The 64960-nt window shown below is 38.8% G+C and overlaps 1 protein-coding gene and 1 pseudogene across 1 annotated transcript; both read right to left on the bottom strand.

The window, feature by feature from the left end:
- Positions 1-5377: 5377 nt before the first annotated feature.
- Positions 5378-29492, bottom strand: LOC112167539 (annotated as a pseudogene).
- Positions 29493-47911: 18419 nt separating this feature from the next.
- On the bottom strand, positions 47912-50872 carry LOC112167530 (CDPK-related kinase 7-like). The gene is made up of 5 exons (XM_024304559.2): positions 50607-50872; positions 48670-48800; positions 48400-48441; positions 48198-48306; positions 47912-48046 (listed from the first exon to the last, which is right to left on the bottom strand). Exons 1-5 carry the CDS (start codon positions 50835-50837, stop codon positions 47912-47914), a joined length of 648 nt encoding a protein of 215 aa, XP_024160327.1. The 5' UTR covers positions 50838-50872.
- Between the last annotated feature and the right edge of the window lie 14088 nt (positions 50873-64960).

The raw sequence follows: 64960 nt of genomic DNA, 5'->3' as shown, positions 1-64960 counted from the left end.
ATGGAGGAGTAGGCTATTTATGGTGGCGGCTCTTGGCTGAACACGCAATCGGTGCATCGTGACCCTACTCACCATGTGTGGCTGTTAACCACAAGTTCATAGGTTCGAACCCTCCTTCCAGCGCCAAATGTTTCTGAGGTAAAATTGGGATGGTAAGAATCAGCAGAATCACAGGATGGTGTGTTACTACTCGCCTACTGTCTCTTATCAACCGGTAAAACAAACAAATGTCAAAGGGAAGACCGTGCCGACCTTAAACTCTCAGATGCCTAACTTAGTACCGTTATAAGATATTGAAAATTAGGAAGAGATAGTAAACAGTTATGTCATGGCGATGGACATACCTTATTGGTCTTAAATATCAGTTTTAAATATCTATCGAAATTTTGAAAAAATGAGATATCGAAAATATCGGGGATATAAGAGAAAATATATGTTTTTGAAAGAGTCAATTTATTAGAATTACATATAAATACATATGAATGTCAACTTCATCTACATCCAAAAAGAGACTCTAGGTGGTTGAAAAGCCGCTCGCTGGTCTACGAAATTGCAATAATCAGACCAAAACATATGACCCATATAGTACGAATTGTAGTGATGAACATGATAGTTATAGATCTCTTTAGAGCTGTCGACTGTTTCCCCTATAAGGGGATAATAAGGATGAATGATCATATACTTCTCCATATTGATTATATCCATAAGCGTCATAGTCAAATTGATTGTTGCCTTCATGAGATTCATTTGAGATCCTACTGCGCTCTGTGCCTAAACTGATAGAGTCAAAACATAAGGCAATTGAAGAAACATAAAATGGGTACTTTGATCATCAGTTCCACCTCTAGTCCTCCTCCCATAACGGGTCTTCTCTTGAGCACCATGACCAGCTATTCTCACTCCGTGGTCTTCATCTTTGGTGGTCTGATCAAAAATTAACTTCACAGGTAAATTGGTTTAATCCTCCACCCACAGAAGATTGTCCATATTCATATCTTTCACCTCCACCACCTGTTCCGCTTCCACCCTCTCCACCTTCATCAGAACAATCTGGAATAAATTGAACCTTTATCTTCTTTCTATTATTCAACTACAGAGTACAGAGTTATAAACTACACACAGAGTTACAGATACAGTACCAAATCTCTTCTCACACAGATTTGGATTTAGAGAATTACTTCTCATCCAGAATCGCCTTTAGGGTATTTCTTCTCACCTAGATTCGCCTTGAAGAGATTTTCTCCTCACCTAGATTCGTCTTAAGAGGATTTTCTACTCTCGTAAATTCTCTTTGAAGGGATTTCTCCTCACCTAAATTTTCCTTGAGGAGATCTCTCTTCACACAAATTTGCATTTGGAGAATTAATGAGTTTTTTTTTTCTATTTTATAATTTTTTTTATCAGATTATACAGATATTTCTTTACTTTATCGGGGATATATCCCAAATATCTAATATATCGGGGATATTTGACATAGTCGGAGAAATTTCACAGAAATGGTAGAAGATAAAATATTCACCCCCCAAGAGACATCGATCCGTCGAAAAATGGAGATATCGGGGGATATATCGAAAATATCACAGATATTTAAAACCTTGCTTATTTGTAATAAGTCTTAAGGGTGAGGTTCCCCTCATTTCAAATGTGGGAAAGTTGGAGCTTCCCGATACCGCAAGTGCATGATCAGGGCCGGTCTTGAGGTTTTTGATGCCCCGGGCAAAAAAAAAATTGGTGCCTAACTACCCATATATATATATATATATATATATATATATTCATATGTAAAACAGTACAACTTTAAACGATAAACATTCGAGCACAGAACAATAAAACAAGGATTGCGATGTAGCAATTGTAAAGACGTATGCATCAACATATCAACCTGCAACTTCTGACTTCCAATTAATGCATCTAAAGATGCTATGTTTGTAGAGAAAGAGAGCAAAAAAAATAAAGAAAAAAAATTCCATTGTAGGGGAAAAAAGTCGATCTTCTAGTGTTCAGTATAGATTGAACCTGTAATTAACTGATTAAGGTTGTTGAAAGCTGCAAATTGAACATCAGCGGTGACAGTATAGTCGAGATTTTGAGATTACAGGCTCAAAAATTTATAATAGTTGTTAGAATAATCAACAAATACCACAAAATGCCAGTAATAGAACTTATAATGTCCAAAATTTCAACGAATTTAAAAATTGAAGAACACCCACCATAAAACAAAAAAAATAATTTAAAGAACATACCCAATTTAACTATACCTATTTTGATCGATCTCTATTGCAGCCTGAATCGATGGAATGCCAAAAATTGTGTCTAATCACCGTAGAAGAAGAGAAAAATATAGGAGAGAAAGATTGAGAGGAGGTGACAGATGATGAAAATAAATTGCTTGATTGAATAACCATTGAAACCCCAATATTTCAAGAGAAATTTGTTTGTTTTCAAAGTTTTAGAGAGTTAAGACTCTTGAAATTCGTCTGGTATAATTGTGTGTACAATTCTCAAACTGAGGAGAGGAGAAGAGAAGACACTGCGTTTGGGAACAAAGCAATTTTTTTTTTTTTGGTTTACCGTCAACATATACTATATATAATTTTTTTTTATATATATAACCTTATTTAAAAAAAAAAAAAATTGTGCCCCCTCTCACTTGGGCCCTGGGCCATCGCCAAGCCCGCCCTTGGGCAAGGCCGGCCCTGTGCATGATACCGGCATCATGTCTGGCCGTTATTGGCGCTGTTCTGAGTGGCTAGCTAGAGCCTTGTATTTATGATATTTATGCTTTGAAAGTATGTATACAAACATATTCTGTAAAGCAGCTTTTTTTGAAGATCCTTTGGGTTGTGTCGTTTTGATACTGCTTGTTGAAATATAATATTGAGATGATATGTTTTGTTTAAAGAAAAAAATAGGGGGGATGGACGAAATTTTGTCCTATATCATTAAAAAAAAAAAAATATTAGCAGGTGGGAATTCAGAATCAGATGTAGAAAGGAAATTCTTGAAAGAAAATTAATTATGGAAGGACTAACGAGCAAACTACGGAACCATTTAAATGTCTACATTGTAAATTTTGGATAATGTCTCACGCAAAAGAGACTGGATGTGAGCTTACGATAAGGTCATAGTCTTTTTTTTTTTTTTTAATCTGGAAAATTCATTAAAGAGAGGCAAAAGCCACAAAGGTCATAGTCCAAATATGTTTTGTTTAACTATCGATATACAAGACAATGAGAGCCGGATGAGATCACGACTCACGAAAGGACCTATTTGTTTTACTTTCGTCCTGGGGCAAGATGCAACAATTAATCTTCTATATGTTGACATAGTAGCTTTGTGCTCCCATTTCTAATCAGCCTGCATCTTGATCTTTAGTAATCGAAAAATTAGATTGAAGGAACGATCACGGTCTTCCAAAGAGAGTGAACACAATCACTTCCAAAATTTTCTTGCTGATGAAAGAGTTCGGAATAAAATAGTTTATCCTTTGGCAAAATATGAACGTCTTCTTCTAATTTGGTGGGGTGAGATGAGCATTCGCCTTTTCTTTATTAGATTGTAATAGTGATATTATAGGTCTTCCTCAATTTTACTTTCATTAATTCGTCTCTGAGAGGGTTTGGTTTTGGTCTCCCTCTTATTGTTCCTCTTCTTTGATTAATAAAATGGAGTGATAGAGATGCGGCTTGTCCTCTCCTATTTTAGTCATTCAACCAAAAGGAAAAAAAAAAAAAAAACAAAGAGTTGGGAGTTCAGTTCTAAGGGTCTCATGTAAGAGTTCGATGATGATCATGTCACACTCATGCTAATCGACATTATTAGTTAATCGATCAGGGTTTAATTTTTAAATACTACTTTTCTGCTCACATGCTTTGCATGTGTAAATTTTTTATAATTATTATATTAAGAAAAAAAATAGAAGTTATTTGAAAAAAAAAAAGTGGGAAGTTATCTGAAATTGTGGGTGGTTATTGCAGACATAGGTAGTTAACTATCTAGATATTATTTATTTTATTTTTTACATAATTTTTAATTTTTGTATTTACCATACTATCACACAATTATTAAAAATTATCTAAATTTTTTTTGAAGGAAGTAGGTCTGCCCTTTCATTATAATTCAGCAAGAAGTACAAAAACAAAACACCCCTATGGGGTCGACAGAAAGGATCGTTCCTTAGAACCTCCTGAAACTCTATTCTAGAAGAATAAAATCCCAAAAAAATCCCGAGTACACCCACCTTTTGGTAAATTCACGCACTTTTATTCTAACAAAAACCTAGAAATCTCGAAGCTTACATAAAATGGTTCCAACTAAGGCACTGGTTTTTGCGACCCAAAACAAAAATTAAACAGCACTATGGGCCATAGAGACCCAATCCATCCAACCCCCTAGCAAAAGGGCAATCCAGCTCGCTTGAAACCCTAGACCAGTGTGCCCAAACCTAAGGGTCACAACCTAGTTCAAGGCCCAGGAGGCCCAGCAGCACCAAGAGTAGGCCCAAAGAGTAGGGTACACCAAAGCCCTAGCCCCTTAAGCCCACACGTGTTCTTCCACCCAACAACCACCAGATGCGCTGTCGCCGATACCAGTTGAGGGGAACACCCCACAACCGCCGCCGCCAGCCCACCACATCATTCCTGGATGACTAAGACGGATCTTCACTTCCCCCACCAGCCTGTAACAGAAGCCACTCCCAATCCCGAAGTCGGCAGCCTGTTCCGATCCCGTCCTGATCTCAAAAGACGATCTGAATCTCCGGCCAGCCCCCAAGTATACGGACTTCGCCATATATGCAGCAGTTCCTCAACCTGAGGCCAGTCCCGCCGAAATCCACCATGAGCGTCGTTACCCTTTTCCGATCCCCGCCGGAATCCAACAAAAGCATTTGGAATACCAGCCACCAACCCATCCACCACGACATCAACCTCCAATCGGATCTCTTGGTTGACGACAGAAGCAGAGATAGAAGCCCCAGACCAAGGCGACTTCCCATCTGAATAATCAAAAATAGCAAACAGCAAGAAACATAGAGCCACAAGGCTAAAGATGACCATGGCCATCAAGTTTTGAGAATTTTGGGAGTTTTGTTCAATGGAAGGCTGCCGAGTAACCCTAGCAGAGCGCTAGGTCAGAGCACATAACTGAATTAGTAATTAACTTCCTAAAAAAAAATTTATCTAAAATTAATATAAGGTCTAAAGATTTTATTATCTTTTCACACCAACTTTGGCTAACAAAACCTCTTCTCTTAATAATAGTATAGATAAGTATTACTCTCCAGTAAAATTAAAATATTACAAATAAGTATGGGTCACACTCACAGCTGAAATCATATACAAGTGAACATTATATTGCTTGACACGCAAGATTCTCATCATGTTGTCCTCGGAATTGCGCGCATAGGGAGACCTCCATCCATGTGCAGGGTGAACATGGTTCTATAGGTTGCGATTTTTGTTTCATCCACCAATTTAAAGCGAAAGTAGCACAGAAGTGTCATTGATACTATCTTCATTTGCCCGTAAGCAAAGTCCTTCCCTATACAAATCCGAGGACCAGCCTGCAAACAGGGCAAGTGAAGTTGTTAGTCAACGTTTAGACAGCTTAAGATATGATATAAAGCAAGAGAAATGAAGTAAATGAGACCAACATGCAATGAGACGAATTTGAAAGAAGATTCAGGCAGGAAAATTCCATTTTGGAGCCATCTTTCTGGTCGAAAATCCTCAGCATATTCTCCCCATATATAAGGCATTCTGCCCATGGCATATATAGGCCATGTAGAACACTCCATCACCTTTTCTTACTCTGTATCCATCAGGAAGAATGTCATCTGTCTCTGCAGCTCTCCCATCCTTAATTAGAGAAGCCAAAAATCACAAACACATTATTATTAATCGAGTCTTGAAATGCTATATAGAATACAAATAGAGCTATCCAGTTTAGTATAATGTTTATTTTGCTTTTTACAGCATATATAGAAATTATCAGGATTTCTAAAACCACAATATAAGAAGTATCCCATTGCAAAACCATAGCATACCACAGGAACTGCAGGGTACAGCCTCAAGGTCTCTGTCAGTGCTGCATGAATATAATGCATTTTTTCAAGAGCTGCATCGGTTAAATATGCCACAAACTCGTCGATGTTAGCTTTGTGGTTCAAACCAACTACATCCCTCACTTCTTGTGCAACCTTTTCTTGAATGAGAGGGTTTTTGCACAGCATATAGAAGAACCACAAGAATGTAGTTCCACTGGAATCTTTGCCAGCAAACATAAAATTTAGAGCTATATCCCTTAGATACATATCAGTCATTTCCTCTAGCTCCTTTTCGCTCTCCATTAGGAACCTTGATAGTTGATCCTGTTGGAAATTTAATTAATTTAAATTAGATTAAATTCATTTGAATGAAAATTCAAATTAACAATTTTTATATATATGAAAGAAGTAACTGATCATCTTATCCAAAAGTTAAAACCTTTCAAACTAAACACAACGTGGAAGTTGTAGTTTAGAAATGTATGACCTTTCAAATATATGTATCAGACTCCTATATATACAGAACCAATCCCACCACTTTGCATCAGAAAATCCATCCAGTATTTCAAAGAATTTCTGCATTTCATATTAGAGTTAAAAACAGAGAAGGTTCAAACACTACATTGGTTCGCCGTTTCTTGCTGATTAAAGTGCTTTCTCAGTAAGAAGAAAGATCGTTGTATCCTGGGAGGCATTTGCCAATTCAAACCTTCAAGCACATGTGAGGGGCGATTTGTCTTAAGGCTATAGAATCAAATTCTAGCCTCGATCTGTCAAAGGTTTTTCTAAGATTTCATACTTCAGTTTTCTTATATCGTATTTGATTTGAATTACAGTGATTTCTTTTAGATATACTGATTCACTATATAGCAATTTCCTAATTATTTTTCTAACAATCTTAAGACATGTCGTTTTGAGAATTGCTACATTATATATAAGAAACTAACATCTGATTTTTGTTTCTCAAGTATTATACTGTATGTTGTTTGTTCATGTGCCATATGCACCATACTAAATAGTGTGGCTTCTTTTCTGTCAAAGGAAAATGGCTGGTGACGATGCTGACGTTACTGGAAATGATAAGGGAAAAGCTATTGATGCACTTGTGTTGATTCCTCCTTCCTCTACTCATGGGGAGAAACCCGAGAAATTTAGTGGGACAAACTTCAAATGCTGGAAGCAAAAGATGTTGTTCTACCTCACTACTCTGAACTTGGCCAAATTTATGATAGAAAGTGCTCCTGCATCAAGAAGCACTGCAGAAGAGGCTGCTGCTGTAGACGCATGGCATCATGCAGATTTTCTATGCAAGAATTACGTTTTTAATGGATTGGACATTGTACTTTACAAAGTGTACAGTCCAATAAAGAATGCTAAAAGCTTGTGGGAGTCTTTAGAAAAGAAATACAAGACCGAAGATGCTGGAGCAAAGAAATATATAATCGGTTGTTTTTTTTTCACTACAAGATGGTAGATACTAAAACTATACTCAGTCAAGTTGAGGAGTTTCAATTGATCCTACATGAGATGGCTGCAGAAAATCTGTCAATTAATGAAACATTGCAAGTGGGATGTATTATTGAGAAACTTCCTCCATCTTGGAAGGATTTCAAGAATTACCTCAAGCATAAGCGCAAGGAGATGGATCTTGGGGGTCTAATTGTAAGGCTACGGGTTGAGGAAGGCAATCGTATATCTGACAAGAGAAGTGATGCTAGTTCTATGATGGCCAAGGTACTTGTCATGGAAGATGAACCACAAAACAAAAATAAGAAGAGAAAGTTCTCTGGGAAAAATTATAAGCCAGGAAACTCAAAGAAGTTCAAAGGCAAGTGTTTCAATTGTAAAAAGATGGGCCATCGTTGTGATGCCCCGGAAATTCGTATTTATTTTCTGAGGATTTTTCGGAATCTAAGTTATGGTTATTGGACGGTTTCGTGGCTCATGGATGGAGCAGAAGTGTTTCGGACGAATTTCTATTCGGAAAGTATGACTTTAGGGGGGGGGGGGGGGGTTCAAGGTTGACTTTTGATACGTTGGGATTCTCCGAAAACTTCCTTCACGAAAGTTGTAGAGCGCGTCAATATGAGTTCGTCGATATGTAGAACGTGAGAATCGGAGTTCGTATGAGAAAGTTATGGCCATTGGAAGGAATTTCCATTTTAGTATAAATAGAAGTTTCCCAAGTTGGAAACTTACTATTTTCATTATTTCCGTTTCCGGAAGCTCACTTTTCTCTCTCGGTCGACACCTTCACTATCGAAGTAATCCGGCTGACCCGATCAGAACCCGAACGATCCGACCCGACTTTTCCGGCGAGCTCCGGCCATCTCCGGTGATGAGACTTTCCAGATCAGTTCGCCTCCTCCGTCTGGTCGTCCCTCTGGTGTCCTCTAGCGCCGATTCTCCTCCACGGCGGCGCTGCCAGGCGGTACAGTTTGAGGATTTCGGACCCGGTCGGAAATCCTTGTTCCGACGTGGCGAGGCTTCAAGTCTTCTTGGTTGAGCTCAGAGCAGCCTCCTTGATCGATCCTTGGTGGTTGTTTGGATCGATTCACGTGAAACTTGGTTCAACACAGTCTGGATTACTGTTCACAGGTTGTGAGGTAGTTTTCGACCCTTTATGCTTGTTTTCTGACTTCGAGCTAGTTATGAAAGTTCACAAGCATGCTTAGATGAAGAACTTTGATGTTGGGAGTTTTGTGAAATATTGAGTTTTGGCCGGCGGCGGTGGGCCACCTCCTATGGCGGCGTTCCGGCGGTGTTCCGGCCACTTAAGGAACTGTTTTTGGTATTATATATGTTCTACTCGTTGATACGAGCGTTTCAATATATAATATGCAAATTTTGGAGTTCGTATGGAATTGTTATGATTTTTGCAGTTTCATACCGATCGATTATTCTATTCGTGATGATTCGAGGGTCCGATCGACTTGTGGTTTGGTCACATCGATCGTGGACGTATTCCGGAGACTTTGGGAGGTCTCGGATGTGGTTTTGCCTCGATTGGCGCCACTTTAGGGATTTTAGTTCAAAATAGGGGTTTCGAACTTTAATCAAATGTGAATCGTTACTGATTTGAGATCATTGGTGATTAGGTGCTTCTAAAGGTGAATTGGACGAGTTGTTGGTGATAGTGTTAGTTCGGTTCTGTATAGAAGACGCAGCGGGATTCTGAGGTGAGTATCTCACGAAGTTCATTCACGAACGGGCTTACCTTTATCGTTTTGAGAGTTATTTAGTTAACTGCAAACTATAGTTGGTATTAGTAGGCATTCCTGAGCGGATGACTACATATAGATATATGTTTACGTGAAATATATATGTTTTGGTGGTTTGTGGATTTTGAAACAATATGCATGAAATGATACTTTTTATTGTTTTGGGTTGTGGCTTTTGGAAAACAAATGATTGTGGAAATGTTGATTTCGATTTGTTTTGAAAAGAGTTGAGATTTGTGTATTTAAGGAACATTTTAGTTCGCGGGTGGTTTATTTAAATATGGGTTTTTACCGGGAGTAATTGATAGGGATCAATTACGGGGAATCTTTCATTTTCGATTCGTGTAACATTTTGGGTCCACTGTGACTCCTTTAATGTTTTGGTATTTATACCGCGGGTCCAAAGACTTACGAATTGAGGATCGTGGGTGGGAAAATCGGGACTTCAAGCCTTTGGCCGGGTTAGTGAATACGATCAGTTAGAGCTCTAGTCTGTCCGCCGTGCTTTGTTTCTTGATTGAAACACGCTTTGTTTATTGATTTAAACTTGATTTGTGTGGGTTTATCCCGCACTTTGTTTATTGATTTAAACGTGATTTGTGTGGGTTTATCCCGTGCTTTGTTTCTTGATTGAAACGCGCTTTGTTTATTGATTTAAACGTGATATGTGTGGGTTTATCCCGTGCTTTGTTTATTGATTTAAACGTGTGAGGTTACCTCGTGATTTGTGTGAGTTCGTCTCGTGATTCGTGTGAGTTATTCTCGTGATTGGCGTGAGTTGTGTGTGGTTTGAGTTACTCATACGGGCTTGCAAAAGCTTACCGGGTTTGTTGTGTGACAACCCGGTACACTATTCAAACGGTGTAGGGGTTAATCTGCAGGTCAGGGTAATCGGGGCTGAAAACTTAGGCAGCGAGCTAGCAGCTTTACGGTAGGAAGCCAATTTTGTGACCTTACCGTTATTAAGACTTCCGCTTGTAGTGAGCTCTGAGGAGCATTTACGTTTTATGTTGTTGTTGACAATTTAATTCGTAAGTTTGTGTAATATATAACTCTTTGGAGCGAGTGTATATTAACTTTGAGGGTTCAGGGCATCAGTATGTACTTAGTTTAAAAGGAAAAAGATTCCAAGTATTTTGTATTAGTGACTAAACGTTCACGCATGTATAATTATGGGATTATATGTATCGATTTTCATGTGTGTAAAATCAGGGGCGTGACAATCGTGCTATGGAATGTCATAGCAAGAAAAACAATGCTACAAGAAAGCCACTGAAGCAAACATGACTGAGGGAGATAGATTGTCTGTTGACTTTACTGATATGAACCTTTCAGCCATGGTGACTGAAGTCAATATGATAACAAGCGCCGAAGAATGGTGGATAGATAGAGGGGCTACTTGCCATATATGTTTTGATAAGAAGATGTTCTCTACCTATGCTGAAGTAAATCAAGGAGAGCAATTATTCATGGGCAATGCTTCTACATCAATGGTTCAAGGCACTGGTAATATTGTTTTAAAGTTGATATCTGGGAAAGAAATTACTTTAAACAATGTACTTCATGTGCATGATATTCGAAAGAATTTAATTTCTAGTTCGATGTTGATCAAAAATGGATTTCGTGTGTTCTTTGAAGTTGATAAAGTCATACTTACCAAGAACGGGATATATGTAGGAAAAGGTTATCTCAGTAATGGCCTTTTTAAGATATGCTCCCAAGAAGTCCAAGGAAAGAGTATCTTAGTAAGGAGTATCATGTCTCTGTTAAGTAGGACTGAATGTTATTATATATAGTTATGTACGTATGTGTTGTTTGTAAATGGGCATCAGACCACAGATAAATAATTGATGTCCCTAGCTATGTATTGTATCAGATGCTATAATAAAGTTTGTATTTTATGTACATTTTAGCTACTTGACGCACTGGATACGAACTTACATATATATGAACATATATACATATATACAATCAGACATTCTACCCGTTCAAAATAATGAAGGTACAGGGGATTTTCACCTATGTTCGCACATGTACCTCATGCATAAAAGAGAGGACTAATAAAGGATTAGTCAAAAAGTATTGATTGATTATTAAAGGCTCCAATATGATTAGGGTCACGGTTTATGGCCAAAACCTAATGGAAATCTAAATTGGAAATGGATGGAATAATCAATATGATATGGAGAGTACAGGAGTTCTAAAAATCTCCAAAACAACGACATGGTGATTAAGTAGATAGCCCAAAATATAAGTTAAATGTGGGGGCACGTAACTTAATTATCTATGTTCATAATGGAAACTGTTCTCAAGTGAATTTCTTCAACATGGAAATGCGTCAACCAAATGGATCCAAATAGTTTAAGGGTTGATTAGAGAGAAAGTTTACAAATCATCAAGAGGAATGGATTTAAAGCCTATTACGAAAAGGTTGACATAATGGCAACCCAACCGAGCTGACTGGAGATCCCAAGATCTAGGTTCAAAGGGACAACCAAATTGTGTATGACCGAAAGTAGCACGTACCGGGAGATTATCTCCTGCCCATTCCTAGGATGAAAACAGTGCTGCCTGTAAAAGAGTGAAGGATAAGTTTATCTTTTAATGATTCCTATAGCTCGAAATTTTCGAGTAGGGTATGACAGGCTACTCTTTATAGGAAGTCACCTATATGAGTGAGAAATGTGGTCGTTTCTATGAGAATTATGGAGGCTGAATTCTCTAAAGCACTCACGAATATCGGGATTTGTTCATGGCCGAAATGAACACAACCGTAGAACCAAAAAGTGTCCGGAAAGATATTGTGTGAGTATTGTTGACTTGGTTTACACAAAAAGCCGAGCAGTTCAAGACATCACGTTCACTGATCAGCAAGTAAACCCGATAATACTTCACTAAGGAAGGTTCAAGGCCAAAAGCTACCTATCCCATGCAATATTTTTCCATATGAATTCTCTCAAGTGTCTGCATAACTTTATTTACTTTTTAGACAATTTTCATTCATGTGGGGGATTGTTGAAAATTTAATTAATTTAAATTAGATTAAATTCATTTGAATGAAAATTCAAACTAACAATTTTTATATATATGAAAGAAGTAGCTGATCATCTTATCCAAAGGTTATAACCTTTCAAACTAAACACAACGTGGAAGTTGTAGTTTAGAAATATATGACCTTTCAAATAGATGTATCGGACTCCTATATATACAAAACCAATCCCACCACTTTGCATCTAACTTTTGCATCAGAAAATCCATCCAGTATTTCAAAGAATTTCTGCATTTCATATTAGAGTTAAAAACAGTGAAGGTTCAAACACTACATTGGTTCGCTGTTTCTTGCTGATTAAAGTGCTTTCTCAGTAAGAAGAAAGATCGTTGTATCCTGGGAGGCATTCGCCAATTCAAACCTTCGAGCACATGTGAGGGGCAATTTGTCTTAAGGCTATAGAATCAAATTCTAGCCTCGATCTGTCAAAGGTTTTTCTAAGATTTCATACTTCAGTTTTCTTATATCGTATTTGATTTGAATTACAGTGATTTCTTTTAGATATACTGATTCACTATATAGCAATTTCCTAATTATTTTTCTAACAGATCCTCCTTTTCATTCTTTGGAAAGTGAGAATACTTGGATGAAACGATTTTCTGGGTTTCGGTTAAACAGAAATCAAAAATTCAAATAGAACACAGGATTTTGGTTACTCAGTGAAAACCTTAATTTTGAGATTAAAAACACTGCGGGACTCTTACGCTTGAGAACCCAAATAAAATCAATCAACTTATTGATGAAGGATATGGTTATTTACAAACACATACAGCTCTCTACGCTGCTATAATCTCTAAACTCACTAGAGAGGTGCTTGTCTTGAATCTTGACATTCTTCTTCACTTGAACGATATGCAAATATCGCTCCACTTGCACCACCAATCTTCTCTACTGATATCGAGAGAATCAATGCATGTATATGAATGAACAATGAAACACTTAGACACAGAACAAGTGTTTCATGGACTCCTATGGAACTCTTTCTAAGCAAGCAAGACACACAATAATTCTTGCATCAAAATCCCTACACAATCAACGTTGCTTTTCTGAATATATTGAGGAGAAAATAAACTCTCAACAATTAAAACTTAATCCTAATTGTACTCCTACTAGGAAAGATCTTTTTTAATAAAAGATATCCAATTAAAATAAATAAATCCTAAATCACCTAGGACTTCAAAAGCACGATTTTTATCAGTTGGAAAATATCTTTGTAAAATAAAATCTAAAAACTAAAAGATACTTTCCAAAATCAGACTCCCAAAAATGTAGGGTTGACTCGGGGATTGTAATGTGTTGCAATCCCGTGCTTATGTATGAGATGCAAATACCTGAAATTAGGCCTGGGCATTTTAGCCCGAAAGCCCGAAAATCCGGACTGGACCGATCCGGACCGTCAGGTTCGGGTCGGGCTTTGAGAAAAAAAAATACACAAAAATATAAAGCCCGGACCGTTTTAGTTTTAACGGGCCGGTCCCGGGCCCTGATATTTATAAGCTTGAAAGCCCGAAAAGCCCGATTCATTAGTTTTCCTATTATTTTTTAATATATTTTTTCCGGTAGTACTACCCTAGACCTAAAGAAAAAAGTCAAACACCTCTTTATCACTCTCTCCCTTTTTTTTATTATTTCTCTTTCTTCTCTCCTCCTGCCTCTTTCTTTCTTCGTCTTCTCTCACTCTCTCCCTTTTTTTTTATATTTCTCTTTCTTCTCTCCTCCTGCCTCTTTCTTCGTCTTCTCTCTCTTTCTTCTTCTTTTCTCTCTTCTGCAACTCATGGCCACCATATAATTATGGTAATTGATACTACTTCTTCTTCCCCATAAGTATATGGCTAATTGAAATAACTTCTCTTTGTCATCTTCTTCTTCTCTCTCTTTTTCTTCTTCTTTCTTCTTCTTCTCTTTCTTTAGCCTCTTCCTTTCCCTCTTCTGCAACTCATGGCCGCCTTAATTATATGATTAATGGACCCCATTTCTCATAGATTCAATGGCTTCTGAGTTGGATTAGTGGAAGATTGAATTTTTTGTATAGTTTTTGGTAGATGATTTCGAAAGCAGCTGACAGTTGGTGACTTGGTGTGCTAAAGTCGTTCAGATCTAGCATGTCGTCGGCATCTTGGCAGGTGAGTTGCTGAACCAAAGTCCTAAATTCGGAGGCGCTCGTTGTAACCTTCAACGGGTTTGATATGTGAAGTATTGTGAACCACCTTCATTGGCCACTTCTTTGATTTGCCGCCGAAGCTTCTCATCTTTGCTTTCTCTCTCTGGCTACCGAAAAGCCCGAAAAGCCTGAAGGACCGGCCCGTTTATTAACGGTCCGGGCCTTGTCGGTCCTTGAAAATGAAAAACATATTTTGAGCCCGACCCGAGAATTTCGGTCCCGGTCCCGGTCCCTGTAAAATCCATGCCGGGCTGGGACCGTGCCCAGGCCTACCTGAAATTCTTGCCAGTTTGTAGGCTTCTTCAATCTTTTGTATGGAAATGCCAACACACTAAGTACAACCCTTATACCTACATAAAGTAAAATGAAATTCAAGAATTTTGATTAAGTAAAATTAAATAAACCATTAGAATGTAGCATAGAATTTTGATTAAGTGAAATTCAAGAATTAACCATTAGTTTCACTTACAACATAGTTTTCCCCTGTTATCAATTTCCTTTTGCTCCTGATATTTGTTTTCCAACTGTCATCAATTACTCTGACATTCCTTTTAACTGTCGCTTCGGATCCAATGCATAGAAATCTTTTCAATTTTCAGAATGGATCAGCATATCGCCAATATATAGATGAGCGTTGTAAAACAGAAAAATTTCTGAGAGAGAGAGAGAGAGAGTTTGGACACAGAGAATCAGATTGTGTGTCTTATTCATCTCACCATGAGGAGCCTTATATAGGACTACATGGTGTACACAAAAGGGTAATGCTTAATTACAATCCAATCACTCTTACAATTACAACCTATCAATCACCAATCTATAGGGATAGGCACCTATTACTCATCATCTATTTACATGATTATCCACAAATATTTACAACACTCCCCCTTGGATATTCCATGTCAATAGTGTTGCATAGGTTGAGCGCTTCTAAGTTGCCTCGTCAAAAACCTTGCCAAGTAATAAAAACCCTGTGGGAAAAAAAAAAAATCTTGGTCGAAGGAGAAAAAGAGCACAACGCGCTTGAGTGTGGAGTAGCAGTATCACAGCTTTAGAGATAGGTGAAGTCTTCTTATTAGCACCATAAGTAGGTAGTATGTCTACGAGAGGGATGCATTAGAGTTGCTACACCAAAACCTTGCCCGGTAAACCCAGTGGGAGAAACCCGTGGTCGAAGGGAAAAGATGAGCAAATGCATGTATATGTCGAATCAAAGCATCTTCAGGATGTAGTATAAGTGGGGTGACCATGCTAAAGATGTGCCTCGTTAAAACCTTGCCAGGTAACAAAACCTAGTGGGACAAAATAACCCTGGACGAAGGACAAAAAGAGTACATGATGGTCAAGTGGGTATGCTTCAAGATACTCCCCCTGATTTCGACTCCCCCTGAAAATTACATGTTAGGTAATTCAGATAGTTTACGTAGACCAATACCTTGAACATGTTTCTGGAATGTATACTTTGGTAGTGACTTGGTAAATAGGTCTGCACGATTGTCTTCAAATCAAATATGCTTAACTTCAATCTTCCGATGCTCCTATTGTTGCTAATTGAAGGAGAACTTCGATACAATATGTTTGGTGTTGTCTCTTTTGATGAAACTCATCTTTATCTGCTCTATGTAAGCAGCATTATCCTCGTAGATAATGGTTGGTTCATCAGTGGTGGAATGCAGTCCACATGTGCTTCGAACATGGTTTGTAACGGCTCTTAGCCATGACATTCACATACTGCTTCGTGAAGAGCTAGTATCTCATCATGATTCGAAGAGGTAGCAACAAGTGTCTATTTTGTAGACCTCTAAGAAATTGCAGTATTCCTAATGGTAAAGACATAACCAATTTGGGAACGTGCCTTGTGCGGGTTTGATAGATAGTCTATATCAGCATATCCAACAAGGCAAGCATCATTCTAAGGATCAAGGGGGTTTGATCCATTCCTTGATGCGTAGGGATAGAATAAGCCCATATCCGCCTTACCTCTAAGGTAGCGAAAAATGTCTTTTATGCCATTTCGGTGGCGGCGTGTTGGCGCAGAGCTATATCTAGCTATCAAGTTCACATCGAAATAGATGTCTTGTCTAGGGCATTGAGCCAAGAACAATAATGCGCCTATTGCACTTAGATATGGGACTTCTGGCACCAATATCTCTTCGTTATCATCTGCAGGATGATACGGTTCTCTCTAGACTTCAGACGACCATGGGTGTGCTTGCTTTTATCCTCATTAAAGCATCTTAACATCTTCTGGATGTAATTTGGTTGATGGACCAAAATTTCATCTGCACTGTGCTCGGGCTCCAGGTCGAGACAATAATTTGTTCTCCCAAGGCCTTTCATCTCAAATTCCATCTTCATGTGCTTTGCGGTTTCCTTGATCTCTTCAGGAGTATCGATCAAATTCATGTCATTGACATAGACCGCCACAATTCCAAACTAGGAACTTATTTCCTTAATAAACACGCATGGGCATAGTTTATTATTCACATATCCCATCCCGATTAAATATTCACTTAGACGGTTATACCACCTCTGTCTAGATTGTTTCAAACCATAAAGTGAACGCCTCAAAACTAATGAAGAGCGTGTTCCGTGGTCTAGAACTATTTACATCGGGTATATTAAGTCCTTTTGGAACTTTTATGTATATTTCTATATCGTGATCCCCATAGAGATAAATTGTGACCACAATCATAAGCTGCATATTCAGTTTTTCGGAAACTACCAAACTGAAAAGGTAGTGGAACGTTATGACGTCCATTACGGGAGAATACGTCTCTTCGTAATCAACCACAGGGCGTTGAGAAAATTATTGCGCCACTAGACCAGCCTTGTGTATCACAATCTCGTTTTTCTCATTACGCTTCCTTACAAATACCCATTTAAATTTTACGGGTTTAATATGGGGAGGTGTAGGAACAACAGGTCCAAACACCTTTCTCTTTATCAAGGAATCTAATTCGACCTGGATTGCTTATTTCCTTTTTGGCCAGTCGTCTCTTCGTTGAATTTGATCAACAAAGCAAGGTTCGAGGTCATGGCATATTATAGTTTCGGTGGCCACCGCAAATACTAATATATCATCGATGATGATCTCATTCCAATTCCAAATCTCACTAAATTTACCGAGATTTCTCTATTCTTGGGAGTGGGTTCAAATGTTGGAGCGTCCCCCAACATCATCTCTTCTAGGACAGACCCATAATCCAGATTTATCTCATGAGATGGATCGGTTTGAGATTGCGATGTTAAGAGGATTCATTTGTGCCAAGTTTACCCTCTTCTGGGGATAAGAATCCTTCGAACCTAATGGTCTACCTCACTTCAGGGCAGGGACATACGACTGGTTAGCCGCCATGGTCGTACCTCGTCCATCTGGGACAACACATCCTACAGGGACGTCTATCCTTGCAGGCACATTTGCAGCAGGTATATATGATCTCGTCACTTTAGCTAGATCAGAGAAAGCGTCTGGCATATTTTGGGCTACACTCTGTAGATCTAGAATTCTCCACACTTCATTATCACATTGTGCGGTTCGGGGATCAAGATGAGACATTGTGGGGACATTCCACGTCAATTCAAGTCGTTCATCAGGAACGGTAACGTTCTTATCTCCCCCTAACGGCGGGAAGATTGTCTCATCAAAGTGACAATCCGCAAATCTAGCGGTAAAGAGATCGCCTGTCAAGGGCTCGAAAGAGCACATAATGGATGGGATTCATAATCGACATGTATGCCCATCCTTTGTTGAGGACCCAATTTTGTATGCTGTGACGGCACAATTAGCACAAGGACTGCATTAAATGCGCGTAAGTACGAAACATCAGGTTCGTAACCAGTCACCAGCTGTAACGCGGAGTAAGGTTGGGTAGCAGTGGGCCTCAATGGGACCAACATAGCTGCATGCAAGATTGCATAGCCCCACACAAAAACTAGGAGCTTGGTGCGCATTACCAAGATTCTATTTGCGAGACCATCTTGGGTGTGAACATAGGGAACTATATGTTCAGCATCAATCCCAAGGGATATGCAATAATCATCGAAAGACTTCGATGTAAACTCTCCGGTATTATCAACTCTTATAGACTTTATGGGATAATCCGAGTGGTGAACCCTCAATTTCATGATCTAGGTGAGAGTTTAGCAAAAGCAGCGTTTTCTTGTGGACAATAGTGTAACATGTGATCACTTTGTCGATACATAAACCAAAACCATTAATATTTAACTGGTCCACATGGTGGTTGGATATGTCCACAAATTTCCCTTGCATTCTGTGCAGAAAAATGGTGGTGTATGTACTAGTCTTTGCATATGATGGTCTAGTATGGCATATACAAGACCCTTATTCAGAAGGGGGTGCACCTGCGATGAATTGAGGATACGGTGCATCATACTTTGACTTGGGTGTCCCAAAAGGTCATGCCATAGCAAGTAGTTGCTTGAATTAGTTAGTTTCTAGCTAACAGATTTCAATTTCTCTAATGTACGCTTCTAGCCGCACACTCGGAGGTTATGCAAAGATATTCCACGCATTTTTCTCAGTGGTTTCAACGTGGTAACTGTTGGTTCGAATATCCTTAATACTGAATAACTTTCTTCTGGAACGTGGAGATTATAAGACCTCATTAATGGTAGGTTCAGTACCATTAGACAACATATAGTGGGTTTTGCCATAGCCCTCTATCAGGTTGGATTGCCCTGATACGGTTGTCACAGAGGTATGAATAGACAATAAGTTTGAAAAACATCTCCGATCTGGGAGTATGGTGTGTGTAATAGCACTTTTAACTAGACAACAAACTTCCCCACAGAATATGTCTATTCATTTATTTAATTCAATGGATCACATGTATAAATAAGTTTATTGAATTAAATACATTCGAACATAACCACATTTTCATAATCCAAAATGATTGAAAACATAAATCACCAAAAATAATCCGAAGATGTTTCATTCATTAAGATGAAATAGATATGACACAAGGGACCAATTATACCCATGTCTTCGAGTTCTAATCCTCGGTATGTTCAGTAACTGCCTGAAAATCCATGATCTCTAGTATGGAATCGATAAAAAATTACCCTTCAATGTATTTCGAGTTACGCGACCGGCGTTATACTCATCTACTGCTTCGGCTATGGCACAACAGGTGCTGGACCAGCAGTCAATTCCTCCACATCGATAACAAAGATCATGCTGATTCTGGTGGCAGCGGGCCGAACCAGTGTTTCTTTCAACTCGGGCTTGCTGAGTTAAGGCATCATGGTACCTACCATGTGGAGCCTAATTACGTGGCCTCTTAGACTTTGGCCAAGTGGCAGACGGTCATATGGGTTAATTTCGTCCTGCCAATCATGTCTTGCTTCAAGCAAGAAATGGTCATCTGATGGTGAAAGTGCTCTTCCAGAGTGACCCAAAGAGTCTGTATATCCTCTTCATCGGATACTCAACTTGGAGTGTTTACTCCATATGTTTCCTTTTTGAAAATTATGGCACTCATATTAAAAGCCTCAATGATGACATTGTTAGCATTGATTGTTGATCTTATCTTCTTTGCAGTCAGATGAATTTTCACATCTTGAGTTCACTTTAGATAGTTTCTTCTGGAGACCTCCAAAGCAACAAAGTCAAACATGTTGAGATTTGACATTTCTTACAGGAAAGGAACAAATAATATTAGTGCTTTTGGTAATATCATCCATAAGGAAGTAATGAGAACTTCAGGTTCTATAACATGGTATGAAAAATTGGATTAGACATGTAAAATCTACTGGTTTTATCATGTGTGGTGAATTTATGAAGGAAACTTCAAGTTTCTTAAATGGCATTATCGAAACTACAAGTTTGATTTATGTATGAACTACTAGTTCATCAAATACCTGCATTTTCTACACATATATTCTAATGCGAAAATTTGGCAAGTAACAAAATGATACTGAATAGAGCAAATTGTAATAATATCTCACAAATTGGCTAAATGAAAATCACAAATCAATTGAGATATTAATTGCATGCTAGTAATATAACAGATTAATTATCACACAATTATGTGAATAAATGCTTCTGGCAATTAATTACACATATTAAATATGGTGAATCTATTTACAATATGAAATCATTTTTCCTTTTATTTTGATTCTGCTAGACCAAAGAAGGAGTGGGCTTGATAGTGAAGCCTATCGAGCTTAGTCTGCGGGCTCGTGACCTAGGCTTTCATGCGCTAGTCAAAGAGTATGTGAGGCCTGCTGGGCTGCTAGGTCCTGTAGAGGGAGAGTGGGCCTGCTGGGCTCAGGCTAGTCTGCCAAGGAATGAAAAGTTATTACTCAACCCTTTCGGTAACTCCAATTTAATACGACCAGGTAAGGAAAGATGAGGTTTAGGTGGAGCGAGGCTCGCTTAAGTACACGGCCTCATCTGAACTTTTCCTAGACATCGCATCCAACTGGATGAGCCTAGTTTGAGAAGATTCATAACTTTTGTCATTGTAACATGTAGTGAGCTTCTATTCTGGCCTTGCAACTTGGGCCTGAGCTTCTGGCTCGAATTTGTTGCTATGACTTTGGGCTTGATTTGAGCTTCTGACTCAGCCTCTATTAATATTTACAATTATAACATAACCAAATTCAATATATGTTATTAAATCGTAACATAAATAAATTAATGCAGCGGTTATATACCTAAGGAAATGGGTTCAAATCCCATTAATGCTTCTGGCATTATGTACAGGTAATAAATTTGGCAAATGCTTCTGGCACAATGTTTATGTAATAATCGCGTAATAATTTAGCCCATAATGCTTCTAGCATAAAGAATTATAATGGCAGATTCAAATTTGTGTAACCAAAAATTAAGCCCATAATTCTTCTATCATAATTCACGCAATAATTCAGAATTGTCTCAATGTGATAATGAAGTGATTGTGGTAATGAGCATAAATTACAATGGTAATTGCTTTGGATAAAATTGATCAAAATCAAATCACGGGTTGATCAATCACCAATTAATTGGCCTCAAATCTGCTTCTGGCAGAATTAATACTAAATAGTGTTAACACATACTAACTTGCCATAGTGGTATAGCGGACAACATGTTGAGTTGGTACCTATTTTAGCTGGGTTCGAATCCCAGCAACTGCATAATCTGTTTTTTTTCTTTCTTGTTGAATTGATGTTACTGATATTGATTTGGTACTACTGGACCAAGTATTGATGAAGGATGGATAAATCTTCAGCTTATGTGTGTAGAACTGAGACAACCTTCTCAGCCAATCCAAGAGCTATTCGCCTCTTCTGGACAGCTCCCACTTCGAATGGTGTACATGTCTTAAAACGACTCCAATAGAGCTGAAATTTGGAGGTCAGATAGAAGAGGCAGAGATGAACAACTTTGATGAAGGAAAGATTTTGATCTGAGGTCCCGATCAAGAGGTTTCGGGGCGTGCAAACAGGCTGCAGCAGGGGGTTTTTTTTTTTCTGGCTAGCGCTTGGGTTAGAGTATCGTGCTGATAACGTGTTGTAAAACAGAAAAATTTCTGACAGAGAGAGAGAGAGAGAGAGAGAGAGAGAGAGTTTGGACACAGAGAATCAGATTGTGTGTCTTATTCATCTCACCATGAGGAGCCTTATATAGGACTACATGGTGTACACAAAAGGGTAATGCTTAATTACAATCCAATCACTCTTATAATTACAACCTATCAATCACCAATCTATAGGGATAGGCACCTATTACTCATCATCTATTTACATGATTATCCACAAATATTTACAACAATGAGAGCATTTGATTCATCAAATGCATTTATAAATGCAATGCCTTCTTTGAAGCAATTCAGTTCTGTTCCAAACCCAACTTTGAATATGGAATCTAAGGCAGATCTCATAAACAATTCCTACAACATAAAAAAGTCAAGGAAAAAGACTTACATAACAATTTATGATAGCAACCTGTTTAAAAGTCAATTCAGTTATGATAACAATTTAGATTACTTACTTGCATACCAAAAACCCCATTGTCACTAGAAAACTCAAAAAGAACTCTGATCAGTTTGGCAGCATTTCTTCTAAACACAGAGCAGCTAAAGTCTCTAAGAATTCTCGTCGAAAACTCTATGCTCGCAAGCTTCCTCTTCTACCTCCACTAGTCTCCATCAACAACAAATATCCCTTGCCCAAACATATCAGATACAATGTCGTGTTGATATTGGCCTTTCGTATACTTGGTAAAGTTTGTTTTCAAAACATGCTCAATGTTTCGGGTGTCAGTGGTGTTTATTTCGCTTTGTGTTGGGACCAATAGCCGGAAGGTTGGGTGTTCTTTGGCAATGTTGGTTTGGTAGTCATAGAATTTATTGAAGTAGAAGAGCTGGTCGAAAACGGTGCCCTTTACAGGCGGGTAATTTGAGTTTCGGATGGACTTGCCTGTGAAAATTAGAAGTATGAGAACGGAGAAGGCTAAGGAGAAAGAGGATTGAGAATAATATGAAGAGGATGATATAGAGAGTAGTAATTCTTCTTTGTAAGATAAAGTAGCAAAGACAGTAGTATATATAGGAAAAAACTAACTAGTCTGAGGCATTAACTTATATTATTAAACTATTTGATAAGAATTTAAAATGTCAATAAGGATTAAGGACCATAGATGTTGAAAATTTGAGCCTGATGAAAAGTCTTAAATATGCACCCCTAGGCTAAAAAATTTGGCATTTTCTCGAACAGTATGTTCCGACCAATCAAGATATTAGATTGATGGTTAACAAGAGAGAGCCAGATTGTGGTCTAGAAAAGAAATTATTACCTTGAATGGGTAAAAATGGAAGACAGATGAGATTCCGGGTCGATTGGTGCATTATCTTTATTAAAAGTCAGAAACATCAAAAATGGCAACCTTGTCTTCAATATTGACAAGAACTTGGGACTTTGTACATTGATTATACAACTTATAATCTTGTACCATTAAGCAGTGACACCATTTCACTCGAAGACGAGCTGGTTACATTTCCTCTCCAAGTCCAACCTTATGTAGAAATTGGTAATTTATTAGTTATGAGTTATTTGTGTAGCAATTATTAGCTTGTATGCTTCTCCTTCTCCTTTACTCTAACAAGTTGACCTGTAGTATTGATCTTTATATTTCATTTTTGGGTTATTATCACAAATGGTACCTGAATTTTACCGCAATCTTATCGATGGTACCTGAACTTCAATTTTGATCACAACCAGTACCTGAACTTTTCAATTTCATTTTAAATGGTACCTAGAGCCACCTCCGGTCACTATTCCTACTAAAAACGACATGGAAGGCGATCATAGTGATGATTTTTGATGATTTCGAGGGTTGCAATCATATATAGTGATGATTTTTTGGTAATAGATTTGCCTTGAACTTGTTTATTTTTATTTTTTGTTTTCTTAGATTTGGCTTTTTTGGCCGGAATAGTGATTGAAGGTGGTCATAGGTACCATTTAAAATGAAATCGAAAAGTTCAGGTACTGGTTGTGATCAAAATTGAAGTTCAAGTACCATCAATAAAATAGAGGATAAGTTCAGGTACCATTTGTGATAATAACCCTTCATTTTTTATTGTAGACTGTGTAGGTCAATTGATTAATAAATTAGTTTTTGTTTTAAAAGAAAAACATTTTTTTTTAAAAGCACTTTGTAATACACCAAATCGCATTTGTTTTGGGTCTTTTGGTTTGATAGTTTAATGTTGAACTATTTATTGTTCACGTAGTATGTGGTTTCTAGTTAGTTGGTGCTTTTGTTGTAATGCTCTCTTTCTATTTTTTCGAGATCGAAATTTAGTCTTTCCTATCTTCTTTTTTTCTTCTAATTTTACTATTGGAGTGAGGTGTTGTTCCCTTTTTTTTTATTGTATTTTTCTTTCATTATTAATAAAAACTAAATAAGAAGACGGATGTGGTGACTTCTCAGATTGTGGCAAACTCTTTGCCTCCGGGTTTGAAGAGGTGGCACTTGTTCCCTAATTCATTTGCCTTCAACAACTAATATCACTTAAGCCCTTAATTAATTATATAAAAAGAAAGTTTATTAGCAACAATTATGTGCCTGTAACAGAATGGGGAAGCAAGCGGGGCCTCCGTTCTTTCTGGTGACCTCGAGAAGGCGAAAACTAGGGTTTTCGTGTGGCGGCGGTGACCATGCAGTGTTCAGACTAGGGCGATGGTGAGAAGAAGGTGCTGCAGTTTCTTGTTCAGCGGCGTCGGGTTCTACAGCTCAGATTCATAGCGGCTTTTGGTTGAGGCATTTCGAGGGTGTTGACAGGCTTTGATCGCGGCAGCTAAAGACTGTGGCAGTGAGGGTGGTCGATTAAGGCTTCGGGTTTGGCAGTTTTCTCTTCGCGCATTAGTCTTTCTGCCGGGTTGATGCTTTTGTGGTACAAACGACCACCGGAGGGACGGGACGGTGGCTGAGGAACCTTGGCCAATGGAGATTAGAGTTGCGTTTGTTGCTGCACGGGTTTGGGCTGGGCATCTTGGGCCTGGGCTCTGACTTGGGCTGAAGGGCTTATATCCATCTGCTCAGGTTTGGGCTTTGGCTTGAGCTCAAGCTTACGTTTGGACTGTTTGAGTCTGTTGTAGAGGAATTCGACAGGAAGAGCAGGACCAACCTGTTGTCGAGGTTGTTGGCTCCTGAAGAGGTTGAGGATGGTGCTAGCTCCAACCCTACGGGGATGGAGCTAGCATTTTCTTAAGTATCTATGCTATTAGAGATCTGAATCCAAGCCTTCTAAAGTTGGAGTAATCTCTATGAGTTATTTTAAGATGTTTCTAGTTGTTATTTGTACCACAAGTGCGTGCTGGCAGATTAGACTAGATGGATGATTTTTCCTTAGAATAGCGAGGTTGTTTTTGCTTGTTTAGACTTGCTTTCTAGCGAGCATCCCTTTAGACTTTAATGATCGAGTTTAGTATTGGCTTAGATAGGTTTATCTGGTTTTACCGGATTTTTTATGTAAGTTCTGTTAGACTCTGGCCTGTTTTCATAGTGTTGATATCTAATAACATCAAATCCTATTAAAAAACTATATGCCTGTAACAGCCTTAACAAGTAACAACTTATTAGGCTACTATATCAAAAAAAAAAAAAGACTTATTAGAGCATCTTTAGCCATTTTTGAGTCAAATTTTAGCCAAAGTAGCTAAAAAGTCATTTTAGCTAGCCACTTTAGAAATATGTCTGTATCAGTGCTCTCTATTTTAGCTAGTTTTGAATTTGTATTATTATTTAAATGAAGATTAAATAGTTTAAATATATTTATAACTTACATAAAATAACTTAAAATGAACGTTTCAAATTATAGAGAGTCTCATCCCCCTCTCTATATTTAGGAGCGAGATAGCTAAAAGTTATAATGGAGAGCCACTTAGGAGTCTGGTGCAGCTGCTAAAATGGATAAAAAACTAAACATGCTCTCTAAAATAGCTAAGGAGCCAAAATAGAGAATTTGCTAAAGATGCTCTTAGTCTGTCAATCAACAATTTTTAGAATTTCAACACGTGTGTTAATCTTGTCTATTCTGTTAATGTTAGCTAAACTAGTATAGGGTAAAAGCCCAAAAATAGAGTATTGTAATTCATTCAGCAATATAAATCTTATGTAGGACAAGCAGACCATATGAGGTATATATGCTCATATGGTAAATGTTATATACAATATAAACCTTACCAGTTATAACTGTTATCTTTTACGCATTAACTAATAGAGCAGCGCTACAGATACCAAAAAATTATACCAAAAAGTAATACCAAATGACATGGCGTCTGAGTTGGCGTCTTACGTGTCATGACATTCAATTTAATAATTTTCAGCAAATTTCATTGATTTTATCTAGAAAACTAATTAATCAGCAAAAACAAAGAACGTGATTCACCAAACAACCAAATCTGCTACCGCCCTTCCTCAAACAAAACAACCACATATGCAAAAGTAAAAGAGCAAAGAAATCCAGAGAATAGTGTAAAGAAATTACATCAAATCTGGGAGACTGTATATATAATAGTACAACTATTTCTTTATCCGTCTAACAATATGAGAATTCATATTAAATTCATTTGAAACCCTTTAGAGATGGATCCGGCCATCAATTGAAAATCACCATTTTTCATTTACTTCATCACTACATATCTCTATTTCCAGCAGGATGAAACCCACCACCACTAGCAGTATATAATAGATCATTATTCAATTGCCAATGAACTAATGAATTAAACCATACACAACTTTGAGTTCTATTTACTCTATTTCGGTTGATGGCCTTTTCCTACCGTTGAATGTTAAAGTCTCCATGATTTAAGGGGTTGGTTTAGGGTTCTTCATTTCTTTTGTTGTTGTTTATCATATACATATTTTTTTCTAATTAAACAACAATAACTTTTAATTATTGATCTTTCCATTTTAAAGAATAAAAATAAAATATAAGAATACATGCTAAAAATAGTTTGATGATATGGCACCTGCCACATCATTTGGTATTGATATTTGGTAGAATTATTTGGGATCTCAAGCATTTTTGTAACTAATATGGACTACAAAATCTAGGAGGTAAATGTATATTTAGGATCACCACTTGAAAGTCTTTCCTTATGAATTCGAGAGACCATGAGCTTGAGAGGTCACTGTATGGAGCAAAGAAATCTTAGAGTTTGATCCAAAGAGATCAAGCCCCAAGAGGGCTGGGCATTAGACAACCAAGTATATAATGTTGACCATTGAGTGTGGGCTTTTGAAATGCCATAACAACACCACATGAACAGTTTGTAGTGCTAAATGATAAACCTGCGTGCTGCATGTACAAGTCCAAAGGTTCACTATGGGTTGAGTGTGGCAGAAGAAGTAATGGTGACTTGACAACTGACAGGACGACTAAAGCTTTTTTAGTCAAAAACTTCATTTCAACTTAGAAAGGGGTGTTCAAGTGGTTACGAGGACCAAATGCTGATTATGTGTTGAGGGATGGGTTGTTTACCTTGAGAAATTCTTAGGTAGGGGCTTCCCCACCACGTGGATATTGGGCAAGCTAATCAGACATCAGAATTTTTTTTCCTTATTCCAAAACTGCCCTTGCTTTTTAAAAATGCAATACCCAAAAGTCCCCCCTGTTGGGGGTTGATTCGTCAGCCATATATCCACGTGGTACGGGTGCCCCACGAAAGTCTCTCTCGTTTACCTTTTCCCAACTTGACCCAATAAAATTGAAGATTACTTGAATTTTGTACAAAATTGCTTGATTATTGAACTATATTTTAAGCATCAGCGTATGCACCCAATATGTTTTAGTATGTTTAGCATCAATACACCGAATTTCAACTATTATATAGCAGAAAAGTTTTACTGTACGTTAATTTATTAATAGATCAAGCAAATTAATTCGATATAGAGGTAAATTGACTTCATGCATTCGTAGTCCGACTTGGTTTGATCTCGAATTAGTTAACCTTTATATTGAACTAGCCTACATAGTTATCGAACCAGTCTACTTGATGTATGAGTACCTTAATGTACATTTCATGAATCTATTAACTAAAATTTTGAGTTGAAGGTTTAAATTAGTTGATTTGATTCAGAATAAGTAATAAACAATACCAATCGAAAAAAGTGTATTCCTACACTAATTAAATAATGATAGTAAATTTCGTACTGAGAATAATTCATTCCTGTACTAGTTTATTTTTCTCTCCACATTTAGGTTGTCTTTGATTCTTGGATTCTCTATTCAAGTAAACAGACATGCCATAAGATATATGTTTACAATAAAACCAAAACAAAAATGTCATGAACCAAACACCACCCAACAACCATAATCCAAATCATGCATTTTAAACCAAATTGATAATCAAAACACTTGTTTAGCATGGGTTCGACCTGAATTTGTGTTGCGCAAGTTAACACTCATGTTTTAACTACGTAAGTTTACCACTTAAGAGACCCAAAAGAGAATTTAATTCATTATGATAAGATGAGATTCACTGTTGTTGGCAAAAGTAAAATGTATACAGTATACGCATGTGATAGGGATATTTTGAAGAGTTGCATATAGGGGTCATCATGGTCTAGGCTAGGGCCGGCCCTACCCTAAATTTTAGGGCTTAGGGTCGGGCCGGGCCTAGTCAAAGTCAACAAAGTTTAGGGCCGGGTAGGGTCGGGCCGAAGCTTAAATATGCTAACCCTTACCCGCCCGAAAGGCCCGAGCCACAAGGGCCGAAAAGGGCCACAAGGGCCGAAAAGGGCCAAAAGGGCCGGCCTTCTGAATAGGGCCAAATTGGGCTGAAATGGGCCTTAATTTGTTTAACAAAAAGAAATATATTATTTTTATTTTTTATCTCAAAATGTGGCTCATGTTAAAGGAAAAACATATTGTGTGCCTTCGTCAAAGCAACTGACGGAGAGGGAATCAAGGAATCAGTGATTACCATCAATCAGCACAATTATAGATCAATCAGTATTCAATGTATTTAATGTAATTAATATTTCTGTTGTAACTCTATCCCTATATAAAGGGACTATGAAATGAAATGAGTAGACCAATTCCAATTCCCATTTTACTTTTACACGTTATCAGCACGCTCAGAGCAAATAGCCAATAGAAAAAAAAATCTTCATTTTCTATTTTTTTTCTAAACGAAAAGAAACAAACCCTAGAAGAAAACAATATTTTTCTTTTGTTTCTGCCGCCACCAACAACTAAAAAAAAAAAAAAATCCTCCAAACATAGACCGGCCTCGTCCGACCTCCATCTCCCTTGCAGCGCTTCACCTCCGCCTGCACATCACATAGACCGGCCTAAATCAGCCGTGAAGGCCTCCAGCCCACAGGACACACCTGCAGCAGCAGCAGCCTGCATCACCACCTTGCAGCAGCAGAAGTCCCGGTCGAATCCGACCTCGGTGACCCCCGTTCCCACCGGAGAACCCAGAACTCATCTGGGTTGTCACCTGCAGCGCCTCCAAGCCTCTAGTCTTGCGCGCCCAGCGCTGCACCCCGATCCCCATCTTTCTCGGCGGCCTCCCCACGATCCCGATCTTCCCTGGCGGCCTCCACTCGATCCCAGCCCAGTCCTGCCGGAAATTCCTTGTTCGTTATCTACGCTGCAACAGCAGCACTCTGCCTCCAGTTTCCGGCATCGCTGCCTCTAGCCCAGCACCGCCGGAGCCCGCCTTCTGCAGCAGATCCCAGACACAGCAGATCCCACCCGCCTGACAGCAAGCCTTGCGTGCCGGAAATCTTCTTTTATACCCAACCCATCTGCACACCAGAAAGAGAGCGAAGAAGACGAAAAAAAAAAAACAGATCAAAAAGAAAAAAAGAGAAAAAAGGGACCTGGCCCAAAGAACCGGCCCAGAGAAAAAAAAGCAAACCGGCCTTGCGGCCTAAAGAAAAAAATACAGAAACAGGCCTTGTGGCCCAGATAAAAAAAAAAAAAAAAAAAACAAGCCTGCGGCCCAGAGAAAAAAAAGAAAAAAAGAGAGAAAGCAATTAAAAAAAAAAACAAAAAGGGTTTTGTGGCCCATTGTTGAAAAAAAAGAGGAAGCAAACAAAGTTTTTTCTCAAGCCCAAAAACATCGCTACGCACGTCTGCATCAACACGCGCGTGTGCTAGGATTGTTTTATTTTCTCGAAATCAAGTATGTTTTTTTTATTTTATTTTATGATTTTAACAAAGCATGTTTTATACTTTATTGTTTATGCTTTTATTATATTTTGTTATTAAGCATGTTTTGTTCGATAATATTAATCCTCTTACAGCATGCCTTGTTATTTATGTTTTACATAATTATGTTTAAGCATGTTTCAATTATGCTATAGTTTATACTTTATTTTGAACATGCCATATATATTTTGTTATATATTATTTATGCAATTCTGAGCATGTTTTGTGAATTTTATTTACGCTTATATAGTTATTCCTAAGCACGACTTTAATTATGCTATTGTTTATATTTTATTTTACGCATGATATATTATTGCTATTATTATATGTAGCATATATTTTGTTGTTTATTTGTGCAACTTGAGCATGTCATGTAGTTTATTTTTATATATGCTATGTTTTATTTATTATTAAATGTGTTATAGTTATTTTTGTAATACAACATATCAATACCGTTTGGCCATGATAATGAAAATTCATGCGCATTATACACACATTTACTGTGATAAAGTATTTTCACATAGCATCGGAAAAAAAAATGTGACCATTACGAATCTTGGTCTTGAAATCTAATTCATATATTTGGAAAATAATTTACGTGGATGTCCTTATGACTGCGTAATTTATATCTTCTCTCTTGTTTTATGTAGATGGCTGATCCAACTCGATCTGAGTTTGACATCTTGGACTCAGAAGGACTTGAGTACCATCGTTGGGTTTCCGATATGGAAACTGCCTTTGTGGCAAAAGACTACACTGCCACCATTACTGATCCCAAAGATGATGAACTATCTAATAAGGTGAAAGCAGATGCCTTAATTTTTCTGAGGCGACATATTGATCCTAGCCTACGCTGGGAGTACCTTCAGTTGAAGACACCCAAAGCACTGTGGGATGCCCTTAAAGGACTTTTTGGGAACATTCACGATACTTTGCTCCCAGGACTGGCTGTTCAGTGGAATGGAATCCGCTTGCTTGACTATAAAAAGGTCAATGACTTCAACAAGGACATGTTGCGCTTAAATGCACGTCTCAATTTATGTGGAAGGGAAATCACAGAAAATGATATGATCTACAAGACTCTTACCACCTTTCCTAATTCAGCTTTTATACTAGCGAACCAGTACCAGTTGGATTATGACAACAAAAGAATCACAACATTCAATAAGTTGACAAGCCTACTGCAAGTGGCTGAGAGACAAAATAAGATTCTCTTGAATAACAATGCCAGGCCCACTGGGACAAAGAAAATTCCCGAGGCTAATTATGGAAAAATGAAAGGTGGAAATAACTCCAATGCAAGGGGGTTTAGACGTGCTGATCCCTACCCACGTGGCAATCATGCACCACGTGGAAAGGGACATGGGGATCATGGCAACAAGATGCAAATGGAAAGAGTTGACAATGAACCATGCTACAGGTGTGGATTCATTGGGCATTGGTACAAGAACTGCCAAGCAAACAACAGAGTAGCAGCCAATTACAAGAGGTATAGAGAGTCTAAAGAACAAGTGGCTCACTATATGGAAGAAGGAGGTCATGACCTAGACGTCAACCTTACAGTTGCAGACTCTAATGGCAAAAAGGAACTTGCTAAGTCAATGGATGCTCTCAATCTTGACTGATCTGCTTTATTCATTTTATTTTCCAAAGACAGTTGTTAAGGCATAATGCCTCATTTTTAATTAGACTATTGTTTGGTCTTAAAATTTATTTTCAATCATGGATTGATGAATTAGATTTCTGAACAAAGACCTTTGATTTGCTTATCGTTGGCTTATTAATAAATTTTGAATTTTATTCTGAAGCACTGAAATTATTCAAATTTATTTCTATACACATATTTACATGGTTCGAAATAGCACTATCAAGATGTAAAGCAATACATCCAGAAAAAAGAAAAATTATTAGAATGAAAAGAATACCATTCTACGCAAATAGAAATACTCTAAAGAATATGAGTTATATTTTCTAAATACCTCCCATTTATTTGTAGGAATGAATGGAGGAGAACTTGAGTGCTTAGATGATAGTGGGACTACCCACACAATATTAAGAAATAGGCAATTATTCATTGAACTAATAGCCTATAAATTCCTCTGTGACTACGATGATTGGATTATCACAACTAATAAAATGGCGAGGAACTGCCAAATTTTTGCTGCCTAATGGCGCAACATTTCAAGTCACAGACGCTCTATATGCACCAAGAGCTAATCGAACCTTGTTAATGTTTCAAATCTATTTGTGCCAACGATTATCCAGTACAAACACACCGTGAGAATGGAACTGAATACCTTGATATTACATCTAATGATTGTGGAAGGAAACACATCTTAGAGAAACTTATGAGTCAATTTAGTGGACTGTACCTCACTACGATTCGGATCATTAAATCCTATACTGTCACCAACAATGAAATGTGGGACACTAACTCATACAGGCTTTTGCATGACCGCCTATGGCACTGAGGTCGTGACATGATGATCCATGTTTTCAAGAACTCACACGGACATCCCTTCTTTCGAGTGAAAAATGGGAGAAAAATCCACCACACTGCAAGGTGTCGGTTTTAGGATTGCTCAAATGCAGTCATTGTTTTCTGAAGTACCAGAAGCACTACCTCCCTCTCATTATGCCTCATTGACTATTTCAAAGGTACATCACTCGTTTTGCAAATCCTGCTCTTTAGCAAAAACAGGATCGAGACCTTCCTATGCTAAAGATACAAAACAAAACCTTCCATTCTTACAAAGGATACAAAGAAATGTCTGTGGACCTATCCATCCAGAATGCGGACCATTCAAGTACTTTATGGTTCTGGTGGATGCTTCGACAATATGGTCACATGTCATTTTATTGTCCACCAGAAATGCTGCAATACTCCTAGCACAGATTATACGTTTAAGGGCTCACCACCCTGATCACCCTATCAAGTCTATAAGGCTTGATAATGCTGGAGAGTTTACATCAAAAGCATTTGATGATTATTGCATATCTATTTGGATCGATGTAGAGCATCCTGTACTCCATGTGCATACACACAATGGTCTCGCAGAAGCCACCATCAAAAGGCTACAGATGGTGGCTAGGGCATCGGTTATGCACACCAACCTGCCTATATCTGCATGGGGTTATGTAATATTGCATGCAGCTTTACTTATTCGTTTAAGACCCACAGCTAGCCAACCATTTCCTGCGTACCAGTTGGTAACTGGATATGAGCCTGACACTTCACACTTACGCATATTTGGTTGAGCAGTATATGTGCCTATTGCGCCCCCACAGCGCACCAAAATGGGTCCTCAGAGACGATTAAGTATTTATGTTGGATACGAATCCCCAACAATTATCCACTATTTGGAACCCTTGACAGGCGATCTCTCTACCGCTAGATTTGCGGATTGTCACTTTGATGAGACAGTCTTCCCGTCGTTAGGGGGAGATAGGAAAAAGGATTTTCCAAAGGAACGACAGGAATTGTCGTGGTTTGTCCCCACTCTGTCTCATCTTGATCCCCGCACTTCATAAAGTGAAAGTGAAGTGAAAATAATAATCGATCTTCAGAACGTAGCAGATTCGATGCCTGATGCGTTTACTGATATCATAAAAGTGACGAGATCACATATACCAGCTGCAAATGTGCCTGCAAGGTTAGAAGTCCCCAAAAGGGGCACGGTGCCGCAGATAGAGGCACTGCAACCGCACTTAGTGGAGGTGTGGTTGAGGCTGTGGCTCCCCAAGGAAGAGGGGGAGGTCACTAGGTTCGATTGACACTCACCCAAGGAAGAAGAGGGTGGGTAAGGCACAAAACAATCATCAATGTATAGAATCCCTCTCATGAGATTGTCTCTGATTATAGTTATGTCCATAAATCAATACTGGAGGACGCTCCGATGTTTGAAATGATTCCAGAGAACAAAGAAATCTCAAAGGATTACGAGAGTACGTATGAGTTGATAGAAAGATCTTCCATACACATTGATGATATATATTGTTGCTCAAGGAATCATAGAGCACGATGATATCGAACCACGCTCTGTTGAAAAAATGTCAACAAAGAGCAGATTGGCCTAAATAGAAAGAATCAATCCAGGTAGAATTAGATTCTCTGACAAACAAACAGGTATTTGGTCAGGTAGTGCTAACCCCACCAAGTGTAAAGCCTGTAGGACATAAATGAGTATTTGTCAGAAAGCGTAATGAGAAGAATGAAGTCCTGAGGTACAAGGCTCACCTTGTGGCGCAAGGTTTCTCACAACGCCCTGGAATTGACTACGAGGGGACATACTCTCCCGTAATGGACGTTATAACGTTCCGCTACTTAGTTAGCTTAGTAATTTCCGAAGGACTGGAAATGCAGCTCATGGATGTGATTACTGCATATCTCTATGGGGATCTAGATTCAGAGATATATATGAAAAGTGCCTAATGGCCTTACATTACCCAAGTCAAGTGACTCCAAACCATAGAGTGCGTTTGCAATTAAGTTGAAACGCTCACTTTACGGATTGAAACAATCCAGACGGATGTGGTATACCCGTCTAAGTGACTACTTGATTGGGAAGGGATATAAGAACGATGAATTATGCCCCTGCGTATTCATAAAGAAAGCAAGTTCTGGATTTGCAATTGTAGTAGTATATGTCATAACTGGTACTCTTGATGAAATAAGAGAAACCGCGAGCTACTTGAAATCCGAATTTGAGATGAAGGATCTTGGGAAAACTCGATTCTATCTAGGCCTTGAACTAGAGCACCGAGTTTGTGGAATATTAATCCACCAGTCTGCATATGTCCAAAAGTCAGGAGATATAACATGGACAAAGCACATCCTGCTAGCACTCCCATGATCGGTCGAAGTTTGGATGCAAGGAAAGATCCATTTCGTCCAAAGGAAGATGACGAACAAGTGTTGGGAGCTGAAATTCCCTATCTAAGTGCAATAGGTGCATTATTGTACTTAGCCCAATTTACTCGACCAAACATTGCATTCTCAGTGAACTTGTTAGCTAAATTTAGCTCAGCGCCAACGCAGCGTCACTGGAATGGTATCAAGAACATCTTCGATACCTAAAAGGAACCATTGACTTGGGACTGTTCTTTCCCTACAGAGAGACAAGAGGGACCGCATATGGAACTGCAATCCCTAAAGGAAATGTTGATGGCGAAAGCGCCACTCACTACACTGAAACACCAAATGACGTTTTGGTTGGTTTTGCTGATACTGGGTACTTCTATGACCCACATAAAGGTCGTTCTCAAAATGGTTATGTACTCACCATTGGGAACACGGCAATATCTTGGAGATCAACCAAGCAAACACTTGTGGTTATCTCCTCGAACCACTCAGAGATCATTGCTCTACTTGAGATGGTTCGTGAGTGTATATGGTTAAGAGCTATCATTACACATATTCGAGGGACTAGTAGTTTGAGTTCTACCACTGAAGAGTCTACTTGCATTTATGAAGATAATGCAGCTTGCATCGAACAGATGAAGCTAAGATATATCAAGGGGATAATACAAAATACACATCGCCAAAGTTTTCCTACAATCAGCAACAACAGACCCTCCTCAAGATTCAAGTGAATCAAGTAAGGTCTGAGGAGAATGTGGCAGACTTGTTCACCAAATCACTGCCTAAGGCCACAGTTGAGAAACATGTGAAAAGCATAGGAATGCGAAGACTTTCCAAACTCACTTGATTAATGTAAAGATCAGGGGGAGGTGTAGACGTCAGGGGGAGTCTAACACACACATGTCATTCTCAAATGCAAAAGGTGCGTTTTGCTCTTTTCCTTCGACCAAGGTGTATTTTTGTCCCACAGGGTTTTTATTGTTACTTGGCAAGGTTTTTAGTGAGGCAACAACTCATGCACCATTTCGTCTTTGACTTGGCACAAGGGGGAGTGTTAAAGGAAAAACATATTGTGTGCCTTCGTCAAAGCAACTGATGGAGAGGGAATCAAGGAATCAGTGATTACCATCAATCAGCACAATTATAGATCAATCAGTATTCAATGTATTTAATGTAATTAATATTTCTGTTGTAACTCTATCCCTATATAAAGGGACTATGAAATGAAATGAGTAGACCAATTCCAATTCCCATTTTACTTTTACAGCTCAATGGTTATATAGATAATACAAGACTCATTGTTTTTTGTTGATCATATTTAATATAAATATATATATTGGAATTAAATTATAAGTTATAACATTTATAGATATTAGTTAAGATGGTTATATTCAATTAACCATCTCTCTAAATCTCCCAAAATTAATAGTTGTTTAACAAAGGAAACAAAAAGAGATAAGTTGTATGTTATAGACTAAAGAGAAAAATATTTAAAAAATATATAATTATTTGGACTTAATTGAGCGGGCTTAAAGGGTCGGGCCGGGCCGTAGGGTAGGGTCGGGCTTCATTTGCATCACCCTTACCCTACCCTATTTGAGAAAGGGTAGGGCCGGCCTGCCCTAATGCAAGGGCCGGGTAGCGCTTCAGCCCTATGGGCCTGACGGGCTTAGGGCCGAAGGGCTAAATGATGAGGCGTAGTTGCATAGAGTCATTAAACAAGTAGAATTGATTTATTCCTGTAATCGATATGATGTGCTGATTGTCGGTTTGTTTCTATAAGACTTCACTAAGGTATTGGAGAATGTTAAAAGGTATAATTCAGTGCTCATTGCCATGCGCCCTCATGGATTAGGGTCTCCTTACCTAGTTGGGATTAAGGGTGATGATAGATTGAATACTACAGTACTACTAGTGCACTAGTTAGCTTCATCTTTGTCAGGATAACATTCTTTTGTGAGCTTGTGAAGATTGTTAGAATAGTGATTACATTGTTCATTGTTTTAGCCGTAACTTTCTTAAAAGCGTATTTAGTTGTGTTTATTATAATAGTAGTTTTAAAGTAGAAATTGTGGCAGCATTTCTACCAACCAATGCTTAATTGTCTGTCAAAGAGAAAAAATCCTTTATAATTTTAGTTCATTAACTGTTTGAGATTCAATAAAGATTTGAGAGTGATTTTTTCCCCCGCTACTCTAAGTTTCTTTATTCAGTATAAGTAGGTGAAAAACTAAGCAAAATATTAATCAATGAAGTTCTATTAGCTCTTCCGAAGGAAGGTTGTGGGACGCATGGTTTTAAATATCTGCGATATTTCCAATATATCCCCCGATATCTCCTTTTTTCGACGGACCGATATATCTTGGGGGGTAAATATCTTATCTTCTACCATTTCTGTGAAATTTCTCCGACATCGTGAAATATCCCCGATATATTAGATATTTGCGATATATCCCCGATAACGTGAAGAAATATCTGTAAAATTTGATATAAAAAAAAAATCAATAATTCTCTAAATGAAAATCTGTGTGAAGAGAGATCTCCTCAAGGCAAATTTGAGTGAGAAGAAATCCCCTCAAGGTGAATCTAGGTGAGTAGAAAATCCCCTCAAGGCGAATCTAGGTGAGGAAAAAAATCCCCTCAATGCGAATGTAGGTGAGGAGAAATACCCTCAAGGCGATTTTGGGTGAGAAGTAATTCTCTAAATGCAAATCTGTGTGAGGAGAGATTTGGTACTGTGTAGTTTATGACTATGACCCCGTTTGGAATTATTTCACTTTAAAAAAAAATCAGCTTTTGTTTAAAATTTTAGATTTTATTGTGTTTGGTAAATAAATAAAAAACAGCTTTAATTGAAAGTTATAGGTCACTGACAGCAGATTTTAGAAGCAATCTAGAGGTTGCTTTTAGAAGCTGCTGTGGATCAACACACACTCTGCAGTTATTTTATAAACTGACAGCATTTTAAAAAAATATTATTTATACCAAACACGAAAATATTTTAATTCACAACTGATTATTCTCACAACACAGCAGCATCCGTTTTTTTTTTTTAAAGTCACAGCAATCCCAAACTAGCCCTATGTCAGTAACTTTATATGTAATTTGTAACTCTGTAGTTGAATAATAGAAAGAAGATACAGATTCAATTATTCAAATGAGGACAAATGACATTGCAGAAGGAAGTCAAGGAACCATTTATAGATGACATGATGTGTGATGCCTCGGAAATTCGTAATTATTTTCCGAGGATTTTCCGGAATTAATTTTATAACTATTGGACGGTTTCGTGGCTCGTGGATGGAGCGGAAGTGTTTCGGGCGAATAATTAATTGAAGAATATGGTTTTAGGGGGGTTGACAAAGATTGACTTTTTATTCGTTGGGATTCTCCGAAAACTTCCTTCACGAAAGTTGTAGAGCGCGTCGATACGAGTTCGTGGACATGTGGAACGCGAGAATCGGAGTTCGTATGAGAAAGTTATGGCCATTGGAAGGAATTTCCATTTTGGTATAAATAGAAGTTTCCCAAGTTGGAAACTTACTATTTTCATTTCTTCCATTTTCGGAAGTTACTTTCTCTCTCTCTTCTCTCTCGGCTGCTACCTTCAGAATCGAAATAATCCGACTGACCTGACCCGGACCCGGTCGATCCGACCCGACTTTTCCGGCCAACTGCGGCGGTCTCCGGCGACGAAACTTTCCAGATAGGATCGTCTCCTCCGTCTGGTCGTCCCTCTGGTGTCCTCTAGCACCGATTCTCCTCCACAGCGGCGCTGCAAGGCGGTGTAGGTTGGTGTTTTCGGACCCGATCGGAATTCCTTGTTCCGACGTCGGTGAGGCTTCAAGTCTTCTTGGTTGAGCTCAGAGCGGCCTCGTCGATCGATCCTTGGTGGTTGTTTGGATCGATTCACGTGAAACTTCGATCAACTCGGATTGGATTACTGTTCACGGCTTGTGAGGTAGTTTTTGACCCCTTATGCTTGTTTTCTGACTTCGAGCTAGTTATGAGAATTCAGAAGCATGCTTAGATGAAGAACTTTGATGTTGGGAGTTTTGTGAAATAATGAGTTTTTGGCCGGCGGCGGTGCACCACCGTCTGTGGTGGCGTTCCGGCGGTGTTCCGGCCACTTAAGGAATTGGTTTTGGTATTATATATATTCTACTCGTTGATACGAGCGTTTCGATATATAATATGTAAATTTTGGAGTTCGTATGGAATTGTTATGATTTTTGCAGTTTCATACCGATCGATTTATTCGATCCTTGAGGATTCGAGCGTCCGATCGACTTGTGGTTTGGTCACATCGATCGTGGACGTATTCCGGGGACTTTGGGAGGTCTCGGATGTGGTTTTGCCTCATTTGGCGTCACCTTGGGAATTTTGGTTCGATTTAGGGTTTCGAACGTTATTCCTTGTGATTCGTTGACTGAATGAGAGCTGTAATTCCTTAGGTACGTGACGTAGAACTCCTCGGACGGCTATTTTGTGGATTGGTTGCCTTGTTCTGTATTGAAGACGCAGCGGGAGATTCAAGGTGAGTAATCTCACAAGGTTCATTTGTGAACGAATTACCTTTATCGTTTGTTGGGGAAATCTCACGATAATTGTTATGAGTATGATCGATATGTGTTATGAGCAGGATCGATGTTTGTTATGAGTAGAATCGATATTTGTTATGAACAGGATTGATATTTGTTATGAGCAGGATCAATATTTGTTATGAATATGATCGATATTTGTTATGAGCATGACTACCCTATTGTCTTGGAGTTATTAGGTTAACTACGACTATAATTGGTATTAGTGGCATTTCTGAGTGGATGACTATGTGTGTCTATATATATATTATGGGGTATATATATATATACATATATATTCATGTATTAGTGACTTCGTGGTGAATCTTTGTGATGATTGTCATGAAAAGTTTATGTAGGAATATTTGTGTAATGAATCGATGACATCAGTATGGTGAATCTTTGTGATGATTGTCATGTAAAGCTTGTATAGAAATATCTGTGTAGCTTGTGTAGGAATATGAGTAGGATGGTTGATGTCTATATGATGACTAGCCATGAAATCTATGTGATGATCGCTATCTATGTGATGACCAGCGAAATCTATGTGATGATCGCTATCTATGTGATGACCAGCGAAATCTATGTGATGATCGCTATCTATGTGATGACCAGCGAAATCTATGTGATGATCGCTATCTATGTGATGACCAGCGAAATCTATGTGATGATCGCTATCTATGTGATGACCAACGAAATCTATGTGATGATCGCTATCTGTGAGATGAGTGGCGATATCTGCGTGAATCTATGTGATGATCCTTGAAATCTAGGTGATGATCAGTTGGACGATGAATATCTGGGTGATGATAGGTGGAAATCTAGGTGATGATCAGTGTGATGATTGCTCGGTAGCGGAGCTGAATTGTTATTAAGTTAACAAAGATCGAGAGGACTGCTGTGATAGTTGGGGTTACCTACAGACGTCAGAGTGTAGGATTACTACGATTTGAATTGCTTGACTTAATGTGACCTCCTGAACTAAATTATATGCAGGGGTTACTATGATTTGTTTGGCTTGTTTTGATATGTGATTGCCTTGTTTCTTCTTGATTGTATTGATTGATGGTTTGATTTATCTTAAGAGCATAGTGGTGACGAATTGTACTCTGTGTTGAGGATAGGAAGGTGACTCTTTGATTTTCACCTTTGGTGTCATGTTGATGACAAAAGCTCCTAGGGGGGGAAATGGGAAATGAGTGTGATTATGAAATTCGCTGTAGTGCGTTAGGATGGCGTCAAACATTGCTTGAAGAAGTCTTGTTTGACCTAAATTTGTGTAATTAGATGCTAGGATTGAGGTTATGAGCAGGAGGCTTTTGTGAAATTTGTGTAATTGGTTTTGAGTTACTCATACGAGCTTCATAAGCTTACCGGGTTTTGTTGTGTGGAAACCCGGTGCACTATTCAATGGAATGGTGTAGGGGTTAATCCTGCAGGTCAGGGAAATCGTGGCTGAAGCTGAGGTGGCGCTTTTGCAGCTTTACGGTAGGAAGCCATCTTTGTGACTTTACTGTTGATAAGGACTTCTGTTGTATAGTTACTCTAAGGAGCATTTACGTTTTATCTTGTAGTTGACAATTTAATTCGTAAGCTTGTGTAATATATTACTCTATGGAGCGAGTGTATATTAACTTTGAGGGTTCAGTGCATCAATATCTGTGTAAGTTAAAGGGAAAAAGATTTCAGGTATTTTGTATTGATGACTGGACGTTCACGCATATATAATTATGGGGTTATATATATCGATTTTCATGTGTGTAAAATCAGGGGCGTGACATGATGAGAAGAGAGTGCAGAGTACGAACTGAGAACAGCTGGTGTAACGTCCCGAACCTAAATTTACCAGTTTACGAGCCTTTCGATGGGTAAACGACATTTACATTTACTTTTTGGCTCCGTTTCGATATTTTAGGGGACCCTAAAAGTCGGCTTTTTGTTCGAGTCAAAAATTGAGAAAATGTTTCGTCATGAAAGCTGTAGAGGACGTTAAACTGAGCGCGTGCATATGTGGTACATAAAAATCGGAATTCGTATGTGAAAGTTATGGCCGAAAATATAAAAGTTACTATTCACGGTAACTTCCTATAAATATGGAAAGTTACTGTGGTAAGTTGTTATTTTTGGAAACTTACCCAGTTTTCTCTCTTCTTCCCTAACCCTTTTCTCCTCTTCGGTCCGATTCTTCCTCCTCCGATTTCTTCCTTAGTTGGCCGACCCACGACGGAATTCGGACACCGGCAAGCTCGCCTCTTCCTCCTTGTCACATCTGTGGTGGTGTTTTGCAGTGATTAGGCCGGAGGAGCTTGATTTTGAGCTGTGAAGTTCACTGTAGCCGATCGGAACATTCGTCGATTTTCTGATATTCCGGCCTTCTCCGGCCACCAAACCGGCGTCCAAGGTTCAGTTTTTGCCAAGGATCATTTTTCCCCTAGCCTTGAGCCACGATTTGCAGTGTGGAGGTCGAATCGACGATTTCAAATCCTAGGGTTCTTGGGTTTTTCTGGAAAAACTTCACCGGCCAATTTCGATCACTTACAGGTAAAATTGAAACTTGTTGTAGTTGTGAAAAATGCTTGGATTGTTGAGTACGTGTACAGGGCGAGATACCGAGCTATTACTCGATGAAGGAACTCGTATGCGTGATCGCCTAAATAGTACTGTGAGTGGAAATTTATTTTAAATTAAATGTGCATGCAGTATAATATTATTTTCCGATTGAGGTTTAATTTATTATTTAAATTATTGAGTGTTATGATTCTATGAGCTTGATTTCTTGAGATTTAGTATGCTCTATGAGTTACGGGATTATTAGTGGATTTCCTTCCCGAGGGCTTTCAATGGATTTTCAAGCTATTTATTTATGAGTTTTAAGTTGGGAAATGATTTTTGGAAAGTGATTGATTAAGAAATTATTGTGAGAATTAATGATTTCGAATATCGAGATTTCTTGAGTTTTGAGCTCCGCACTTATCAGCTTTGAAGTTATATTGAGATTTCTTTCAGAAAGCATTTATTGATTTACTGAGTATTTATGCTTTCGAGGATTTATTGAGATATTGAGTTTTGAGTTATCGAAATATTCTTAAGTTATGCTTTCGGTGAATTATTGATGACTTATTGGATTAATAACGGGTTTCCTTCCGAAAGCAATTATTTTAAGGAGGTTGATTCCAGTTTATTGAGGAGGCAACTAAGTCAGCACATGCATGCATTACCTAGTCGGCAGTCCATTCTAAGTAATAATCTGGTCGTTAGTCCCTTCCAGATTACATCCCGGTCGGCAGTCCCTTTCAGGTAACATGAGGTAGTTGGTCGGCAATCCTTTCTAACTACCTGTGGCTAGTTGGTAGTCCCTTCTACCCACCGCCTCCTATTCCGGTTGGCAGTCGCTTCCGATGCATCACCTGGTTGGCAGTCCCTTCCAGATGACATGAGGTAGTTAGTTGGCAGTCCCTTCTACCCACCGCCTCCTATTCCGGTTGGCAGTCCCTTCCGATGAGTCATCTGGGTGGCAGTCCCTCCCAGATGGCATGAGATGATTAGACAGCAGTCCTTTCTAATCATCAAATGAGTTTTCTTGAAAAGGATTGAGTTGGAAATATTGTGAAATCTCGCTGCATGTCGGCTTTGTTAACAAGATATTTGAAATATGATTACTTATATGAGGGATTGGAGATTTTAATAGATTGCAAGATGTTCTATTTTACATGATTAAGATTGCAGTAAAGATGATAATTTAGAGTATTTCCAAGATTATTACTGCATGCGAATTTTTAGAGAATAACTTGGGAAAGCATTAAGTTTTACTTATACATTCGAAATTACTTATTTTCGTCCACTCACTCTAACCGTTTTTAAATGTTTTCCCCTGGGCCCTTTTGTTTCAAATGCCCAGTTTGTAGGCCAGTTTAGCTTGAGGTCGAGCGTACTTGGGGTTGAGGCATAGCTATCATAGCTTCCGCATTATAAAAGTATCGAACCTTTATCTTATATTTTATCATCTTGTATGCCTATATATTAGATTGCTCTAATAACCCATGATATTAATATTCTTAAGTTCAGAATTGTTTGTGAAATGGGAGATGTTGTGATATAGGGAGCAGGGTGGCCCCAGAAGAATAAGGGTGGATTATTTTAGAAGTGTAACTGTCTTCTACAGGTTTTTGGGTAGTCCCTTTTTAGAGAGAGTTCCGCCAAATTTTTGGCAGAATTTCTTCTGAGGTGGGCCCCACATGGCCACTTTGGATTTCAAGGTGAAATCCGGGCTGGGTCCTGTTAGTTGGGCATGGTGCAAAAGTGAAGACCCGATATGGGAGGAGGATTAGAGGTGCAACTGATGATCAAAGTAGCCCATTTGATGTTTCTTCAATTGCCTTAAGTTTTGACTCTATCAGTTTAGGCACAGAGCGCTGTGAGATCTCAAATGAATCTCATGAAGGCAACAATCAATTTGGTTATGATGCTTATGGATATAATCAATATGGAGAAGTATATGATCAGTCATCCAATTGGGTTCATCCTTATTATCCTCTTATAGGGGAAATAGTCGGCAGCTCTAAAGAGATCTATAACTACCATGTTCATCACTACAATTCGCACTATATGGGTCATATGTCTTGGTCTGATTATTGCATTTTCGTAGACCAGCGAGCGACTTTTCAACCGCTTAGAGTCTCTTTTTGGATGTAGATAAAGTTGACATTCATATGTATTTATATGTAATTCTAAATTTTTAATAAATTGACTTTTTTCAAAAACGATATATTTTCTCCTCTATCCCCGATATTTTAGATATCTCATTTTTTTAAAGTACCGATATATATGAAGATACCGATATTTAAAACCTTGGTGGGACGTACTTCATTCCCATTTCTTTTAAGGAACATAAGTTTTATCGTAACACGTACATAAGTTGAACTGTGTTTCTGTGTAAGGAAAGTAGTGTGCTGTCTCATCAAATTGTAGGCCCCATACTCAATCCCTGATCACAACATGTCTGAGACTCTATTCCAAGGCCAAGCTCATTTTACTGACACATGATGTCCTTATGTGCCAATAAAATGACATTAGTACCACCGTATGAAGACAAACATATAACGCGATGTACTTATGAACTTATATACAGAATGTCTGTAATCGTCCTTGACATGTATTTTGTTGACTGCTACACCCAATAACAATGCAATTAAGTGATACCGTGAAACCACAATAGAAATGTTGTGAAGTACCACCTAACAGAAATGTTCCTTATCCATATGATCATCCAATTTTCTTTAACTTGACCCTCATGTTCAACTATATATATATATAAAACTCAAAAGGAAAAGTCTACGGTACATTAGTATACCGCTATATCAAGTATACTGAATTTGATACAGAGTTAGACTGATTCCATGCATAAATAGACTAACTTGACTTGATCTCAAATTAGTTTACCACTATATCGAACTAGTCTACCTCCGAATTAGTCTACTTAATGTACCGTAGAGTAAATAAACCCGAACTCAAAAAGGTTGCATCCAAAAGAGAATGTGATTCCTTCTTTGCCCCGGCTTTGTCCCACTAAAGCTCCATCATAGCAGACTCATTGTTCTTGGCAGACCGTACCTAAAATGTACATTATGATAGTGATATTATCTGAAGACGTCACTGGCTAGTTGTTATATAATCATTAAACAATTAAGTTTTTTATTTTTTATTTTTTTTATTTGTCGATTTCTTCTTTGTAATGGATGGTTGTAGGTTTGATTTAGTGTTTATACGACTTCATTAAGGTACCGGAGAATGCTAAAAGAGATTAAGGTTGGAATAAACATGCAAAATTTCGATCAACAAACTTTTATTTATATCACGAGAAAAACGTCAACATTTGTGTGGAACCATTTCTATTTTCTTACAGTATACACACACCCAATGGCTTTTATTTAAATATCGATTTTTCTTGACTATGATAACCTTATATGAGGTTTCTATAGGTCAATATATATATATATATATATATATATATATATCAATACTAGAATTTTGTTCATAGACATCAGACATCGGTTCTGGACCGATGTTAAACTAATTTTCGACCGATGTCTTAGTGGGTGTAGAGAAAAGTATAGACATCAGTATAAGCACGTTTTCAACCGATGTCCCAGACAACAACCAACATCAATTCTAAAAAACAAATCGATGTATAATCGCTATAATCATCATATTTTTGTACGTTAGGTATGTCTAATTCTTCATATTTTCACATTTTATGCTTAAAAAAGTATATGTCGAACAATACCTACTTGAACATTTGCATCGATTTCTATTCCAGAAGCGATGTCCAGTACACTTGTAGACATCAGTTCCCATGAGTATTGTTTGTTCGTGGCCATTTTTACATGTAGGTTGCCACATTATTTTCCTAGGAACGATGTCTGTATCTTTATTCTACATCATTTTTTTATTCAGAAATGATGTTTCCTTTAAGACAGAACATCGTTTCCAATTAAGTAAACCAATGTTCAATGGTATTATGTACGTCGGCTATTTTTATTCAAACTGATGTGTTAGTTCATTGAAGACATCGTTTTTGCTTTCCAAAACCGATGTTCACCTTTTGACCACAGATCGGTTTGCTCTATGGTAGGTGATTTGTATGTTCATAATAGATTACGGTTTGGTGATTAGAAATAGAGATGGAAAAAGAAATGCATTTCTCATCACCCAAAAATTGGAGCTTTCCATTAATTTTCTTTCCAAATTCATGATTCAACATAATTCACAAAATAAAACCCAAACCTACAAAGGCTAGCTTAGAAACATATTAGCAACCAACTACAAAAGTACGTTCTACGCCAAACTTTGCTTCAAAGCAAAAACTAGCCTTACTCAAAATCATGGAAGTCAAAAGTCTTACACCAAACTCTGTATATAATCAGCCACTTCAATGCACACCTCGTCAATATCATTTTGGCTATATGATTTGCGCGCTTTTACTGCCCACTAGAAATGTATAAAACAACATATAAATCACAATCATTGGGTAAAATCCCACAGTTCACTCAAAGTAGGATAAAGTCTTACCTCTTTCCTTAAAACATGTGTTATAAATAAGGGACCCTATAAGTAATGTAACAAAATTCTTCAACCAGGGGTGCATAGATCTCCTCATATTTTCTGGAAATATAAAGTATTTTGTCAAAATCATGTGCCAAGTGTAAAAGAGAACAAAATATAAGATGAACAATCAATACATAAGTAATTTTAACACACTGCAAACAAAGAAGGATGTAAGTTCTTACGACCTTGTGATTAATTGTTTTCTTTGTTCTTTTTTCTTTCTTAGCCTTGTACTTATACCAAACCCAAAGTCCAATCAACATCCCTTATTATTTTACTCAAATAGATATATCTCTCTCTAGAAGTCTATATATAATTTACTTACTATATATCAGGTCTACAAATATCATTGCTATGTAATTGACAAGATATACTAGACATAACAAGCTAGCTGGTCCCCATTTCTTAAGTGGAAGACTTAACTAATGCCATTTTTTTTCCCGATCTGAAGACTGAACCATGTGATCCTCAAATGCTCATGTCTCCCTTGTTTATATTCATATTCAAAACAACTATGATTTTCAATACATATTGGAAGATTTCCTTGCAATTTCTTTCTTTCTTTCTCTCTCTTTTTTACGTTTTTCTGCTGATCATTTTCATATCTACTATTTCCTATAGGAAGACTTATGCAGGTTTACAATTTCCAATCTTCTTAGGCAGTAGAGGTTTCTCAATGGAAAACATAAATATTAGATTGATCAATCAAATCATGAACATATAGGGTAAATTAAAAGAACTTAGAGCCCATGTAACACTGCAGGAATGTTCTCCCTGAGAAGCAAAACAATTGCAACAGAGGAATCATAGTGAGTACCCTACATAGTCAAAGCAAACAGAGAAGACCTACATCTTAGCAATATATTATATATGCAGAGAATTCATGAGTTCCTAATTCATGCTGAAGAAGACAATGAACCCAAGACTTTGTATGTTTCAAAGGATAAAGTCCACAACTCCAAAAAAAAGGTACAGAAGCATCATAATAATACAAATCTACCGTCTAATAAGATCACAATAAGACCACAAAATCACACGATCTGAACCGGATCAAAATCCAAAAATCAAAACTTTAATGCAAGACAATACCAATTGGATCCAAAAGAGGGGTCATGAATGGAGTTACCTTCAGAGGGAAAAAAAAAAAACACTACAACCACAACTAATATAAGCAAGAAGCTATTAGCCTATTACAAAAGAAGTCCAAGGCATGAATCAAAGTGCAGTAACACATTCTTGAAGCCAAGAAAAATAGTATGTGGAAGCATTACTAGGCCTTATAAAATCGGAGAGACCAAAATCAATAACCCTCACTGAAGCATCCTCCTCTCTTGTGGCAAAAAGAAAATTCTGCCAAGCAGTCATATGAAAAGAGTTATTGGTAATAGGTTCGGACGAGAACTGAAGATGTAAACAAACTACATGTGGAGGGGACTTTCAATACTATTCCATCCAAATACAAGAAAGTAGTGGAAAGTAGAAACTCTGAATGTAGTTGTACCTCTGGCTTTAGATCACAATGCACAACATCTTGAAGATGACAATAGGCAATAACACTTAAAATTTTCACAACAATAACTTTAGCATCTTCTTCTGTGTATCTTCCACCCCTGCCACAAGTAGTTACTGAGAATAAATCAAACTGAAATCATAAATCTGAAAGTGCCCAACCACAAGTTTCAATATAAAGAATATAAATATACCTGGACAAAATTTTATCCAGTAGTTCTCCACCTTTACACAACCTGAAAGTGAAAGAAATGAGAGAAAATCATATAAAATTTCAAAACAGGTTTTTCTGCCAACAAAAGTGTTCATTCTTCTCAGTTCTAAGACTAGGCTTAATATATGTGTGTGTGTGTGTGTGTGTTCATAAAACTAAACCATAAACAATAATACAAATGATGTCCCAACAAGGCTGACTCCTATAAATTGGTGTGAAGGAATAAGACTAAAAGAAAAATTACACGTACTCCATGACTATGTAGACATTATTGGCATCCTCAAATGCATCATAAAATCTGACCAGATTCTTATGTCTAGATAATGCTTTCAGTATTTTTACCTCTCTACGGACATCTTCAATAGCTATTGCTGTTGTCATCTTAATTAGTAACCAATACGACTTCAAACAAAAACTTGTGTGATGACCATATAATACGACTTCAAAGAGCTAAATTAGATAGGATACAGCAAGATAAGTTCAATAAATTGAACCAATAATCTGATACAAGCAAAACCCATCAAGAGAAACAATCAAAATTTCCCTCCAAATTTTGATTGTTAACTTAATTAATGATTTAATTGTTAACTTGTGCAGTCAACAACAGAAATTCCTTTCCTAGTCATTGGATGCTAATTATTGCTTCTTCATTTTGGTCATTGAAATAGGGCTGAAAATATCTGCCTTGAAACTCATTTCATAATGTGATGAAACAAAAATGGATTGACAATATAACAGTACAGAACCTATTACAGGTTACCACTCATCGATGGTTATTCCAGATTTTCATAAATCATAACATTATTTGAGAGAGAAACAACAGTATTAGTTTACTTGATTAAAAAAAAAAGAAAATAAGAACATGTTGAATAATATAATTAGGGGCTTCTAGCCATGTGATGCCCACATATCATGGTCAGTAATAGAAAATTATGTGGCAATAGAATATAGTTTGAGCACATTAAGACCAAACAATTATCATGGCTGAACGTTAATATTATGCATCAAGCATGATGGTCAGATAGGATCAAAGCCTTGCAACAGAGGTATCAGTTATTTGTTGATATTCTTGACAGATGGCATAATCTCCAACACTGATAGTGATTTTGGCAGTTAATATAGATAGTATGCACATTATCCTAGTGCAAAACATGAAATACTTTCCCAATGTATATTCACAGATTACCAAGCTTGAGAAATCAAAGGATATGCCAGCTGCCAAGCGGCACTCTGTATCAACTATCCTAAGCAAAGTAAATCATATTGAGCAGAATGTAACCAGTACTTACCCAACTAAATCAGTTGCAAGAACTGAGCGCAGGAGCTCTGATCGTGATGGCAGTGTCCTATGGATTTCAGAGGAAGGAAAGGAAGTGTGGAGAAACCAGCCGACTTTCATTTTGTTGTTATATTCCTTCAAGCATTTTGGAAGAAACATAAGATGGTAGTCATGGCACCAAACAACATCACCCTCTTCATAGTGCTCATTAACTACATCTGCAAACATTTGATTTGCCTTCTTATATGCAGAAAACTGCGATTGGAAACTCCGAGTGGTAGCAAGTCGATCTTCTTGTGGAAGCCCAAGGTAATGGAAAAGGGGTCACAAAATATTGTTGCAATAGCCATTGTAATATTGATGAACAATCTCCTCATCAAGGAAGACGGGGATACACTTCTGCAGCCAACAGTACGAGTGAAACAGTGTGTTACAATGTTCAAGCACAATCACCTCGCAATTAGTGAAAAAGAGCTTGATCTATGTCTATGAATAGAGAAATAAAAATCCATGTACAAAATTTGAACCTTTTCAGCTAGAGCTTTAGTAAGTGCCCTCTGTCCAATATCATCTGGCACATTTACCCCTGCCCATCCAATCCCCTTGCCTCAAACTCCTTTACACCTATAAACAACAACGAACATTACGAATTAGTTTCATATTTTGAGGGGGAAAACCGAATCATAAGTTAAAAGAACATGATAAGCACAGGATATAGAAACTTTGTAGAGATTGAAGATCTTAAGCAGAGTAAGCAACAGTTTCAATAAGAGTTGAAAGAATCCAAGTAGATAAAGGACCAGATCTGTGACCCAATAACATGTAATCAAAAGGAGCAAACTTTACATAAGAGAAAAGGAAGCAAAGGCAAAGAGATCGCAAAGCAAATGCAGAGAAAGAAAAGGTACCTCATAAACCAAGTCGAAGAGGGATTGGAGAGTCGGAGGCGATGAGGAAGGCTCGACGCGTTTCAGAACCCCTTTTTGATTAGAGAGAGATAGAGAGAGAGAGAAGAAAACAAAGGGAAAAGAGGAATAAGGGATGCTGTGGTACGACCTCGAAGAAGAGCAGAAGCATAACGATGAAGGAGGCGAGAGTGATGACGCTGCCGGGAAGGCTACCACTGTCGAAATCTTCATTGATTTTGGGGTTGGTCCGTAGCTTGTTCAACATATTCTCCATAGTTTATATAGAGAGAAAGTGAGAGTCGGGGGGGGGGGGGGGGGGGGGGGGGGGTTGGGTTTAAGGGAGGGGAGGGATAGGATTTGGAAGGAGTGAGAGTCATTAGGGTTCGAAAGTTTCAGGTGTTGGAGGGAATGAAAGCTCAGAATGAAGGTGTCGCGCCAGACTAACGTTAGGGTTTTCTGTTTCAGTTTTAGGGTTGGGTGCAATTTTTTTTCTAAGTGCGAAAGTTTTGAGTTTTAGTCCCCGCTTCTTCATTTCACTGAAAATACATAGCGCTTTTTGCAAAAATAGGTTCCCGCAAATTTTCAAACAAAACTTCTAACACCAGTCATTGTAAGAACTGATGTTAATGATATACATTTAAATCAGTATTTTCGTAAAACGATGTTAGATTACTTTTTTACATCGTGGGCAAGTCTGACCGATTTAAAACATGCGATGTCTAATAACATAATTCTAGTAGTGTATATTTTAAAGGATTTGGAACTCAGACTACCTAGGAGGCCCAGCCTCATGCCCAGTTCCATTTATTATATTAATAATTTAATATTAAAATTTTGCAACGAGGGAACATAAAATCTGAACTCCGTGCTACAATATAACATTGACAATAATCCTCGTAGAGTATATTCTGAATAATAGCAGGATGTACTGATGTTGATATTTAAGAGACAACACCTATATGTCAATTTTTTTTTAAGAGACAGTGATGATGTACTGATGTTGATTCTAAAAATTTAAACAACTAAGTAAATACTCGATCACTCGGCTAGAATTGATCCCAATGTGTAACACATGAATAGAATTGGATGATATGAAAGTGATGTGTTGACACTACTTGATGTAAATGTAAATGTAAATGCAGAGCAGAGGATCCTCAAAAGAATATAGATAGTGTACAATTTAATATGGTAGCAATAGCTAAACCCCAAAAGAATAAAACGAATGACATCAGATATAAGCAATGCAATAAGCACAAAAAAAAAAAAACAAATCAATGAAAACAAAAATTAGGGAGACCAAGTTTATCTCGTAGACATTTGTTAAAATTAAAATGAAGTGAGAAGGCTCATCCCACCATGTCAATTAGGGGAACATTCATATGACTTTATCAATAGACTTCTTTTGTTTCATAGAATGTAAAATAAGCGTTTAGACAAGACTAGTCACAAATTTAAGAGCAATGCTACATGCAAACTATCATATAGCTCGGCCATGGATGAATCACAACTCCACAACTCTCATCCATCCTGGCCTTTAATGCATGCACGCGTGAATCTACACCTCCCTTATCCATCGAACTCTTTCAAATCTTATAAAGCAATGACAATCAAAAGAAAACAATAATATGTATGGTATCAATCTATATCATGTGGCATAAGTTTTCTCTAAGAGATCATGACTTCGACTCACTGAAAACTAATTGTTGTAATTATGAGTTGTTGATGTGATAAAACGAACAATAACGATGAAAAATCAAGTTGTAGTACAAGTGAGAGCCAGGCAGCAAGCTATAGAAAAATCAAGTAGTTTTTATGACGATGAAACAAATGACGTACACTTTGATCAAGTTTATCTTCTCTTCTAGTTTTATAGCTTGGATACACTCTCCTAGGAACAAGTAGTCAAAGAATCTATCACCAACTAGCATGGAGGTACCAATTTCAGTTCGTGAATAGATGATTAGCGAGTAATAAATCTCAAATATTTATTTGGATAAAACCTTTTCTCTTCCGAAATTTCAATACTCCAGAGTACTCGATCTTAATCATGCAATATGTGTAGATGTGTAGAGATACATAATTACTAATGGCTTGGCTTTAGAATGAAAAAACCAGATTGTGTTGTAGGAGAATTGTAATGTGTTTGTTATTGATAATAGGAGCCCTTTATATAGGGAGTTACAAGGTACACAATAGGTAATAGAATCCGAATACAATTGAATACCTAGAACACTTTCCTATTACAACCTAAACCCTAGTTTGTAGAGGCACACATTATGTCGACATCCTTCAACACTCCCCCTTGTGCCGCTCAAACTTGGTGATGACGCTTTGATTGTTGCCTCGTTAAAAACCTTGCCAGGTAACAAAAACCCTGTGGGACAAAAATAACCCTTGTCGAAGGACAAAAAGAGCACAACACGTCCTTCACTCTTCGAGATCTAGCATGTAGACATCATACCTCCCCCTGATGTCCATATCTCCTCCTGATTGCTACAATCATGGGAGTTCGGATAACTTTCTCAATCCGATGCTCTTCACATGTTTCTCAAAGGTGGATTTTGGTAACGACTTAGTAAATAAGTCCGCTACATTATCCTCTGATCGGATTTGGTTCACTTCAATCTTTAGAAGTGTTTGTTGTTGCTGATTGTAAAAGAACTTAGGCGATATATGCTTGGTGTTGTCGCCCTTGATGAAACCTAACTTCATTTGCTCAATACAAGCTACATTATCTTCATAAATGTATTTAGGTTCATCTGTGGTAGACTTCAAACCACAAGTTCCTTGAATATGTCTAATTACAGACCTTAGCCATATGCATTCTCGCACGGCTTCATGTAGAGCAATAATCTCTGCATGATTTGAGGAAGTAGCAACAATGGTCTGCTTTGTAGACCTCCAAGATATTGTAGTGCTTCCCATGGTAAAGATATAACCCATTGGGGAGCGACCTTTGTGAGGGTCAGAGAGATACCCTGCATCAGCAAAACCCATCAAGACATCGTTGTCATTTTGATGGAGGGGAAGAGGAGCACGGAAGGTGGCATTTTTCCTTGTGGGGTCCGATCCCATACTTCCGTCATTTCTTTTCTCTCTGTAGGGATAAAACAAGCCCATATCAATCGTACCTTTTAAGTAACTAAAGATTGTCTTTATACCAGTCCAATGGCGTAGCGTTGGCGCGAGGCTATATCCAGCTAACAAATTCATAATAATTGAGGTGTCCGGTCTTGTATTGTGCTAAGTAAAATAATGCGCCTATTGTACATAAGTAAGCACTTCTGCTATTAACACGTCTTCGTCATCATCTCTGGGACGAAACGGATCCCTTTTAGGGCCAAGACTACGGACGACCATGGGAGTGCATCTTTGACTTTATCAAAATGCCTATTGACAAGGTATACAAGTTCTAAATCTTGAAAACCATGTTCTCCCAAGGTCCTTCCTCTCAAACTCGGATTTCAGGTGTTCAGCGGTTTTCCTTAACTCACAAGGATTCCAATTATGTTTATCAACATAAACCGTGATAATTGCAAATCCGGAACTTGTCATGGAAATGCGTGGGCATAGTTCATCATATCTCTTCCCAATCAAGTAGTCACTTTAGTGAGCGTTTCAACCTAGTTGCAAACGCGCTCCGTGGTCTAGAGCCACTTGACTTGGGTAAATGAAGTTCACAAGAACCTTTATTATATTCCGTATCTAGATCCCCATTGAGATACGTAGTGACCACATTCGTAAGCTGCATGTTCAGTTATTTGGAAACTACCAAACTGACAAGGTAGTGGAGTGCAATGACATCCATTACGAGAGAATATGTCTTCTCGTAGTAGATTCCAGGGCGTTTTGTGAGAAGCCTTGCACCATAAGGCGAGATTATCATCTCTTTTTCTCATCACGCTATCTAACGAAGACCTATTAATGTCAACAGGTTTTATGTTAGGAGGTGTTGGCATCTCAGGCTCGAAATCCTTCCTCTTCATTAGTGAATCCAATTCATCCTGGATCACATATTTCCATTTAGGCCAATTTTCTCTACGTTGGCATTCTTCAACGGAGTAAGGTTCGATGTCATTGGTCTCAACAATTCCACGTCCTTATGTACACTAGTGTAGTTCGTAGAGATCTCTATATTCTCAGGAATTGGTTCTAACATTGAGGCGTCCCCCAACGATGTCTCTTGGACATAACCACAATCCAAAATATTCTCATGAGACGGATTTTGAGTATCAATGATCAATGGATCAAGTTGTGCCAAACTCGCTCTCTTTTTAGGGTGATAATTCATCGAACCTATGGGTCTCCTACGCTCTCTAGCGGAACCCATGGCTTATGAAGCCATTATGCCACCTTGTGGCATCACCATCCCACCATCCATGGTGGTGGTGCCATACCCATCTTCTCTAGGTGGCACCATGTCCTCTTATGGGGACATCAATCCTTGCAGGCATGTTTGTAGCAGGTATATGTGATCTCGTCACTTTTAGGGGATCAAGAAGAGACATAGTGGGGATAGACCACGACAATTCCTGTCGTTCCTGTTGAACATTGACGTTCTAATCTCTCCCTAACGACGGGAAGACTGTCTCATCAAAGTGACAATTCGCAAATCCAGCGAAATAGAGATCGCTTGTCAAGGGTTTGACGTAGCGGATTTATAGTTGGAGGCCTATGGCCAACACAAATATATATATATATATATATATATATATATATATGCATTCATTGCAATGACTCATGTTGATGCGCTGTGGAGGCGCAATTGGCACATAAACCGCGCACTCAAATATGCATAAGTATGAGATATTTAGACTCGAACACAGTCACTAGCTGTAACGCAAATAAAAGTTGAGTGGATGCTATGAGTCGTAGACGAATGAGCATAGCTGCATGCGATATTGCATAACCCAAGCGGAAATATTGGTGCGCATTACCAAAGTCCAGGCTACCATCGTAGTCTTTTAATGGTGGCTTTTCCGCCAGACCAATTGGGTGTGTACATGGGAATATGATACTTGATATCAATACCCAATGATATGCAATAGTCATCGAAAATTTTCGATGTAAATTCTCTAGCGTTATCAAGTCAAATTGACTGAATGAGATGATCTGGGTAGTGAGCCTGTAGCCATATGTGATGTGCTAGGAGTGTAGTATAAGCAACATTATGAGTGGATAATGGCACAACACGTGACCAACGTGTTTGCGTATCAACCAACACCATAAAACATCTATACGGTCCACAAGTTGGTTGATCAAATCCACAGAATTCCCTTAGATTCTTTGTAAGAATGGAATTATTTCCTCAATCTCCTTTGCATTGGATGGTCTCAATCCTAAATAGCAGGCTTTACAGAATGAAACATGGGCCTTATAATCAACCAATGAAGGTTTTGGTTAAGCCACAATGTCACATGGACTTGAGAAGTAGAGAGAGGAGTTGAATTAGGGTTCATGGCGTCAATTCCATGTATTTGACGCAGGGGTTAGGCGGCGCCGGCCATGTGTGGCCGGTCTTGCACAATCATGGTGCCATGAGGCGCATGTGCAGCTCCTCGAACCAATTCTTAGTTCTTACTTTTCTTCGTTCTGAAAATGGATGTCCGTGTAAAGTCTTTAATACACAGATCATCATGCCAAAGCCTATATGTGTCAGAATCCCATAAGTCATCTCTCATGACATGGTTGGATTCAATAACTTGAATAGTGGTTGCATACAACCCACTAAAGCGACACATAAGTTTCTCTAATACTCGTTTACGTCCGTAGTCATTAGAGGTGATGCAAAGGAACTCTGTCCATTCTCATAATGTGTATTCACATGAAAACCATTGGCTCATATGTAATAAAGTTTGAATTAAGGTATGTCCAAGACATTAAGTAAAAGAATCGACACTTTATTAGTAGTCAATGATTACATCAAAGTTTCTTAACCAAAGTCTTGTCCAAAAATAAAAGTCAAACTGTGATGCCCCGGAAATTTGTAATTATTTTCTGAGGATTTTTCCAGAATCTAATTTTTGGTTGTTGGATGGTTTTGTGGCTCGTGGATGGAGCGGAAGTGTTTCGGATGAATTTTTATTCGGAAAGTATGACTTTAGGGGGGTAGCAAAGGTTGACTTTTGAAGCGTTGGGATTCTCTGAAAACTTCCTTCACAAAAGTTGTAGAGCGCGTCGATACGAGTTCGTGGACATGTGGAACACGAGAATCAGAGTTCGTATGAGAAAGTTATGAGCATTTGAAGTTTTGGGAAAATTCTATAAATAGTAGTTTCCATTTTCGGAAACTTACTATTTCCATTTCTTTCATTCTTCTTTTTCCGGAAATCAGAAGCTCTGTTCTCTCTCTTCTTTGCGCGTGACCTGACCTGAACCCAGCGACCCGAACCAGATTTTCCGGCGATCTCCGGCCACCTCTAACCTTGAAACCTGCACAGAACGATTCGCCTCTCTCGTGCGGTCGTCCCTGTGGCAGCCTCTTGGGCGATTCGTGGTGGAGGAAGTGCAGCAAAGCGGTGTAGTTGGAGGATTTTGGACCTGGTCAGAAATCCTTGTTCCAACGTCGGCGAGACTTCAAGCCTTCTTGGTTGAGCTCAGAGCAGCCTCGTCGATCGATCCTTGGTGGTTGTTTGGATCGATTCACGTGAAACCTTGTTCAACTCAGTTGGGATTACTGTTCACGGCTTGTGAGGTAGTTTTCGATCCCTTAAGCTTGTTTTCTGACTTCGAACCATTTATGAAAGTTCACAAGCATGCTTAGATGAAGCTTTTTTATGTTGGGAGTTTTGTGAAATAATGAGTTTTTGGCCAGCGGCGGTGCACCACCGTCTGTGGTGGCGTTCCGGCGGTGTTCCGGCCACTTAAGGAACTGTTTTTGGTATTATATATGTTCTAGTCGTTGATACGAGCGTTTCGATATATAATATGCAAATTTTGGAGTTCGTATGGAATTGTTATGATTTTTGCAGTTTCATACCGATCGATTATTCTATCCATGAGGATTTGAGCGTCCGATCGACTTGTGGTTTGGTCACATCGATCGTGGACGTATTCCAGAGACTTTGGGAGGTCTCGGATGTGATTTTGCCTCGATTGGCGCCACTTTGGGGATTTTAGTTCAAAACAGGGGTTTCGGACTTAAATTGGTTGTGAATCATTACTGATTTGAGATCATTGGTGAATAGGTGCTTCTAAAAGGTGAATTGGACGAGTTGTTGGTGATAGTGTTAGTTCAGTTCTGTATAGAAGACGCAGCGGGATTCTGAGGTGAGTAATCTCACGAAGTTCATTCACGAATGGGCTTACCTTTACCGTTTTGAGAGTTATTTAGTTAACTGCAAACTATAGTTGGTATTAGTAGGCATTCCTGAGCGGATGACTACATATAGATATATATTTATGTGAAATATATATGTTTTGGGTGGTTTGTGGATTTATGAAAACAATATGCATGAAATGATGCTTTTTATTGTTTTGGGGTGTGGCTTTTGGAAAACAAATTATTTGTGGAAATGATTGATTTCGATTTGTTTTGAAAAGCGTTGAGATTTGAGAAAAGTGTTGAGATTTGGGTATGAAAACAATAGGCATGAATTGATGTTCTTTATTGTTTTGTGTTATGGCTTTTTGGAAAACAATGATTATGGAAATGTTGATTTCGTTTGTTTTCATAAGCGTTGCGATTTGTGTAACATTTTGGGTCCTGTGCGACTCCTTTAATGTTTTGCTCCAAGGGACAGTGCGGCCCGAGGATCGAAGGTCTAAGACCTTGGGCAGAATATCAGGTGATCACGTCTTTGGCCGGACGAGTGATTACATATTCAGTTAGAGCTCTAATCTGTCTGCCATATAGGTAATTCATGGGGTAACGGGAATTGGTTATTAATAACTCATGACATTACGTATTTTTAGGGAACAAGGTGTGAGTTGCTTCCTTATTAATGGTTTTTAAGGGGACAAGGTGTGAGTTGTTTTCCTTATTAACGTTTTGATAGAAATCAAGGTGTGAGTTGCTTTCTATGGTACGATTATGGTACATTTGATAGGAAACAAGGTGTGAGTTGTTTTCTATGTTTTACTGATAGAAATCAAGGTGTGAGTTGCTTTCTATGGTACGCTTATGGTACAACTGATAGAATTCAAGGTGTGAGTTGTTTTCTATGTTCCGATTTGAAAGGAAATTAAAGTGTGAGTTATTCTCCTTTATTTCGTGTTTTTAAGGAAATCAAAGTGTGAGTTGTTTTCCTCTTTTTGGCGTGAGTTGTGCATGTGTGTTTTGAGTTACTCATACGGGCTTGCAAAAGCTTACCGGGTTTGTTGTGTGGTAATTCGGTATACTATTCAAACGGTGTAGGGGTTAATTCTGCAGGTTAGGATAATCGAGGTTGAGGCAGCGAGCTAGCAGCTTTACGGTAGGAAACCATCTTTATAACTTTACCGTTATTTGGACTTCCGTTGTAGTGAGCTCTGAGGAGCATTTACGTTTTATCTTGTTGTTGACAATTTAATTCGTAAGCTTGTGTAATATATAACTCTTTGGGGTGAGTGTATATTAACTTGAGGGTTCAGGGCATCAATATGTGTGTAAGTTTAAGGGAAAAAGATTTCAGGTATTTTGTATTGGTGACTGAACGTTCACGCATGTATAATTATGGGATTATATATCGATTTTCATGTGTAAAATCAGGGGCGTGACACAAACTTAGACAGATTGTAGTCACTCAATCCGTTCGGTGACTCCAATCAAATATGACCAGGAAAGTAGGAAGAGATGTCGGTGAAGCGAGGCTCTCTTAAGTACCACTAATCTCAATTACTTTCTTAGACATCATACTTAATTAGGTGAGCCAAGTGAGAAAGAGTTAAAACAAAATGTCATTTATTGATTTAAGGCATAACTGCCATTACATAATTCTTGGAAATAAAAGACTATTCTAAAAAATCTGCGGCATTTGTCTTCATCGCCAGATTTAAAGTCTTCTTGAACTCGTTGTCTTGATCACTGTGAGGCAGCTACCTCCTTAGGTACATTGCAAACTCAGGCCCATTGATAAGACATTCCATATCAGAAATAGATACTATGAAGAGGATTCTCCCTTGATTAAGGCACATTGGCGCAATGTGCATGGTCCCTAGGACCTGAGGCGTTGGAAGATTATGACCATGGCCAACGTTGGCTCTATGGTTTCCAACCCTTAGTCCCTTAAAGTCACAGCTCCTATAGTGGCGTGATTGTTGCCTTTGGCGACTACCTTCATGAGCATTTCGATCATATGGATCATGACATCTATGGCGACTTTCTCTAGCCATGAGACGATGCTCTGAATAGCTATCTCGAAGCCTATCAATTTCTCTTCTCACAAGCTCGTTGTCTTGCCTTTCAGCAATTTCCATAGCTTCAATAAGCTTTTGAAAGCTTGTGATCCATCTTGCATTTATATGAGTCCGAAATAAATCACAGGACCTCATAGCATAGACAGGGAAGGTATTGAGGGTTTTCTCAATCCATTGTTCTTCTGTGATCGTCTTACCACAGAAGTGCATCATTCCTATGATGCGGAGAGCTTCCGAATAAAATTGTATGACTGTATCAAAGTCAGAGAAGCGAAGATCATTCCATTCTGCTTCTAAATTTAGAAGGATGGAGTCACAAACATTGCCATAACGTTCACGAAGCGCTTGCCAAAGCTTTATGGCGCTATCCTCATTCATGAACTCAAACTGGAGGTCTCTATCCATATGACGCATCATTAGGGCAAGTGCCCTGGATTTGTCAATCTTAGTTTGAGGGTCTGGAGCAGTTCCTTCAGAACAAAGCTCTTGGATTGTGTGCAATAGATCACGGGAAATAAGATGGAGCTCAACGTCCTGAGCCCACAATAGGTATCTTTTGCCTGCATAATCCAATGGAACAAAATCGAGTTTGTTCGTGTTTGACATCCTGAAAAAAGGGTGAAACAAGAACGAATTAGTTTCGGAGTCAATGCTTCCATGAAAACTAATATTAATAAGATTTTCGAGCTATGCTACCAAGAAATCAATTTCCAAGAATATTTGGATTAGACCAATACATTGATGTTTTAATATGGTCACAGTTTGATGATTACGGACGCTCTTAGTCCAAGCATTATGAACACTCTTAGTTCATACGAACGCTTTTAGTTCGTTTAATTATGAACACTCTTAGTTCATGCGAACACTCTTAGTTCGTTAAGCGTGAATCCCCATAATTCCGCTTTGTTAAATACTCAAAACCACACATGTTCATATATTCATATATTCCAAAATTCTACAGAAAATAAGAGAATTTAAAATACATGAAAGGAGCAACTTTAATTACAAAAACTTACGTGATGGTTCTGGACTTGAGAATAAGCGCATGTTGGGGCAGTAGCAGCAACAAGTGGCAGAAGTTTCTGCAGCAGGTTCGGCAGTAGTTTGGACAGCAGCAAGCAGCCGTTTCTGCAGCAGTTTGGACAGCAGCAAGCAGCAGTTTGGACAACAGCAAGTAGCAGTTTGGCAGCAGTTTCTACAGGTTTGCGGCAGGAGCAGCAGAGAGGCAGCAGGGGCTGCAGGCTTGTGGCAGGAGCAGCAGGGGCTGCAGATTTGTGGCAGGAAACAACAGGGAGGCTGTGAGGACTTGCGGCAGTGGGTTGGGGTAGCAGGCTGCAGTAGGAGGCTGCGGCTAGGGTTAGAGGCTGCAGCAGTTTTAGGGTTTTTTCTTTTGCTTTTGGGTTAGGGTTAGAACTCGTGCTGATAACGTGTTGTAGGAGAATTGTAATGTGTTTATTATTGATAATAGGAGCCCTTTATATAGGGAGTTACAAGGTACACAATAGGTAATAGAATCTGAATACAATTGAATACCTAGAACACTTTCCTATTACAACTCTAAACCCTAGTTTGTAGAGACACACATTATGTCGACATCCTTCAACAGATTGAGAAATCTATATGACGTATGCCAGGGGCAGAATGACTTGTATTTTAGGATTTGACACCTGAAAGGTAGCTCAACAATGGAAATTCCACTACTCTTGCTTTCTGCTGGAATTAAGGTTACGGGATGTGTCTTAGGGAAGAATTTTAATCACATGGGGATGAAGAGGTAGTCAATGGCTCTTGATTGTTTGCTTCTTCCACTTCATATTTTGCTGATGAAACCAAATATGTAACCTATTGGACTATGTCTCCCTTCACATTGTTTCCAAAGAAGACCTGGCATGGTTAGTTTCTAGGAAACAAAATGATGTGCACTTTGATTTAGTTTTTCTTTTCTTGCAGTTTTATACTTGATTGGACACACTCTCCCAAGAACCAATTGCCATAATAAGAGGATCGTGATTGTTGATCAATCTGATCTTTCAAGGCATCTTGAGCATATCCCATAGGATCAAAAGTGCATTCTGCTGTTCGTCTCCAGAGTGCAATTTTGTATTCTCTTCATGTCATTTTCTCTCTGTCTCCCACTCTATATATTACTTTCTCTTCCTCCAAATAGCTTGAACAAAGATGGGTTTGCTGTATATCATCTTCAGGTTCACATTTTCATTACTTTTTCTATTCCTCTCCCTCTTCTCTTTTCTCATGCTCAGAATCTTCACAGGCAAGTCCATAAGAAACCAAAACTACCCACCTGTAAAAGGCACCATCTTTAATCACCTCTCATACTACAACAAACTATATGACTATCACACCCGAGTTGCGAGAAAATACCCAACTCACCGGCTTCTTGCTCTAAACAGCAGCGCAGTATACACATGTGACCCTCGAAACATTGAGAATTTTCTCAAGACCAACTTTGCTCATTACTCGAAAAGTGACCATAACCAATGTATTATATATGTCTGAGATTTTGGGACAGGGCATTTTTGTTGTTAATGGAGAGAAATGGAGGCAGTAGAGGAAGCCTACTAGCTTTGAGTTCTCAACAAGGTGTTTGAGCCCAAAAGTAATTTTGGCAAGATCCTTTAGTGGATTTAGCACAGCGGGCCAATACCTGCGGCCCAAAAATAAGCCTGCTTGGGTTTGGGTTACAGCTTCGCCCATTCCGTAATCCATAAGGAAAACGAAATCTTATTGGAATCAAGTAGCAGAGATTGAATAGGAAACTTCAATCAATAATCCTTCTATAGCAAGGAACAGTCGAAACCCTAGTTATAAATACTAGGTTTCAAGGACGAAAGAGAGACGTCTCTCAAATCAATCAATCCTAGAGATTACAAAGCCTCCCCGGAGCAAACCTTCAACCTCATTGAAACCCGGTGACCGTGCGCCAGTCCTAGTCTCCCCGCAAGCCAACTATCAGCATCACCAGATCAACCCGGCGACCATACTTCCAGTCCAAGTCTCTCCGCGAGCTGACTGCCAGTACCCCTGCCACCGATACGACTTGTGAAGCAAGTGTGACGCCCTCGCAACCTAGCGAAGCTAAAGTCACGCTTTAGCAAAACTCATGCTTTCTCCAAACTTCCCAGTGATTGCTCTGCTCAGCCTACAACGTTGAGTATTGATTCGGTGACGCGAAGAGATCACACCCAAAGTCCTTATCCATAAGGCAAGAAGTCCTTTCTCGAAAGGCTAGAGAAGAACCTTGTGGAGAGGTTGGTGCTCTCCTCGCCCACAAGCGTTTGAAAAAGAAGTCAGGTCAAGGGACTCCCCCGACGACTGCACCCTACGGTTCTGGCATGCCCGCAAACTCGCGCTCAAAAGAGACAGTTTGCACACCAACTGGTTTTGGAGCCAAACATTTTGGCACACCCGGTGGGACAGCAATAGTGTCTCTTCGTGAACTTAGCCATTGGGATGTCGAGCGAAAACCCTTACCAAAAGGTTTACGCTAACTGCTCAAGACACAAGACCTCCAGTTACAGACCGCACTCTCACGCGGACTTTCGTGGTCTTTCTGAAGAACAAGTGACTCAACGATTTTCTCATCCTGCCCACTCATCCGACATGTTAACTGAACGGGGAGAAAATCACCCGACCGCTACTGAGGGTCAGAATGTCACTACCAATCAGGCCAGCGAGCCTGTTATCACTACCGCTGTCTCCAATACAGTGGAAAGTGGAGGAAGAGAGGCTTTCGTAGCGAAGCCTATTCCAGAAGGAGCGACCTCAGATGTGAGGTTCGCAATCATCATGGAGAACATTGAAAATCATCGCAAGAAGATAGCCGCTGATTTTGAAAGGGAAACCGCGAAGACAGACCGGCTCATACGCGAACTAGACCAGCGCATTACCCGACATGCGGAAGATACTAAGCAACAAATCGCACAATCAGAAAGTGCAGTAAGGGCTCATGCCACGGGTATCGCTGGTGAGCAGAATTAGTGCCAAAAAGAGATCATGGAGGCCATCACGAACCAAACCAAGCAGATCATGTCAGATATGGCAGATCTTCGCAAGGATGGCGCTAACCTCGCAACCGAGGTGGCCATGCAAAGAGCCGAACTGAACCAAGCAAGAGAAGTATTGAACAAAGCTTTAGGGGATCCTAATTCTATCCTCGGCTCCCTTGGCCAGCCGTTTGGTTCAAGCAAGTACGTGCCGCCGAACCAGCGAGATAGGGTTAGCAGCAACATCGCTACACCTTCCACAGCTGTCACTGCTACACAACTGAAGAGTAAAAAGCAAGCTTTGGTTATCGGCGGCAGCAAGGAAAATGCCACCCCGTCAGATGGACGGACCACCAGGCAGAAGCATCAGGCGTCGAAAGTTGGTGGAACCGCGTCCGGCTCTACCACATTTGTTCAATATGACAGCGACGGGGCAGAAAACGTATATCAAGAACTGCCAGGAAGCTATTATGGTATTGACCAGGCTGGTAACCCGATTAAGATAACAGCTTTGACAAAAGAGATGCCCATACCAGCAGTAACTCTTCAGCCACCAGCTGCAACCCACGTTGTACATGTAGGAGAAGGGAAAAGGGCTCTGAACCAAGCAATACCCCTGCAGGCCGCTTGCCATACTACGGCAACACCCCCTCCTCCGCCTCCGGGTCTAGAATATGTACGACGTGAAGAGGTAGAGGAGATGATCAAGCTGGCTAATCCTAGGACCCATGTAGATGGGGTCTACGAGGGACCTTTCCCGCCGCATGTAATGCTCGCGCCCTTTCCCAGGGGTTATAAAAATATCATATTTTCTACTTTTTCAGGGGAAGACACCGAGAATGCGGCTACCCATCTGGCCAGGTTTAGGGTGCATGGGGCCAGTAGCAGAATGATGATATCCTCAAATGCAGGATCTTTGGCACTTCTCTCTCTGGAGCTGCCTTTAGGTGGTTTTCCAAACTTCGGCCAGGGACCGTGGCGGATTGGCCCGCAATGGAAAAGCTATTCTGAGAA

Source organism: Rosa chinensis, chromosome 1 (genome assembly GCF_002994745.2).
Source record: "Rosa chinensis cultivar Old Blush chromosome 1, RchiOBHm-V2, whole genome shotgun sequence".
NCBI lineage: Eukaryota > Viridiplantae > Streptophyta > Magnoliopsida > Rosales > Rosaceae > Rosa > Rosa chinensis.
Note: the sequence above shows the minus strand (reverse complement) of the source record. Positions and strands in the feature narration are given on the sequence as shown.

What these genes read in the sequence shown, in the direction of transcription:
- LOC112167530 (XM_024304559.2), bottom strand. Translation starts at nt 50,837, where the DNA reads ATGAAGATTTCGACAGTGGTAGCCTTCCCGGCAGCGTCATCACTCTCG. An exon ending in TCTTCGACTTGGTTTATGAG is followed by an intron (nt 48,801 to 50,606) that starts GTACCTTTTCTT and finishes TTACTAATTAAG; the next exon opens with ATGACAACAGCAATAGCTAT. An exon ending in AATGTCTACATAGTCATGGA is followed by an intron (nt 48,442 to 48,669) that starts GTACGTGTAATT and finishes TTTCACTTTCAG; the next exon opens with GTTGTGTAAAGGTGGAGAAC.